We start from the raw sequence: 72,089 nt of genomic DNA, 5'->3' as shown, positions 1-72,089 counted from the left end.
TCTGAATCCCCGTGTCTGATTTCCTGCCTCTGATTCCCCGCCTCTGATTCACCATCTCTGATTCCTCTGATTCCCCACATCTGATTCCCCATCTCTGATTCCGCACATCCGATTCCCTGCCTCTGATTCCCCAACTCTGATTCCCCACCTCTGATTCCCCAGCTCTGATTCCCCGCCTCAGATTCCCCGCGTCTGATTCCCTGCCTCTGATTCCCCGCCTCTGATTCCCCATCTCTGATTCCCCACCTCTGATTCCCCGTGTCTGATTCCCTGCCTCTGATTCCCCGCCTCCGAATCCCAGCCTCTGATTCCCCATATCTGATTCCCCGCCTCTGATTCCCTGCCTCTGATTCCCCAGCTCTGATTCCCCGCCTTTGATTCCCCCCGTCTAATTCCCAGCCTCTGAATCCCCGTGTCTGATTTCCTGCCTCTGATTCCCCGCCTCTGATTCCCCATCTCTGATTCACCGCCTCTGATTCCCCATCTCTGATTCCCCACCTCTGATTCCCCGTGTCTGATTCCCCGTGTCTGATTCCCTGCCTCTGATTCCACGCCTCTGATTCCCCATATCTGATTCCCTGCCACTGATTCCCCGCCTCTGATTCCCCATCTCTGATTCACCACCTCTGATTCCCGGCCTCTGATTCCCCACCTCTGATTCCCCGCCTCTGATTCGCCAGCTATGATTCCACCCCTCTGATACCCCGCGTCTGATTCCCCGCCTCTGATTCCCCAACTCTAATACCCCGCCTCTGATTCCCCAGCTCTGATTCCCCTCCTCTGATTCCCCGCATCTGATTCCCTGCCTCTGATTCCCCGCCTCTGATTCCAGGCCTCTGATTCCCAAACTCTGGTTCCCCACCTCTGATTCCCCATATCTGATTCCCCGCCTCTGTTTCACCGCCTCTGATTCCCCGACTCTGTTTCCCAATATCTGATTCCCCGCCTCTGATTCCCCAACTCTGATTCCCCGCCTGTGATTCCCCAGCTCTAATTCCCCGCCTCTGATTCCCCATATCTGATTCCCATCCTCTGATTGCCCACCTCTGATTCCCCGCCTCTGATTCGCCAGCTCTTATTCCCCGCCTCTGATTCCCCGCATCTGATTCCCTGCCTCTGATTCCCCGCCTCTGATTCCCCATCTCTGATTCCCCGCCTGTGATTCCCCAGCTCTGATTCCCAGCCTCTGATTCCCCGTGTTTGATCCCCTGCCTCTGATTACCTTCTTCTTATTCCCGGCATCTGAATCCCGGCCTCTGATTCCCGGCCTCTGATTCCCCGCTTCTGATTCTGATTCCCTGCATCTGATTCCCCATCTCTGATTCCGCACATCTGATTCCCTGCCTCTGATTCCCCACCTCTGATTCCCCATATCTGATTCCCCACCTCTGTTTCCCCGCCTCTGATTCCCCGCCTCTGTTTCCCCATATCTAATTCCCCACCTCTGATGCCCCAACTCTGATACCCCGCCTCTGATTCCCCAGCTCTGATTCCCCACCTCTGATTCCCCGCATCCGATTCCCCATATCTGATTCCCCGCCTCTGTTTCCCCGCCTTTGATTCCCCGCCTCTGTTTCCCCATATCTGATTCCCCGCCTCTGATTCCCAACTATGATTCCCCGCCTCTGATTCCCCAGCTCTGATTCCCCGCCTCTGATTCCCCGCGTTCTATTCCCTGCCTCTGATTCCCCGCCTGTGATTCCCCATCTCTGATTCACCACCTCTGATTCCCCACCTCTGATTCCCCTTATCTAATTCCCCGCCTCTGTTTGCCCGCCTCTGATTCCCCGCTTCTGTTTCCCCATATCTGATTCCCCGTGTCTGATTCCCTGCCACTGATTCCCTGCCCCTGATACCCCACCTCTGATTCCCCATATCTGATTCCCTGCCTCTGTTTCCCCGCCTCTGATTCCCCGCCTCTGATTCCCCGCCTCTGATTCCCCGCCTCTGATTCCCCAACTCTGATTCCCCGCCTCTGATTCCCCAGCTCTGATACCCGCCTCTGATTCCCCGCGTCTGTTTCCCCGCCTCTGATTCCCTGCCTCTGTTTCCCCATATCTAAGTCCCCGACTCTGATTCCCCAACTCTGATTCCCCACCTCTGATTCCCCAGCTCTGATTCCCCGCCTCTGATTCCCTGCATCTGATTCCCTGCATCTGATTCCCAGCCTCTGATTCCCTGCCTCTGATTCCCAACCTCTGATTCCCCACCTCTGATTCCCCATATCTGATTCCCCGCCTCTGTTTCCCCGCCTCTGATTCCCCGCCTCTGTTTCCCCATATCTGATTCCCGGCCTCTGATTCCCCGCCTCTGATTCCCCGCCTCTGATTCCCTGCCTCTGATTCCCCATCTCCGATTCCGCACATCGGATTTCCTGCCTCTGATTCCCCGCCTCTGATTCCCCGCCTCTGATTCCCTGCTTCTGATTCCCAACCTCTGATTCCCCACCTCTGATTCCCCATATCTGATTCCCCGCCTGTTTCCCCGCCTCTGATTCCCCGCCTCTGATTCCCCAACTCTGAATCCCCGCCTCTGATTCCCCAGCTCTGATTCCACGCCTCTGATTCCCCGTGTTTGATTCCCTGCCTCTGATTCCCTGCCCTGATTCCCCATCTCTGATTCACCGCCTTTAATTCGCCACCTCTGATTCCCCATATCTGATTCCCCTCCTCTGTTTCCCCGCCTCTGATTCCCAACCTCTGATTCCACACCTCTGATTCCCCATATCTGATTCCCCGCCTCTGTTTCCCCGCCTCTGATTCCCCGCCCCTGTTTCCCCATATCTGATTCCCCACCTCTGATTCTCCTACTCTGCTTCCCCGCCTCTGATTCCCCGTTTTTGATTCCCTGCCTCTGATTCCCCGCCTCTGATTCCCCATCTCTGATTCACCGCCTTTGATTCGCCACTTCTCTTTCCCCATATCTGATTCCCCACCTCTGTTTCCCCGCCTCTGATTACCCGCCTCTGATTCCGCATATCTGATTCCCCGGCTCTGATTGCCCACCTCTGATTCCCCGCCTCTGATTCGCCAGCTCTGATTCCCCGCCTCTGATTCCCCGCATCTGATTCCCTGCCTCTGATTCCCCGCCTCTGATTCCCCATCTCTGATTCACCGCCTTTGATTCGCCACCTCTGATTCCCCATATCTGATTCCCCACCTCTGTTTCCCGGCCTCTGATTCCCCGCCTCTGATTCTCCATACCTCATTCCCCGCCTCTGAATCCCCATCTCTGATTCCCGGACTCTGATTCCCCACCTCTGATTCCCGGCCTCTTATTCCCAGCATCTGATTCCCGGCCTCTGATTCCCCGCTTCTGATTCTGATTCCCTGCCTCTGATTCCCCATCTCTGATTCCGCACATCTGATTCCCTGCCTCTGATTCCCCACCTCTGATTCCCCATATCTGATTCCCCACCTCTGTTTCCCCGCCTCTGATTCCCCGCCTCTGTTTCCCCATATCTAATTCCCCACCTCTGATGCCCCAACTCTGATACCCCGCCTCTGATTCCCCAGCTCTGATTCCCCACCTCTGATTCCCCGCATCCGATTCCCCATATCTGATTCCCCGCCTCTGTTTCCCCGCCTTTGATTCCCCGCCTCTGTTTCCCCATATCTGATTCCCCGCCTCTGATTCCCAACTATGATTCCCCGCCTCTGATTCCCCAGCTCTGATTCCCCGCCTCTGATTCCCCGCGTTCTATTCCCTGCCTCTGATTCCCCGCCTGTGATTCCCCATCTCTGATTCACCACCTCTGATTCCCCACCTCTGATTCCCCTTATCTAATTCCCCGCCTCTGTTTGCCCGCCTCTGATTCCCCGCTTCTGTTTCCCCATATCTGATTCCCCGTGTCTGATTCCCTGCCTCTGATTCCCCGCCTCTGATTCCCCGCCTCTGATTCCCTGCCACTGATTCCCTGCCCCTGATACCCCACCTCTGATTCCCCATATCTGATTCCCTGCCTCTGTTTCCCCGCCTCTGATTCCCCGCCTCTGATTCCCCGCCTCTGATTCCCCGCCTCTGATTCCCCAACTCTGATTCCCCGCCTCTGATTCCCCAGCTCTGATACCCGCCTCTGATTCCCCGCGTCTGTTTCCCCGCCTCTGATTCCCTGCCTCTGTTTCCCCATATCTAAGTCCCCGACTCTGATTCCCCAACTCTGATTCCCCACCTCTGATTCCCCAGCTCTGATTCCCCGCCTCTGATTCCCTGCATCTGATTCCCTGCATCTGATTCCCAGCCTCTGATTCCCTGCCTCTGATTCCCAACCTCTGATTCCCCACCTCTGATTCCCCATATCTGATTCCCCGCCTCTGTTTCCCCGCCTCTGATTCCCCGCCTCTGTTTCCCCATATCTGATTCCCGGCCTCTGATTCCCCGCCTCTGATTCCCCGCCTCTGATTCCCTGCCTCTGATTCCCCATCTCCGATTCCGCACATCGGATTTCCTGCCTCTGATTCCCCGCCTCTGATTCCCCGCCTCTGATTCCCTGCTTCTGATTCCCAACCTCTGATTCCCCACCTCTGATTCCCCATATCTGATTCCCCGCCTGTTTCCCCGCCTCTGATTCCCCGCCTCTGATTCCCCAACTCTGAATCCCCGCCTCTGATTCCCCAGCTCTGATTCCACGCCTCTGATTCCCCGTGTTTGATTCCCTGCCTCTGATTCCCTGCCCTGATTCCCCATCTCTGATTCACCGCCTTTAATTCGCCACCTCTGATTCCCCATATCTGATTCCCCTCCTCTGTTTCCCCGCCTCTGATTCCCAACCTCTGATTCCACACCTCTGATTCCCCATATCTGATTCCCCGCCTCTGTTTCCCCGCCTCTGATTCCCCGCCCCTGTTTCCCCATATCTGATTCCCCACCTCTGATTCTCCTACTCTGCTTCCCCGCCTCTGATTCCCCGTTTTTGATTCCCTGCCTCTGATTCCCCGCCTCTGATTCCCCATCTCTGATTCTCCGCCTTTGATTCGCCACCTCTCTTTCCCCATATCTGATTCCCCACCTCTGTTTCCCCGCCTCTGATTACCCGCCTCTGATTCCCCATATCTGATTCCCCGGCTCTGATTGCCCACCTCTGATTCCCCGCCTCTGATTCGCCAGCTCTGATTCCCCGCCTCTGATTCCCCGCATCTGATTCCCTGCCTCTGATTCCCCGCCTCTGATTCCCCATCTCTGATTCACCGCCTTTGATTCGCCACCTCTGATTCCCCATATCTGATTCCCCACCGCTGTTTCCCGGCATCTGATTCCCCGCCTCTGATTCTCCATACCTCATTCCCCGCCTCTGAATCCCCATCTCTGATTCCCGGACTCTGATTCCCCACCTCTGATTCCCGGCCTCTTATTCCCAGCATCTGATTCCCGGCCTCTGATTCCCGGCCTCTGATTCCCCGCTTCTGATTCTGATTCCCTGCCTCTGATTCCCCATCTCTGATTCCGCACATCTGATTCCCTGCCTCTGATTCCCCACCTCTGATTTCCCATATCTGATTCCCCGCCTCTCTTTCCCCGCCTCTGATTCCCCGCCTCTGTTTCCCTATATCTAATTCCCCACCTCTGATGCCCCAACTCTGATTCCCCGCCTCTGATTCCCCAGCTCTGATTCCCCGCCTCTGATTCCCCGCATCCGATTCCCCATATCTGATTCCCCGCCTCTGTTTCCCCGCCTCTGATTCCCCGCCTCTGTTTCCCCATATCTGATTCCCCGCCTCTGATTCCCAACTATGATTCCCCGCCTCTGATTCCCCAGCTCTGATTCCCTGCCTCTGATTCCCTGCGTTCTATTCCCTGCCTCTGATTCCCACCCTGTGATTCCCCATCACTGATTCAATACCTCTGATTCCCCACATCTGATTCCCCATATCTAATTCCCCGCCTCTGTTTGCCCGCCTCTGATTCCCCGCCTCTGTTTCCCCATATCTGATTCCCCGTCTCTGAATCCCCAACTCTGATTCCCTGCCTCTGATTCCCCAGCTCTGATTCCCCGCCTTTAATTCCCCCCGTCTGATTCCCAGCCTCTGAATCCCCGTGTCTGATTTCCTGCCTCTGATTCCCCGCCTCTGATTCCCCATCTCTGATTCACCGCCTCTGATTCCCCACCTCTGATTCCCCATCTCTGATTCTGCACATCCGATTCCCTGCCTCTGAATCCCCAACTCTGATTCCCCGCCTCTGATTCCCCATCTCTGATTCCCCACCTCTGATTCCCCGTGTCTGATTCCCTGCCTCTGATTCCCCGCCTCTGAATACCAGCCTCTGATTCCCCATATCTGATTCCCCGCCTCTGATTCCCTGCCTCTGATTCCCCAGCTCTGATTCCCCGCCTTTGATTCCCTCCGTCTGATTCCCAGCCTCTGAATCCCCGTGTCTGATTTCCTGCCTCTGATTCCCCGCCTCTGATTCCCCATCTCTGATTCACCGCCTCTGATTCCCCACCTCTGATTCCCCATCTCTGATTCCGCACATCCAATTCCCTGCCTCTGATTCCCCAACTCAGATTCCCCACCTCTGATTCCCCATATCTGATTCCCTGCCACTGATTCCCCGCCTCTGATTCCCCATCTCTGATTCACCACCTCTGATTCCCGGCCTCTGATTGCCCACCTCTGATTCCCCGCCTCTGATTCGCCAGCTATGATTCCCCCCCTCTGATTCCCCGCGTCTGATTCCCCGCCTCTGATTCCCCAACTCTAATACCCCGCCTCTGATTCCCCAGCTCTGATTCCCCTCCTCTGATTCCCCGCATCTGATTCCCTGCCTCTGATTCCACGCCTCTGATTCCAGGCCTCTGATTCCCAACCTCTGATTCCCCACCTCTGATTCCCAATATCTGATTCCCCGCCTCTGTTTCACCGCCTCTGATTCCCCGCCTCTGTTTCCCCATATCTGATTCCCCGCCTCTGATTCCCCAACTCTGATTCCCCGCCTGTGATTCCCCAGCTCTGATTCCCCGCCTCTCATTCCCCATATCTGATTCCCATCCTCTGATTGCCCACCTCTGATTCCCCGCCTCTGATTCGCCAGCTCTGATTCCCCGCCTCTGATTCCCCGCATCTGATTCCCTGCCTCTGATTCCCCGCCTCTGATTCCCCATCTCTGATTCCCCGCCTGTGATTCCCCAGCTCTGATTCCCCGCCTCTGATTCCCCAGCTCTGATTCCCAGCCTCTGATTCCCCGTGTTTGATCCCCTGCCTCTGATTACCTTCCTCTGATTCCCGGCCACTGATACAACGCTTCTGATTCTGATTCCCTGCCTCTGATTCCCCATCTCTGATTCACCACATCTAATTCCCTGCCTCTGATTCCACGCCCCTGATTCCCCACCTCTGATTCCCCATATCTGAATCCCCGCCTCTGTTTCCACGCCTCTGATTCCCTGCCTCTGATTCCCAACCTCTGATTCCCCACCCCTGATTCCCCATATCTGATTCCCCGCCTCTGTTTCCCTGCCTCTGATTCCCCGCCCCTGTTTCCCCATATCTGATTCCCCGCCTCTGATTCCCCAACTCTGATTCCCCGCCTCTGATTCCCCAGCTCTGATTCCCCGCCTCTGATTCCCCGTGTTTGATTCCCTGCCTCTGATTCCCCGCCTCTGATTCCCCATCTCTGATTCACCGCCTTTGATTCGCCACCTCTGATTCCCCATACCTGATTCCCCACCTCTGTTACCCCGCCTCTGATTCCCCGCCTCTGATTCCCCATATATCATTCCCCGCCTCTGAATCCCCATCTCTGATTCCCGGACTCTGATTCCCCACCTCTGATTCCCGGCCTCTTATTCCCGGCATCTGAATCCCGGCCTCTGATTCCCGGCCTCTGATTCCCCGCTTCTGATTCTGATTCCCTGCCTCTGATTCCCCATCTCTGATTCCGCACATCTGATTCCCTGCCTCTGATTCCCCACCTCTGATTCCCCATATCTGATTCCTCGCCTCTGTTTCCCCGCCTCTGATTCCCCGCCTCTGTTTCCCCATATCTAATTCCCCACCTCAGATGCCCCAACTCTGATACCCCGCCTATGATTCCCCAGCTCCCATTCCCCGCCTCTGATTCCCCGCATCCGATTCCCCATATCTGATTCCCCGCCTCTGTTACCCCGCCTTTGATTCCCCGCCTCTGTTTCCCCATATCTGATTCCCCGCCTCTGATTCCCAACTATGATTCCCCGCCTCTGATTCCCCAGCTCTGATTCCCCGCCTCTGATTCCCCGCGTTCTATTCCCTGCCTCTGATTCCCCGCCTGTGATTCCCCATCTCTGATTCACCACCTCTGATTCCCCACCTCTGATTCCCCATATCTAATTCCCCGCCTCTGTTTGCCCGCCTCTGATTCCCCGCCTCTGTTTCCCCATATCTGATTCCCCGTGTCTGATTCCCTGCCTCTGATTCCCCGCCTCTGTTTCCCCGCCTCTGATTCCCTGCCACTGATTCCCTGCCCCTGATACCCCACCTCTGATTCCCCATATCTGATTCCCTGCCTCTGTTTCCCCGCCTCTGATTCCCCGCCTCTGATTCCCCATATCTGATTCCCCGCCTCTGATTCCCCAACTCTGATTCCCCGCCTCTGATTCCCCAGCTCTGAATCCCTGCCTCTGATTCCCCATCTCCGATTCCGCACATCGGATTCCCTGCCTCTGATTCCCCGCCTCTGATTCCCCGCCTCTGATTCCCTGCTTCTGATTCCCAACCTCTGATTCCCCACCTCTGATTCCCCATATCTGATTCCCCGCCTCTGTTTCCCCGCCTCTGATTCCCCGCCTCTGATTCCCCAACTCTGAATCCCCGCCTCTGATTCCCCAGCTCTGATTCCCCGCCTCTGATTCCCCGCATCTGATTCCCTGCCTCTGATTCCCCGCCTCTGATTCCAGGCCTCTGATTCCCAGCATCTGATTCCTGCCTCTGATTCCCGGCCTCTGATTCCCTGCTTCTGATTCTGATTCCCTGCCTCTGATTCCCCATCTCTGATTCCGCACATCTGATTCCTTGCCTCTGATTCCCCACCTCTGATTCCCCATATCTGATTCCCCGCCTGGGTTTCCCCGCCTCTGATTCCCCGCCTCTGTTTCCCAATATCTAAGTCCCCGCCTCTGATTCCCCAAATCTGATTCCCCACCTCTGATTCCCCAGCTCTGATTCCCCGCCTCTGATTCCCCGCATCTGATTCCCTGCATCTGATTCCAAGCCTCTGATTCCCTGCCTCTGATTCCCAACCTCTGATTCCCCGCCTCTGATTCGCCAGCTATGATTCCCCCCCTCTGATTCCCCGCGTCTGATTCCCCGCCTCTGATTCCCCAACTCTAATACCCCGCCTCTGATTCCCCAGCTCTGATTCCCCTCCTCTGATTCCCCGCATCTGATTCCCTGCCTCTGATTCCACGCCTCTGATTCCAGGCCTCTGATTCCCAACCTCTGATTCCCCACCTCTGATTCCCAATATCTGATTCCCCGCCTCTGTTTCACCGCCTCTGATTCCCCGCCTCTGTTTCCACATATCTGATTCCCCGCCTCTGATTCCCCAACTCTGATTCCCCGCCTGTGATTCCCCAGCTCTGAATCCCCGCCTCTGATTCCCCATATCTGATTCCCATCCTCTGATTGCCCACCTCTGATTCCCCGCCTCTGATTCGCCAGCTCTGATTCCCCGCCTCTGATTCCCCGCATCTGATTCCCTGCCTCTGATTCCCCGCCTCTGATTCCCCATCTCTGATTCCCCGCCTGTGATTCCCCAGCTCTGATTCCCCGCCTCTGATTCCCCAGCTCTGATTCCCAGCCTCTGATTCCCCGTGTTTGATCCCCTGCCTCTGATTACCTTCCTCTGATTCCCGGCCACTGATACAACGCTTCTGATTCTGATTCCCTGCCTCTGATTCCCCATCTCTGATTCACCACATCTAATTCCCTGCCTCTGATTCCACGCCCCTGATTCCCCACCTCTGATTCCCCATATCTGAATCCCCGCATCTGATTCCAAGCCTCTGATTCCCTGCCTCTGATTCCCAACCTCTGATTCCCCACCTCTGATTCCCCATATCTGATTCCCCGCCTCTGTTTCCCCGCCTCGGATTCCCCGCCTCTGTTTCCCCATATCGGATTCCCGGCATCTGATTCCCCGCCTCTGATTCCCCGCCTCTGATTCCCTGCCTCTGATTCCCCATCTCCGATTCCGCACATCAGATTCCCTTCCTCTGATTCCCCGCCTCTGATTTTCCGCCTCTGATTCCCTGCCTCTGATTCCCAACCTCGGATTCCCCACCTCTGATTCCCCATATCTGATTCCCCGCCTCTGTTTCCCCGCCTCTGATTCCCCGCCTCTGATTCCCCGACTCTGATTCCCGGCATCCGATTCCCTGCCTCTGATTCCCCGCCTCTGATTCCCCATCTCTGATTCCCCGCCTCTGATTCCCCGTGTCTGATTCCCTGCCTTTGATTCCCCGCCTCTGATTCCCCGCCTCTGATTCCCTGCATCTGATTCCCCATCTCTGATTCCGCACATCTGATTCCCTGCCTCTGATTCCCCACCTCTGATTCCCCATATCTGATTCCCCGCCTCTGTTTCCCCGCCTCTGATTCCCCGCCTCTGATTCCCAACTCTGATTCCCCGCCTCTGATTCCCCAGCTCTGATTCCCCGTGTTTGATTCCCTGCCTCTGATTCCCTGCCCTGATTCCCCATCTCTGTTTCACCGCCTTTGATTCGCCACCTCTGATTCCCAATATCTGATTCCCCGCCTCAGTTTCCCGGACTCTGATTCCCTGCCTCTGATTCCCAACCTCTGATTCCACACCTCTGATTCCCCATATCTGATTCCCCGCCTCTATTTCCCCATATCTGATTCCCCGCCTCTGATTCCCCAACTCTGATTCCCCGCCTCTGATTCCCCAGCTCTGATTCCCCGACTCTGATTCCCGGCATCCGACTCCCTGCCTCTGATTCCCCGCCTCTGATTCCCCATCTCTGATTCCCCGCCTCTGATTCCCCGTGTCTGATTCCCTGCCTTTGATTCCCCGCCTCTGATTCCCCGCCTCTGATTCCCTGCCACTGATTCCCTGCCCCTGATTCCCCACCTCTGATTCCCCACATCTGATTCCCCGCCTCTGTTTCCCCGCCTCTGATTCCCCGCCTCTGATTCCCCATATCTGATTCCCCGTCTCTGAATCCCCAACTCTGATTCCCTGCCTCTGATTCCCCAGCTCTGATTCCCCGCCTTTGATTCCCCCCGTCTGATTCCCAGCCTCTGAATCCCCGTGTCTGATTTCCTGCCTCTGATTCCCCGCCTCTGATTCCCCATCTCTGATTCACCGCCTCTGATTCCCCACCTCTGATTCCCCATCTCTGATTCCGCACATCCGATTACCTGCCTCTGAATCCCCAACTCTGATTCCCCGCCTCTGATTCCCCATCTCTGATTCCCCACCTCTGATTCCCCGTGTCTGATTCCCTGCCTCTGATTCCCCGCCTCTGAATACCAGCCTCTGATTCCCCATATCTGATTCCCCGCCTCTGATTCCCTGCCTCTGATTCCCCAGCTCTGATTCCCCGCCTTTGATTCCCCCCGTCTGATTCCCAGCCTCTGAATCCCCGTGTCTGATTTCCTGCCTCTGATTCCCCGCCTCTGATTCCCCATCTCTGATTCACCGCCTCTGATTCCCCATCTCTGATTCCCCACCTCTGATTCCCCGTGTCTGATTCCCCGTGTCTGATTCCCTGCCTCTGATTCCACGCCTCTGATTCCCCATATCTGATTCCCTGCCACTGATTCCCCGCCTCTGATTCCCCATCTCTGATTCACAACCTCTGATTCCCGGCCTCTGATTCCCCGCTTCTGATTCTGATTCCCTGCATCTGATTCCCCATCTCTGATTCCGCACATCTGATTCCCTGCCTCTGATTCCCCACCTCTGATTCCCCATATCTGATTCCCCGCCTCTGTTTCCCCGCCTCTGATTCCCCGCCTCTGATTCCCAACTCTGATTCCCCGCCTCTGATTCCCCAGCTCTGATTCCCCGTGTTTGATTCCCTGCCTCTGATTCCCTGCCCTGATTCCCCATCTCTGTTTCACCGCCTTTGATTCGCCACCTCTGATTCCCAATATCTGATTCCCCGCCTCAGTTTCCCGGACTCTGATTCCCTGCCTCTGATTCCCAACCTCTGATTCCACACCTCTGATTCCCCATATCTGATTCCCCGCCTCTATTTCCCCATATCTGATTCCCCGCCTCTGATTCCCCAACTCTGATTCCCCGCCTCTGATTCCCCAGCTCTGATTCCCCGACTCTGATTCCCGGCATCCGATTCCCTGCCTCTGATTCCCCGCCTCTGATTCCCCATCTCTGATTCCCCGCCTCTGATTCCCCGTGTCTGATTCCCTGCCTTTGATTCCCCGCCTCTGATTCCCCGCCTCTGATTCCCTGCCACTGATTCCCTGCCCCTGATTCCCCACCTCTGATTCCCCACATCTGATTCCCCGCCTCTGTTTCCCCGCCTCTGATTCCCCGCCTCTGATTCCCCATATCTGATTCCCTGCCTCTGAATCCCCAACTCTGATTCCCCGCCTCTGATTCCCCAGCTCTGAATCCCCGCCTTGATTCCCCATCTCTGATTCACAACCTCTGATTCCCCACCTCTGATTCCCTATATTTGATTCCCCACCTCTGATGCCCCAACTCTGATTCCCCGCCTCTGATTCCCCAGCTCTGATTCCCCGCCTCTGATTCCCCGCATCCGATTCCCCGCCTCTGTTTCCCCGCATCTGATTCCCCGCCTCTGTTTCCCCATATCTGATTCCCCGCCTCTGATTCCCAACTATGATTCCCCGCCTCTGATTCCCCAGCTCTGATTCCCTGCCTCTGATTCCCTGCGTTCTATTCCCTGCCTCTGATTCCCCGCCTGTGATTCCCCATCACTGATTCACCACCTCTGATTCCCCACATCTGATTCCCCATATCTAATTCCCCGCCTCTGTTTGCCCGCCTCTGATTCCCCGCCTCTGTTTCCCCATATCTGATTCCCCGTCTCTGAATCCCCAACTCTGATTCCCTGCCTCTGATTCCCCAGCTCTGATTCCCCGCCTTTGATTCCCCCCGTCTGATTCCCAGCCTCTGAATCCCCGTGTCTGATTTCCTGCCTCTGATTCCCCGCCTCTGATTCCCCATCTCTGATTCACCGCCTCTGATTCCCCACCTCTGATTCCCCATCTCTGATTCCGCACATCCGATTACCTGCCTCTGAATCCCCAACTCTGATTCCCCGCCTCTGATTCCCCATCTCTGATTCCCCACCTCTGATTCCCCGTGTCTGATTCCCTGCCTCTGATTCCCCGCCTCTGAATACCAGCCTCTGATTCCCCATATCTGATTCCCCGCCTCTGATTCCCTGCCTCTGATTCCCCAGCTCTGATTCCCCGCCTTTGATTCCCCCCGTCTGATTCCCAGCCTCTGAATCCCCGTGTCTGATTTCCTGCCTCTGATTCCCCGCCTCTGATTCCCCATCTCTGATTCACCGCCTCTGATTCCCCATCTCTGATTCCCCACCTCTGATTCCCCGTGTCTGATTCCCCGTGTCTGATTCCCTGCCTCTGATTCCACGCCTCTGATTCCCCATATCTGATTCCCTGCCACTGATTCCCCGCCTCTGATTCCCCATCTCTGATTCACAACCTCTGATTCCCGGCCTCTGATTCCCCGCTTCTGATTCTGATTCCCTGCATCTGATTCCCCATCTCTGATTCCGCACATCTGATTCCCTGCCTCTGATTCCCCACCTCTGATTCCCCATATCTGATTCCCCACCTCTGTTTCCCCGCCTCTGATTCCCCGCCTCTGTTTCCCCATATCTAAATCCCCACCTCTGATGCCCCAACTCTGATACCCCGCCTCTGATTCCCCAGCTCTGATTCCCCGCCTCTGATTCCCCGCATCCGATTCCCCATATCTGATTCCCCGCCTCTGTTTCCCCGCCTTTGATTCCCCGCCTCTGTTTCCCCATATCTGATTCCCCGCCTCTGATTCCCAACTATGATTCCCCGCCTCTGATTCCCCAGCTCTGATTCCCCGCCTCTGATTCCCCGCGTTCTATTCCCTGCCTCTGATTCCCCGCCTGTGATTCCCCATCTCTGATTCACCACCTCTGATTCCCCACCTCTGATTCCCCTTATCTAATTCCCCGCCTCTGTTTGCCCGCCTCTGATTCCCCGCCTCTGTTTCCCCATATCTGATTCCCCGTGTCTGATTCCCTGCCTCTGATTCCCCGCCTCTGATTCCCCGCCTCTGATTCCCTGCCACTGATTCCCTGCCCCTGATACCCCACCTCTGATTCCCCATATCTGATTCCCTGCCTCTGTTTCCCCGCCTCTGATTCCCCGCCTCTGATTCCCCGCCTCTGATTCCCCGCCTCTGATTCCCCAACTCTGATTCCCCGCCTCTGATTCCCCAGCTCTGATACCCGCCTCTGATTCCCCGCGTCTGTTTCCCCGCCTCTGATTCCCTGCCTCTGTTTCCCCATATCTAAGTCCCCGACTCTGATTCCCCAACTCTGATTCCCCACCTCTGATTCCCCAGCTCTGATTCCCCGCCTCTGATTCCCTGCATCTGATTCCCTGCATCTGATTCCCAGCCTCTGATTCCCTGCCTCTGATTCCCAACCTCTGATTCCCCACCTCTGATTCCCCATATCTGATTCCCCGCCTCTGTTTCCCCGCCTCTGATTCCCCGCCTCTGTTTCCCCATATCTGATTCCCGGCCTCTGATTCCCCGCCTCTGATTCCCCGCCTCTGATTCCCTGCCTCTGATTCCCCATCTCCGATTCCGCACATCGGATTTCCTGCCTCTGATTCCCCGCCTCTGATTCCCCGCCTCTGATTCCCTGCTTCTGATTCCCAACCTCTGATTCCCCACCTCTGATTCCCCATATCTGATTCCCCGCCTCTGTTTCCCCGCCTCTGATTCCCCGCCTCTGATTCCCCAACTCTGAATACCCGCCTCTGATTCCCCAGCTCTGATTCCACGCCTCTGATTCCCCGTGTTTGATTCCCTGCCTCTGATTCCCTGCCCTGATTCCCCATCTCTGATTCACCGCCTTTAATTCGCCACCTCTGATTCCCCATATCTCATTCCCCTCCTCTGTTTCCCCGCCTCTGATTCCCAACCTCTGATTCCACACCTCTGATTCCCCATATCTGATTCCCCGCCTCTGTTTCCCCGCCTCTGATTCCCCGCCCCTGTTTCCCCATATCTGATTCCCCACCTCTGATTCTCCTACTCTGCTTCCCCGCCTCTGATTCCCCGTTTTTGATTCCCTGCCTCTGATTCCCCGCCTCTGATTCCCCATCTCTGATTCACCGCCTTTGATTCGCCACCTCTGTTTCCCCATATCTGATTCCCCACCTCTGTTTCCCCGCCTCTGATTACCCGCCTCTGATTCCCCATATCTGATTCCCCGGCTCTGATTGCCCACCTCTGATTCCCCGCCTCTGATTCGCCAGCTCTGATTCCCCGCCTCTGATTCCCCGCATCTGATTCCCTGCCTCTAATTCCCCGCCTCTGATTCCTCATCTCTGATTCACCGCCTTTGATTCGCCACCTCTGATTCCCCATATCTGATTCCCCACCTCTGTTTCCCGGCCTCTGATTCCCCGCCTCTGATTCTCCATATCTCATTCCCCGCCTCTGAATCCCCATCTCTGATTCCCGGACTCTGATTCCCCACCTCTGATTCCCGGCCTCTTATTCCCAGCATCTGATTCCCGGCCTCTGATTCCCGGCCTCTGATTCCCCGCTTCTGATTCTGATTCCCTGCCTCTGATTCCCCATCTCTGATTCCGCACATCTGATTCCCTGCCTCTGATTCCCCACCTCTGATTCCCCATATCTGATTCCCCGCCTCTCTTTCCCCGCCTCTGATTCCCCGCCTCTGTTTCCCTATATCTAATTCCCCACCTCTGATGCCCCAACTCTGATTCCCCGCCTCTGATTCCCCAGCTCTGATTCCCCGCCTCTGATTCCCCGCATCCGATTCCCCATATCTGATTCCCCGCCTCTGTTTCCCCGCCTCTGATTCCCCGCCTCTGTTTCCCCATATCTGATTCCCCGCCTCTGATTCCCAACTATGATTCCCCGCCTCTGATTCCCCAGCTCTGATTCCCTGCCTCTGATTCCCTGCATTCTATTCCCTGCCTCTGATTCCCCGCCTGTGATTCCCCATCACTGATTCACCACCTCTGATTCCCCACATCTGATTCCCCATATCTAATTCCCCGCCTCTGTTTGCCCGCCTCTGATTCCCCGCCTCTGTTTCCCCATATCTGATTCCCCGTCTCTGAATCCCCAACTCTGATTCCCTGCCTCTGATTCCCCAGCTCTGATTCCCCGCCTTTGATTCCCCCCGTCTGATTCCCAGCCTCTGAATCCCCGTGTCTGATTTCCTGCCTCTGATTCCCCGCCTCTGATTCCCCATCTCTGATTCACCGCCTCTGATTCCCCACCTCTGATTCCCCATCTCTGATTCTGCACATCCGATTCCCTGCCTCTGAATCCCCAACTCTGATTCCCCGCCTCTGATTCCCCATCTCTGATTCCCCACCTCTGATTCCCCGTGTCTGATTCCCTGCCTCTGATTCCCCGCCTCTGAATACCAGCCTCTGATTCCCCATATCTGATTCCCCGCCTCTGATTCCCTGCCTCTGATTCCCCAGCTCTGATTCCCCGCCTTTGATTCCCCCCGTCTGATTCCCAGCCTCTGAATCCCCGTGTCTGATTTCCTGCCTCTGATTCCCCGCCTCTGATTCCCCATCTCTGATTCACCGCCTCTGATTCCCCACCTCTGATTCCCCATCTCTGATTCCGCACATCCAATTCCCTGCCTCTGATTCCCCAACTCAGATTCCCCACCTCTGATTCCCCATATCTGATTCCCTTCCACTGATTCCCCGCCTCTGATTCCCCATCTCTGATTCACCACCTCTGATTCCCGGCCTCTGATTGCCCACCTCTGATTCCCCGCCTCTGATTCGCCAGCTATGATTCCCCCCCTCTGATTCCCCGCGTCTGATTCCCCGCCTCTGATTCCCCAACTCTAATACCCCGCCTCTGATTCCCCAGCTCTGATTCCCCTCCTCTGATTCCCCGCATCTGATTCCCTGCCTCTGATTCCACGCCTCTGATTCCAGGCCTCTGATTCCCAACCTCTGATTCCCCACCTCTGATTCCCAATATCTGATTCCCCGCCTCTGTTTCACCGCCTCTGATTCCCCGCCTCTGTTTCCCCATATCTGATTCCCTGCCTCTGATTCCCCAACTCTGATTCCCCGCCTGTGATTCCCCAGCTCTGATTCCCCGCCTCTGATTCCCCATATCTGATTCCCATCCTCTGATTGCCCACCTCTGATTCCCCGCCTCTGATTCGCCAGCTCTGATTCCCCGCCTCTGATTCCCCGCATCTGATTCCCTGCCTCTGATTCCCCGCCTCTGATTCCCCATCTCTGATTCCCCGCCTGTGATTCCCCAGCTCTGATTCCCAGCCTCTGATTCCCCGTGTTTGATCCCCTGCCTCTGATTACCTTCCTCTGATTCCCGGCCACTGATACCCCGCTTCTGATTCTGATTCCCTGCCTCTGATTCCCCATCTCTGATTCACCACATCTAATTCCCTGCCTCTGATTCCACGCCCCTGATTCCCCACCTCTGATTCCCCATATCTGAATCCCCGCCTCTGTTTCCACGCCTCTGATTCCCTGCCTCTGATTCCCAACCTCTGATTCCCCACCCCTGATTCCCCATATCTGATTCCCCGCCCCTGTTTCCCCATATCTGATTCCCCGCCTCTGATTCCCCAACTCTGATTCCCCGCCTCTGATTCCCCAGCTCTGATTCCCCGCCTCTGATTCCCCGTGTTTGATTCCCTGCCTCTGATTCCCCGCCTCTGATTCCCCATCTCTGATTCACCGCCTTTGATTCGCCACCTCTGATTCCCCATATCTGATTCCCCACCTCTGTTACCCCGCCTCTGATTCCCCGCCTCTGATTCCCCATATATCATTCCCCGCCTCTGAATCCCCATCTCTGATTCCCGGACTCTGATTCCCCACCTCTGATTCCCGGCCTCTTATTCCCGGCATCTGAATCCCGGCCTCTGATTCCCGGCCTCTGATTCCCCGCTTCTGATTCTGATTCCCTGCCTCTGATTCCCCATCTCTGATTCCGTACATCTGATTCCCTGCCTCTGATTCCCCACCTCTGATTCCCCATATCTGATTCCTCGCCTCTGTTTCCCCGCCTCTGATTCCCCGCCTCTGTTTCCCCATATCTAATTCACCACCTCAGATGCCCCAACTCTGATACCCCGCCTCTGATTCCCCAGCTCCCATTCCCCGCCTCTGATTCCCCGCATCCGATTCCCCATATCTGATTCCCCGCCTCTGTTTCCCCGCCTTCGATTCCCCGCCTCTGTTTCCCCATATCTGATTCCCCGCCTCTGATTCCCAACTATGATTCCCCGCCTCTGATTCCCCAGCTCTGATTCCCCGCATCTGATTCCCCGCGTTCTATTCCCTGCCTCTGATTCCCCGCCTGTGATTCCCCATCTCTGATTCACCACCTCTGATTCCCCACCTCTGATTCCCCATATCTAATTCCCCGCCTCTGTTTGCCCGCCTCTGATTCCCCGCCTCTGTTTCCCCATATCTGATTCCCCGTGTCTGATTCCCTGCCTCTGATTCCCCGCCTCTGTTTCCCCGCCTCTGATTCCCTGCCACTGATTCCCTGCTCCTGATAACCCACCTCTGATTCCCCATATCTGATTCCCTGCCTCTGTTTCCCCGCCTCTGATTCCCCGCCTCTGATTCCCCATATCTGATTCCCTGCCTCTGATTCCCCAACTCTGAATCCCCGCCTCTGATTCCCCAGCTCTGAATCCCCGCCTCTGATTCCCCGCGTCTGTTTCCCCGCCTCTGATTCCCCGCCTCTGTTTCCCCATATCTAAGTCCCCGACTCTGATTCCCCAACTCTGATTCCCCACCTCTGATTCCCCAGCTCTGATTCCCCGCCTCTGATTCCCCGCATCTGATTCCCTGCATCTGATTCCCAGCCTCTGATTCCCTGCCTCTGATTCCCAACCTCTGATTCCCCACCTCTGATTCCCCATATCTGATTCCCCGCCTCTGTTTCCCCGCCTCTGATTCCCCGCCTCTGTTTCCCCATATCTGATTCCCGGCCTCTGATTCTCCGCCTCTGATTCCCCGCCTCTGATTCCCTGCCTCTGATTCCCCATCTCCGATTCCGCACATCGGATTCCCTGCCTCTGATTCCCCGCCTCTGATTCCCCGCCTCTGATTCCCTGCTTCTGATTCCCAACCTCTGATTCCCCACCTCTGATTCCCCATATCTGATTCCCCGCATCTGTTTCCCCGCCTCTGATTCCCCGCCTCTGATTCCCCAACTCTGAATCCCCGCCTCTGATTCCCCAGCTCTGATTCCCCGCCTCTGATTCCCCGCATCTGATTCCCTGCCTCTGATTCCCCGCCTCTGATCCCAGGCCTCTGATTCCCAGCATCTGATTCCGGCCTCTGATTCCCGGCCTCTGATTCCCTGCTTCTGATTCTGATTCCCTGCCTCTGATTCCCCATCTCTGATTCCGCACATCTGATTCCTTGCCTCTGATTCCCCACCTCTGATTCCCCATATCTGATTCCCCGCCTGGGTTTCCCCGCCTCTGATTCCCCGCCTCTGTTTCCCAATATCTAAGTCCCCGCCTCTGATTCCCCAAATCTGATTCCCCACCTCTGATTCCCCAGCTCTGATTCCCCGCCTCTGATTCCGCGCATCTGATTCCCTGCATCTGATTCCAAGCCTCTGATTCCCTGCCTCTGATTCCCAACCTCTGATTCCCCACCTCTGATTCCCCATATCTGATTCCCCGCCTCTGTTTCCCCGCCTCGGATTCCCCGCCTCTGTTTCCCCATATCTGATTCCCGGCCTCTGATTCCCCGCCTCTGATTCCCCGCCTCTGATTCCCTGCCTCTGATTCCCCATCTCCGATTCCGCACATCTGATTCCCTTCCTCTGATTCCCCGCCTCTGATTTTCCGCCTCTGATTCCCTGCCTCTGATTCCCAACCTCGGATTCCCCACCTCTGATTCCCCATATCTGATTCCCCGCCTCTGTTTCCCCGCCTCTGATTCCCCGCCTCTGATTCCCAACTCTGATTCCCCGCCTCTGATTCCCCAGCTCTGATTCCCCGTGTTTGATTCCCTGCCTCTGATTCCCTGCCCTGATTCCCCATCTCTGTTTCACCGCCTTTGATTCGCCACCTCTGATTCCCAATATCTGATTCCCCGCCTCAGTTTCCCGGACTCTGATTCCCTGCCTCTGATTCCCAACCTCTGATTCCACACCTCTGATTCCCCATATCTGATTCCCCGCCTCTATTTCCCCATATCTGATTCCCCGCCTCTGATTCCCCAACTCTGATTCCCCGCCTCTGATTCCCCAGCTCTGATTCCCCGACTCTGATTCCCGGCATCCGATTCCCTGCCTCTGATTCCCCGCCTCTGATTCCCCATCTCTGATTCCCCGCCTCTGATTCCCCGTGTCTGATTCCCTGCCTTTGATTCCCCGCCTCTGATTCCCCGCCTCTGATTCCCTGCCACTGATTCCCTGCCCCTGATTCCCCACCTCTGATTCCCCACATCTCATTCCCCGCCTCTGTTTCCCCGCCTCTGATTCCCCGCCTCTGATTCCCCATATCTGATTCCCTGCCTCTGATTCCCCAACTCTGATTCCCCACCTCTGATTCCCCAGCTCTGAATCCCCGCCTCTGATTCCCCGCGTCTGATTCCCTGCCTCTGATTCCCCGCCTTGATTCCCCATCTCTGATTCACAACCTCTGATTCCCCACCTCTGATTCCCTATATTTGATTCCCCACCTCTGATGCCCCAACTCTGATTCCCCGCCTCTGATTCCCCAGCTCTGATTCCCCGCCTCTGATTCCCCGCATCCGATTCCCCATATCTGATTCCACGCCTCTGTTTCCCCGCCTCTGATTCCCCGCCTCTGTTTCCCCATATCTGATTCCCCGCCTCTGATTCCCAACTATGATTCCCCGCCTCTGATTCCCCAGCTCTGATTCCCTGCCTCTGATTCCCTGCGTTCTATTCCCTGCCTCTGATTCCCCGCCTGTGATTCCCCATCACTGATTCACCACCTCTGATTCCCCACATCTGATTCCCCATATCTAATTCCCCGCCTCTGTTTGCCCGCCTCTGATTCCCCACCTCTGTTTCCCCATATCTGATTCCCCGTCTCTGAATCCCCAACTCTGATTCCCTGCCTCTGATTCCCCAGCTCTGATTCCCCGCCTTTGATTCCCCCCGTCTGATTCCCAGCCTCTGAATCCCCGTGTCTGATTTCCTGCCTCTGATTCCCCGCCTCTGATTCCCCATCTCTGATTCACCGCCTCTGATTCCCCACCTCTGATTCCCCATCTCTGATTCCGCACATCCGATTCCCTGCCTCTGAATCCCCAACTCTGATTCCCCGCCTCTGATTCCCCATCTCTGATTCCCCACCTCTGATTCCCCGTGTCTGATTCCCTGCCTCTGATTCCCCGCCTCTGAATACCAGCCTCTGATTCCCCATATCTGATTCCCCGCCTCTGATTCCCTGCCTCTGATTCCCCAGCTCTGATTCCCCGCCTTTGATTCCCCCCGTCTGATTCCCAGCCTCTGAATCCCAGTGTCTGATTTCCTGCCTCTGATTCCCCGCCTCTGATTCCCCATCTCTGATTCACCGCCTCTGATTCCCCATCTCTGATTCCCCACCTCTGATCCCCGTGTCTGATTCCCCGTGTCTGATTCCCTGCCTCTGATTCCATGCCTCTGATTCCCCATATCTGATTCCCTGCCACTGATTCCCCGCCTCTGATTCCCCATCTCTGATTCACCACCTCTGATTCCCGGCCTCTGATTGCCCACCTCTGATTCCCCGCCTATGATTCGCCAGCTATGATTCCCCCCCTCTGATTCCCCGCGTCTGATTCCCCGCCTCTGATTCCCCAACTCTAATACCCCGCCTCTGATTCCCCAGCTCTGATTCCCCTCCTCTGATTCCCCGCATCTGATTCCCTGCCTCTGATTCCACGCCTCTGATTCCAGGCCTCTGATTCCCAACCTCTGATTCCCCACCTCTGATTCCCAATATCTGATTCCCCGCCTCTGTTTCACCGCCTATGATTCCCCGCCTCTGATTCCCCATCTCTGATTCCCCACCTCTGATTCCCCGTGTCTGATTCCCTGCCTCTGATTCCCCGCCTCTGAATACCAGCCTCTGATTCCCCATATCTGATTCCCCGCCTCTGATTCCCTGCCTCTGATTCCCCAGCTCTGATTCCCCGCCTTTGATTCCCCCCGTCTGATTCCCAGCCTCTGAATCCCCGTGTCTGATTTCCTGCCTCTGATTCCCCGCCTCTGATTCCCCATCTCTGATTCACCGCCTCTGATTCCCCATCTCTGATTCCCCACCTCTGATTCCCCGTGTCTGATTCCCCGTGTCTGATTCCCTGCCTCTGATTCCACGCCTCTGATTCCCCATATCTGATTCCCTGCCACTGATTCCCCGCCTCTGATTCCCCATCTCTGATTCACAACCTCTGATTCCCGGCCTCTGATTCCCCGCTTCTGATTCTGATTCCCTGCATCTGATTCCCCATCTCTGATTCCGCACATCTGATTCCCTGCCTCTGATTCCCCACCTCTGATTCCCCATATCTGATTCCCCACCTCTGTTTCCCCGCCTCTGATTCCCCGCCTCTGTTTCCCCATATCTAATTCCCCACCTCTGATGCCCCAACTCTGATACCCCGCCTCTGATTCCCCAGCTCTGATTCCCCGCCTCTGATTCCCCGCATCCGATTCCCCATATCTGATTCCCCGCCTCTGTTTCCCCGCCTTTGATTCCCCGCCTCTGTTTCCCCATATCTGATTCCCCGCCTCTGATTCCCAACTATGATTCCCCGCCTCTGATTCCCCAGCTCTGATTCCCCGCCTCTGATTCCCCGCGTTCTATTCCCTGCCTCTGATTCCCCGCCTGTGATTCCCCATCTCTGATTCACCACCTCTGATTCCCCACCTCTGATTCCCCTTATCTAATTCCCCGCCTCTGTTTGCCCGCCTCTGATTCCCCGCCTCTGTTTCCCCATATCTGATTCCCCGTGTCTGATTCCCTGCCTCTGATTCCCCGCCTCTGATTCCCCGCCTCTGATTCCCTGCCACTGATTCCCTGCCCCTGATACCCCACCTCTGATTCCCCATATCTGATTCCCTGCCTCTGTTTCCCCGCCTCTGATTCCCCGCCTCTGATTCCCCGCCTCTGATTCCCCGCCTCTGACTCCCCAACTCTGATTCCCCGCCTCTGATTCCCCAGCTCTGATACCCGCCTCTGATTCCCCGCGTCTGTTTCCCCGCCTCTGATTCCCTGCCTCTGTTTCCCCATATCTAAGTCCCCGACTCTGATTCCCCAACTCTGATTCCCCACCTCTGATTCCCCAGCTCTGATTCCCCGCCTCTGATTCCCTGCATCTGATTCCCTGCATCTGATTCCCAGCCTCTGATTCCCTGCCTCTGATTCCCAACCTCTGATTCCCCACCTCTGATTCCCCATATCTGATTCCCCGCCTCTGTTTCCCCGCCTCTGATTCCCCGCCTCTGTTTCCCCATATCTGATTCCCGGCCTCTGATTCCCCGCCTCTGATTCCCCGCCTCTGATTCCCTGCCTCTGATTCCCCATCTCCGATTCCGCACATCGGATTTCCTGCCTCTGATTCCCCGCCTCTGATTCCCCGCCTCTGATTCCCTGCTTCTGATTCCCAACCTCTGATTCCCCACCTCTGATTCCCCATATCTGATTCCCCGCCTCTGTTTCCCCGCCTCTGATTCCCCGCCTCTGATTCCCCAACTCTGAATCCCCGCCTCTGATTCCCCAGCTCTGATTCCACGCCTCTGATTCCCCGTGTTTGATTCCCTGCCTCTGATTCCCTGCCCTGATTCCCCATCTCTGATTCACCGCCTTTAATTCGCCACCTCTGATTCCCCATATCTCATTCCCCTCCTCTGTTTCCCCGCCTCTGATTCCCAACCTCTGATTCCACACCTCTGATTCCCCATATATGATTCCCCGCGTCTGTTTCCCCGCCTCTGATTCCCCGCCCCTGTTTCCCCATATCTGATTCCCCACCTCTGATTCTCCTACTCTGCTTCCCCGCCTCTGATTCCCCGTTTTTGATTCCCTGCCTCTGATTCCCCGCCTCTGATTCCCCATCTCTGATTCACCGCCTTTGATTCGCCACCTCTGTTTCCCCATATCTGATTCCCCACCTCTGTTTCCCCGCCTCTGATTACCCGCCTCTGATTCCCCATATCTGATTCCCCGGCTCTGATTGCCCACCTCTGATTCCCCGCCTCTGATTCGCCAGCTCTGATTCCCCGCCTCTGATTCCCCGCATCTGATTCCCTGCCTCTAATTCCCCGCCTCTGATTCCTCATCTCTGATTCACCGCCTTTGATTCGCCACCTCTGATTCCCAATATCTGATTCCCCGCCTCTGTTTCACCGCCTCTGATTCCCCGCCTCTGTTTCCCCATATCTGATTCCCTGCCTCTGATTCCCCACCTCTGATTCCCGGCCTCTTATTCCCAGCATCTGATTCCCGGCCTCTGATTCCCGGCCTCTGATTCCCCGCTTCTGATTCTGATTCCCTGCCTCTGATTCCCCATCTCTGATTCCGCACATCTGATTCCCTGCCTCTGATTCCCCACCTCTGATTCCCCATATCTGATTCCCCGCCTCTCTTTCCCCGCCTCTGATTCCCCGCCTCTGTTTCCCTATATCTAATTCCCCACCTCTGATGCCCCAACTCTGATTCCCCGCCTCTGATTCCCCAGCTCTGATTCCCCGCCTCTGATTCCCCGCATCCGATTCCCCATATCTGATTCCCCGCCTCTGTTTCCCCGCCTCTGATTCCCCGCCTCTGTTTCCCCATATCTGATTCCCCGCCTCTGATTCCCAACTATGATTCCCCGCCTCTGATTCCCCAGCTCTGATTCCCTGCCTCTGATTCCCTGCATTCTATTCCCTGCCTCTGATTCCCCGCCTGTGATTCCCCATCACTGATTCACCACCTCTGATTCCCCACATCTGATTCCCCATATCTAATTCCCCGCCTCTGTTTGCCCGCCTCTGATTCCCCGCCTCTGTTTCCCCATATCTGATTCCCCGTCTCTGAATCCCCAACTCTGATTCCCTGCCTCTGATTCCCCAGCTCTGATTCCCCGCCTTTGATTCCCCCCGTCTGATTCCCAGCCTCTGAATCCCCGTGTCTGATTTCCTGCCTCTGATTCCCCGCCTCTGATTCCCCATCTCTGATTCACCGCCTCTGATTCCCCACCTCTGATTCCCCATCTCTGATTCTGCACATCCGATTCCCTGCCTCTGAATCCCCAACTCTGATTCCCCGCCTCTGATTCCCCATCTCTGATTCCCCACCTCTGATTCCCCGTGTCTGATTCCCTGCCTCTGATTCCCCGCCTCTGAATACCAGCCTCTGATTCCCCATATCTGATTCCCCGCCTCTGATTCCCTGCCTCTGATTCCCCAGCTCTGATTCCCCGCCTTTGATTCCCCCCGTCTGATTCCCAGCCTCTGAATCCCCGTGTCTGATTTCCTGCCTCTGATTCCCCGCCTCTGATTCCCCATTTCTGATTCACCGCCTCTGATTCCCCACCTCTGATTCCCCATCTCTGATTCCGCACATCCAATTCCCTGCCTCTGATTCCCCAACTCAGATTCCCCACCTCTGATTCCCCATATCTGATTCCCTGCCACTGATTCCCCGCCTCTGATTCCCCATCTCTGATTCACCACCTCTGATTCCCGGCCTCTGATTGCCCACCTCTGATTCCCCGCCTCTGATTCGCCAGCTATGATTCCCCCCCTCTGATTCCCCGCGTCTGATTCCCCGCCTCTGATTCCCCAACTCTAATACCCCGCCTCTGATTCCCCAGCTCTGATTCCCCTCCTCTGATTCCCCGCATCTGATTCCCTGCCTCTGATTCCACGCCTCTGATTCCAGGCCTCTGATTCCCAACCTCTGATTCCCCACCTCTGATTCCCAATATCTGATTCCCCGCCTCTGTTTCACCGCCTCTGATTCCCCGCCTCTGTTTCCCCATATCTGATTCCCTGCCTCTGATTCCCCAACTCTGATTCCCCGCCTGTGATTCCCCAGCTCTGATTCCCCGCCTCTGATTCCCCATATCTGATTCCCATCCTCTGATTGCCCACCTCTGATTCCCCGCCTCTGATTCGCCAGCTCTGATTCCCCGCCTCTGATTCCCCGCATCTGATTCCCTGCCTCTGATTCCCCGCCTCTGATTCCCCATCTCTGATTCCCCGCCTGTGATTCCCCAGCTCTGATTCCCAGCCTCTGATTCCCCGTGTTTGATCCCCTGCCTCTGATTACCTTCCTCTGATTCCCGGCCACTGATACCCCGCTTCTGATTCTGATTCCCTGCCTCTGATTCCCCATCTCTGATTCACCACATCTAATTCCCTGCCTCTGATTCCACGCCCCTGATTCCCCACCTCTGATTCCCCATATCTGAATCCCCGCCTCTGTTTCCACGCCTCTGATTCCCTGCCTCTGATTCCCAACCTCTGATTCCCCACCCCTGATTCCCCATATCTGATTCCCCGCCCCTGTTTCCCCATATCTGATTCCCCGCCTCTGATTCCCCAACTCTGATTCCCCGCCTCTGATTCCCCAGCTCTGATTCCCCGCCTCTGATTCCCCGTGTTTGATTCCCTGCCTCTGATTCCCCGCCTCTGATTCCCCATCTCTGATTCACCGCCTTTGATTCGCCACCTCTGATTCCCCATATCTGATTTCCCACCTCTGTTACCCCGCCTCTGATTCCCCGCCTCTGATTCCCCATATATCATTCCCCGCCTCTGAATCCCCATCTCTGATTCCCGGACTCTGATTCCCCACCTCTGATTCCCGGCCTCTTATTCCCGGCATCTGAATCCCGGCCTCTGATTCCCGGCCTCTGATTCCCCGCTTCTGATTCTGATTCCCTGCCTCTGATTCCCCATCTCTGATTCCGTACATCTGATTCCCTGCCTCTGATTCCCCACCTCTGATTCCCCATATCTGATTCCTCGCCTCTGTTTCCCCGCCTCTGATTCCCCGCCTCTGTTTCCCCATATCTAATTCACCACCTCAGATGCCCCAACTCTGATACCCCGCCTCTGATTCCCCAGCTCCCATTCCCCGCCTCTGATTCCCCGCATCCGATTCCCCATATCTGATTCCCCGCCTCTGTTTCCCCGCCTTCGATTCCCCGCCTCTGTTTCCCCATATCTGATTCCCCGCCTCTGATTCCCAACTATGATTCCCCGCCTCTGATTCCCCAGCTCTGATTCCCCGCATCTGATTCCCCGCGTTCTATTCCCTGCCTCTGATTCCCCGCCTGTGATTCCCCATCTCTGATTCACCACCTCTGATTCCCCACCTCTGATTCCCCATATCTAATTCCCCGCCTCTGTTTGCCCGCCTCTGATTCCCCGCCTCTGTTTCCCCATATCTGATTCCCCGTGTCTGATTCCCTGCCTCTGATTCCCCGCCTCTGTTTCCCCGCCTCTGATTCCCTGCCACTGATTCCCTGCTCCTGATAACCCACCTCTGATTCCCCATATCTGATTCCCTGCCTCTGTTTCCCCGCCTCTGATTCCCCGCCTCTGATTCCCCATATCTGATTCCCTGCCTCTGATTCCCCAACTCTGAATCCCCGCCTCTGATTCCCCAGCTCTGAATCCCCGCCTCTGATTCCCCGCGTCTGTTTCCCCGCCTCTGATTCCCCGCCTCTGTTTCCCCATATCTAAGTCCCCGACTCTGATTCCCCAACTCTGATTCCCCACCTCTGATTCCCCAGCTCTGATTCCCCGCCTCTGATTCCCCGCATCTGATTCCCTGCATCTGATTCCCAGCCTCTGATTCCCTGCCTCTGATTCCCAACCTCTGATTCCCCACCTCTGATTCCCCATATCTGATTCCCCGCCTCTGTTTCCCCGCCTCTGATTCCCCGCCTCTGTTTCCCCATATCTGATTCCCGGCCTCTGATTCTCCGCCTCTGATTCCCCGCCTCTGATACCCTGCCTCTGATTCCCCATCTCCGATTCCGCACATCGGATTCCCTGCCTCTGATTCCCCGCCTCTGATTCCCCGCCTCTGATTCCCTGCTTCTGACTCCCAACCTCTGATTCCCCACCTCTGATTCCCCATATCTGATTCCCCGCCTCTGTTTCCCCGCCTCTGATTCCCCGCCTCTGATTCCCCAACTCTGAATCCCCGCCTCTGATTCCCCAGCTCTGATTCCCCGCCTCTGATTCCCCGCATCTGATTCCCTGCCTCTGATTCCCCGCCTCTGATCCCAGGCCTCTGATTCCCAGCATCTGATTCCGGCCTCTGATTCCCGGCCTCTGATTCCCTGCTTCTGATTCTGATTCCCTGCCTCTGATTCCCCATCTCTGATTCCGCACATCTGATTCCTTGCCTCTGATTCCCCACCTCTGATTCCCCATATCTGATTCCCCGCCTGGGTTTCCCCGCCTCTGATTCCCCGCCTCTGTTTCCCAATATCTAAGTCCCCGCCTCTGATTCCCCAAATCTGATTCCCCACCTCTGATTCCCCAGCTCTGATTCCCCGCCTCTGATTCCCCGCATCTGATTCCCTGCATCTGATTCCAAGCCTCTGATTCCCTGCCTCTGATTCCCAACCTCTGATTCCCCACCTCTGATTCCCCATATCTGATTCCCCGCCTCTGTTTCCCCGCCTCGGATTCCCCGCCTCTGTTTCCCCATATCTGATTCCCGGCCTCTGATTCCCCGCCTCTGATTCCCCGCCTCTGATTCCCTGCCTCTGATTCCCCATCTCCGATTCCGCACATCTGATTCCCTTCCTCTGATTCCCCGCCTCTGATTTTCCGCCTCTGATTCCCTGCCTCTGATTCCCAACCTCGGATTCCCCACCTCTGATTCCCCATATCTGATTCCCCGCCTCTGTTTCCCCGCCTCTGATTCCCCGCCTCTGATTCCCAACTCTGATTCCCCGCCTCTGATTCCCCAGCTCTGATTCCCCGTGTTTGATTCCCTGCCTCTGATTCCCTGCCCTGATTCCCCATCTCTGTTTCACCGCCTTTGATTCGCCACCTCTGATTCCCAATATCTGATTCCCCGCCTCAGTTTCCCGGACTCTGATTCCCTGCCTCTGATTCCCAACCTCTGATTCCACACCTCTGATTCCCCATATCTGATTCCCCGCCTCTATTTCCCCATATCTGATTCCCCGCCTCTGATTCCCCAACTCTGATTCCCCGCCTCTGATTCCCCAGCTCTGATTCCCCGACTCTGATTCCCGGCATCCGATTCCCTGCCTCTGATTCCCCGCCTCTGATTCCCCATCTCTGATTCCCCGCCTCTGATTCCCCGTGTCTGATTCCCTGCCTTTGATTCCCCGCCTCTGATTCCCCGCCTCTGATTCCCTGCCACTGATTCCCTGCCCCTGATTCCCCACCTCTGATTCCCCACATCTGATTCCCCGCTTCTGTTTCCCCGCCTCTGATTCCCCGCCTCTGATTCCCCATATCTGATTCCCTGCCTCTGATTCCCCAACTCTGATTCCCCGCCTCTGATTCCCCAGCTCTGAATCCCCGCCTCTGATTCCCCGCGTCTGATTCCCTGCCTCTGATTCCCCGCCTTGATTCCCCATCTCTGATTCACAACCTCTGTTTCCCCACCTCTGATTCCCTATATTTGATTCCCCACCTCTGATGCCCCAACTCTGATTCCCCGCCTCTGATTCCCCAGCTCTGATTCCCCGCCTCTGATTCCCCGCATCCGATTCCCCATATCTGATTCCCCGCCTCTGTTTCCCCGCCTCTGATTCCCCGCCTCTGTTTCCCCATATCTGATTCCCCGCCTCTGATTCCCAACTATGATTCCCCGCCTCTGATTCCCCAGCTCTGATTCCCTGCCTCTGATTCCCTGCGTTCTATTCCCTGCCTCTGATTCCCCGCCTGTGATTCCCCATCACTGATTCACCACCTCTGATTCCCCACATCTGATTCCCCATATCTAATTCCCCGCCTCTGTTTGCCCGCCTCTGATTCCCCACCTCTGTTTCCCCATATCTGATTCCCCGTCTCTGAATCCCCAACTCTGATTCCCTGCCTCTGATTCCCCAGCTCTGATTCCCCGCCTTTGATTCCCCCCGTCTGATTCCCAGCCTCTGAATCCCCGTGTCTGATTTCCTGCCTCTGATTCCCCGCCTCTGTTTCCCCATCTCTGATTCACCGCCTCTGATTCCCCACCTCTGATTCCCCATCTCTGATTCCGCACATCCGATTCCCTGCCTCTGAATCCCCAACTCTGATTCCCCGCCTCTGATTCCCCATCTCTGATTCCCCACCTCTGATTCCCCGTGTCTGATTCCCTGCCTCTGATTCCCCGCCTCTGAATACCAGCCTCTGATTCCCCATATCTGATTCCCCGCCTCTGATTCCCTGCCTCTGATTCCCCAGCTCTGATTCCCCGCCTTTGATTCCCCCCATCTGATTCCCAGCCTCTGAATCCCAGTGTCTGATTTCCTGCCTCTGATTCCCCGCCTCTGATTCCCCATCTCTGATTCACCGCCTCTGATTCCCCATCTCTGATTCCCCACCTCTGATTCCCCGTGTCTGATTCCCCGTGTCTGATTCCCTGCCTCTGATTCCATGCCTCTGATTCCCCATATCTGATTCCCTGCCACTGATTCCCCGCCTCTGATTCCCCATCTCTGATTCACCACCTCTGATTCCCGGCCTCTGATTGCCCACCTCTGATTCCCCGCCTATGATTCGCCAGCTATGATTCCCCCCCTCTGATTCCCCGCGTCTGATTCCCCGCCTCTGATTCCCCAACTCTAATACCCCGCCTCTGATTCCCCAGCTCTGATTCCCCTCCTCTGATTCCCCGCATCTGATTCCCTGCCTCTGATTCCACGCCTCTGATTCCAGGCCTCTGATTCCCAACCTCTGATTCCCCACCTCTGATTCCCAATATCTGATTCCCCGCCTCTGTTTCACCGCCTATGATTCCCCGCCTCTGTTTCCCCATATCTGATTCCCCGCCTCTGATTCCCCAACTCTGATTCCCCGCCTGTGATTCCCCAGCTCTGATTCCCCGCCTCTGATTCCCCATATCTGATTCCCATCCTCTGATTGCCCACCTCTGATTCCCCGCCTCTGATTCGCCAGCTCTGATTCCCCGCCTCTGATTCCCCGCATCTGATTCCCTGCCTCTGATTCCCCACCTCTGATTCCCCATCTCTGATTCCCCGCCTGTGATTCCCCAGCTCTGATTCCCCGCCTCTGATTCCCCAGCTCTGATTCCCAGCCTCTGATTCCCCGTGTTTGATCCCCTGCCTCTGATTACCTTCCTCTGATTCCCGGCCACTGATACCCCGCTTCTGATTCTGATTCCCTGCATCTGATTCCCCATCTCTGATTCACCACATCTAATTCCCTGCCTCTGATTCCACGCCCCTGATTCCCCACCTCTGATTCCCCATATCTGAATCCCCGCCTCTGTTTCCACACCTCTGATTCCCTGCCTCTGATTCCCAACCTCTGATTCCCCACCCCTGATTCCCCATATCTGATTCCCCGCCTCTGTTTCCCTGCCTCTGATTCCCCGCCCCTGTTTCCCCATATCTGATTCCCCGCCTCTGATTCCCCAACTCTGATTCCCCGCCTCTGATTCCCCAGCTCTGATTCCCCGCCTCTGATTCCCCGTGTTTGATTCCCTGCCTCTGATTCCCCGCCTCTGATTCCCCATCTCTGATTCACCGCCTTTGATTCGCCACCTCTGATTCCCCATATCTGATTCCCCACCTCTGTTACCCCGCCTCTGATTCCCCGCCTCTGATTCCCCATATATCATTCCCCGCCTCTGAATCCCCATCTCTGATTCCCGGACTCTGATTCCCCACCTCTGATTCCCGGCCTCTTATTCCCGGCATCTGAATCCCGGCCTCTGATTCCCGGCCTCTGATTCCCCGCTTCTGATTCTGATTCCCTGCCTCTGATTCCCCATCTCTGATTCCGCACATCTGATTCCCTGCCTCTGATTCCCCACCTCTGATTCCCCATATCTGATTCCTCGCCTCTGTTTCCCCGCCTCTGATTCCCCGCCTCTGTTTCCCCATATCTAATTCCCCACCTCAGATGCCCCAACTCTGATACCCCGCCTCTGATTCCCCAGCTCCCATTCCCCGCCTCTGATTCCCCGCATCCGATTCCCCATATCTGATTCCCCGCCTCTGTTTCCCCGCCTTTGATTCCCCGCCTCTGTTTCCCCATATCTGATTCCCCGCCTCTGATTCCCAACTATGATTCCCCGCCTCTGATTCCCCAGCTCTGATTCCCCGCCTCTGATTCCCCGCGTTCTATTCCGTGCCTCTGATTCCCCGCCTGTGATTCCCCATCTCTGATTCACCACCTCTGATTCCCCACCTCTGATTCCCCATATCTAATTCCCCGCCTCTGTTTGCCCGCCTCTGATTCCCCGCCTCTGTTTCCCCATATCTGATTCCACGTGTCTGATTCCCTGCCTCTGATTCCCCGCCTCTGTTTCCCCGCCTCTGATTCCCTGCCACTGATTCCCTGCCCCTGATACCCCACCTCTGTTTCCCCATATCTAAGTCCCCGACTCTGATTCCCCAACTCTGATTCCCCACCTCTGATTCCCCAGCTCTGATTCCCCGCCTCTGATTCCCCGCATCTGATTCCCTGCATCTGATTCCCCATATCTGATTCCCTGCCACTGATTCCCCGCCTCTGATTCCCCATCTCTGATTCACCACCTCTGATTCCCGGCCTCTGATTGCCCACCTCTGATTCCCCGCCTATGATTCGCCAGCTATGATTCCCCCCCTCTGATTCCCCGCGTCTGATTCCCCGCCTCTGATTCCCCAACTCTAATACCCCGCCTCTGATTCCCCAGCTCTGATTCCCCTCCTCTGATTCCCCGCATCTGATTCCCTGCCTCTGATTCCACGCCTCTGATTCCAGGCCTCTGATTCCCAACCTCTGATTCCCCACCTCTGATTCCCAATATCTGATTCCCCGCCTCTGTTTCACCGCCTATGATTCCCCGCCTCTGTTTCCCCATATCTGATTCCCCGCCTCTGATTCCCCAACTCTGATTCCCCGCCTGTGATTCCCCAGCTCTGATTCCCCGCCTCTGATTCCCCATATCTGATTCCCATCCTCTGATTGCCCACCTCTGATTCCCCGCCTCTGATTCGCCAGCTCTGATTCCCCGCCTCTGATTCCCCGCATCTGATTCCCTGCCTCTGATTCCCCGCCTCTGATTCCCCATCTCTGATTCCCCGCCTGTGATTCCCCAGCTCTGATTCCCCGCCTCTGATTCCCCAGCTCTGATTCCCAGCCTCTGATTCCCCGTGTTTGATCCCCTGCCTCTGATTACCTTCCTCTGATTCCCGGCCACTGATACCCCGCTTCTGATTCTGATTCCCTGCATCTGATTCCCCATCTCTGATTCACCACATCTAATTCCCTGCCTCTGATTCCACGCCCCTGATTCCCCACCTCTGATTCCCCATATCTGAATCCCCGCCTCTGTTTCCACACCTCTGATTCCCTGCCTCTGATTCCCAACCTCTGATTCCCCACCCCTGATTCCCCATATCTGATTCCCCGCCTCTGTTTCCCTGCCTCTGATTCCCCGCCCCTGTTTCCCCATATCTGATTCCCCGCCTCTGATTCCCCAACTCTGATTCCCCGCCTCTGATTCCCCAGCTCTGATTCCCCGCCTCTGATTCCCCGTGTTTGATTCCCTGCCTCTGATTCCCCGCCTCTGATTCCCCATCTCTGATTCACCGCCTTTGATTCGCCACCTCTGATTCCCCATATCTGATTCCCCACCTCTGTTACCCCGCCTCTGATTCCCCGCCTCTGATTCCCCATATATCATTCCCCGCCTCTGAATCCCCATCTCTGATTCCCGGACTCTGATTCCCCACCTCTGATTCCCGGCCTCTTATTCCCGGCATCTGAATCCCGGCCTCTGATTCCCGGCCTCTGATTCCCCGCTTCTGATTCTGATTCCCTGCCTCTGATTCCCCATCTCTGATTCCGCACATCTGATTCCCTGCCTCTGATTCCCCACCTCTGATTCCCCATATCTGATTCCTCGCCTCTGTTTCCCCGCCTCTGATTCCCCGCCTCTGTTTCCCCATATCTAATTCCCCACCTCAGATGCCCCAACTCTGATACCCCGCCTCTGATTCCCCAGCTCCCATTCCACGCCTCTGATTCCCCGCATCCGATTCCCCATATCTGATTCCCCGCCTCTGTTTCCCCGCCTTTGATTCCCCGCCTCTGTTTCCCCATATCTGATTCCCCGCCTCTGATTCCCAACTATGATTCCCCGCCTCTGATTCCCCAGCTCTGATTCCCCGCCTCTGATTCCCCGCGTTCTATTCCGTGCCTCTGATTCCCCGCCTGTGATTCCCCATCTCTGATTCACCACCTCTGATTCCCCACCTCTGATTCCCCATATCTAATTCCCCGCCTCTGTTTGCCCGCCTCTGATTCCCCGCCTCTGTTTCCCCATATCTGATTCCACGTGTCTGATTCCCTGCCTCTGATTCCCCGCCTCTGTTTCCCCGCCTCTGATTCCCTGCCACTGATTCCCTGCCCCTGATACCCCACCTCTGTTTCCCCATATCTAAGTCCCCGACTCTGATTCCCCAACTCTGATTCCCCACCTCTGATTCCCCAGCTCTGATTCCCCGCCTCTGATTCCCCGCATCTGATTCCCTGCATCTGATTCCCAGCCTCTGATTCCCAACCTCTGATTCCACACCTCTGATTCCCCATATCTGATTCCCCGCCTCTGTTTCCCCGCCTCTGATTCCCCGCCCCTGTTTCCCCATATCTGATTCCCCACCTCTGATTCTCCTACTCTGCTTCCCCGCCTCTGATTCCCCGTTTTTGATTCCCTGCCTCTGATTCCCCGCCTCTGATTCCCCATCTCTGATTCCCCACCTCTGATTCCCCGTGTCTGATTCCCTGCCTCTGATTCCCCGCCTCTGAATACCAGCCTCTGATTCCCCATATCTGATTCCCCGCCTCTGATTCCCTGCCTCTGATTCCCCAGCTCTGATTCCCCGCCTTTGATTCCCCCCGTCTGATTCCCAGCCTCTGAATCCCAGTGTCTGATTTCCTGCCTCTGATTCCCCGCCTCTGATTCCCCATCTCTGATTCACCGCCTCTGATTCCCCATCTCTGATTCCCCACCTCTGATTCCCCGTGTCTGATTCCCCGTGTCTGATTCCCTGCCTCTGATTCCATGCCTCTGATTCCCCATATCTGATTCCCTGCCACTGATTCCCCGCCTCTGATTCCCCATCTCTGATTCACCACCTCTGATTCCCGGCCTCTGATTGCCCACCTCTGATTCCCCGCCTATGATTCGCCAGCTATGATTCCCCCCCTCTGATTCCCCGCGTCTGATTCTCCTACTCTGCTTCCCCGCCTCTGATTCCCCGTTTTTGATTCCCTGCCTCTGATTCCCCGCCTCTGATTCCCCATCTCTGATTCACCGCCTTTGATTCGCCACCTCTGTTTCCCCATATCTGATTCCCCACCTCTGTTTCCCCGCCTCTGATTACCCGCCTCTGATTCCCCATATCTGATTCCCCGGCTCTGATTGCCCACCTCTGATTCCCCGCCTCTGATTCGCCAGCTCTGATTCCCCGCCTCTGATTCCCCAGCTCTGATTCCCCGCCTCTGATTCCCCGCGTTCTATTCCGTGCCTCTGATTCCCCGCCTGTGATTCCCCATCTCTGATTCACCACCTCTGATTCCCCACCTCTGATTCCCCATATCTAATTCCCCGCCTCTGTTTGCCCGCCTCTGATTCCCCGCCTCTGTTTCCCCATATCTGATTCCACGTGTCTGATTCCCTGCCTCTGATTCCCCGCCTCTGTTTCCCCGCCTCTGATTCCCTGCCACTGATTCCCTGCCCCTGATACCCCACCTCTGTTTCCCCATATCTAAGTCCCCGACTCTGATTCCCCAACTCTGATTCCCCACCTCTGATTCCCCAGCTCTGATTCCCCGCCTCTGATTCCCCGCATCTGATTCCCTGCATCTGATTCCCCATATCTGATTCCCTGCCACTGATTCCCCGCCTCTGATTCCCCATCTCTGATTCACCACCTCTGATTCCCGGCCTCTGATTGCCCACCTCTGATTCCCCGCCTATGATTCGCCAGCTATGATTCCCCCCCTCTGATTCCCCGCGTCTGATTCCCCGCCTCTGATTCCCCAACTCTAATACCCCGCCTCTGATTCCCCAGCTCTGATTCCCCTCCTCTGATTCCCCGCATCTGATTCCCTGCCTCTGATTCCACGCCTCTGATTCCAGGCCTCTGATTCCCAACCTCTGATTCCCCACCTCTGATTCCCAATATCTGATTCCCCGCCTCTGTTTCACCGCCTATGATTCCCCGCCTCTGTTTCCCCATATCTGATTCCCCGCCTCTGATTCCCCAACTCTGATTCCCCGCCTGTGATTCCCCAGCTCTGATTCCCCGCCTCTGATTCCCCATATCTGATTCCCATCCTCTGATTGCCCACCTCTGATTCCCCGCCTCTGATTCGCCAGCTCTGATTCCCCGCCTCTGATTCCCCGCATCTGATTCCCTGCCTCTGATTCCCCGCCTCTGATTCCCCATCTCTGATTCCCCGCCTGTGATTCCCCAGCTCTGATTCCCCGCCTCTGATTCCCCAGCTCTGATTCCCAGCCTCTGATTCCCCGTGTTTGATCCCCTGCCTCTGATTACCTTCCTCTGATTCCCGGCCACTGATACCCCGCTTCTGATTCTGATTCCCTGCATCTGATTCCCCATCTCTGATTCACCACATCTAATTCCCTGCCTCTGATTCCACGCCCCTGATTCCCCACCTCTGATTCCCCATATCTGAATCCCCGCCTCTGTTTCCACACCTCTGATTCCCTGCCTCTGATTCCCAACCTCTGATTCCCCACCCCTGATTCCCCATATCTGATTCCCCGCCTCTGTTTCCCTGCCTCTGATTCCCCGCCCCTGTTTCCCCATATCTGATTCCCCGCCTCTGATTCCCCAACTCTGATTCCCTGCCTCTGATTCCCCGCCTCTGATTCCCCATCTCTGATTCCCCGCCTGTGATTCCCCAGCTCTGATTCCCCGCCTCTGATTCCCCAGCTCTGATTCCCAGCCTCTGATTCCCCGTGTTTGATCCCCTGCCTCTGATTACCTTCCTCTGATTCCCGGCCACTGATACCCCGCTTCTGATTCTGATTCCCTGCATCTGATTCCCCATCTCTGATTCACCACATCTAATTCCCTGCCTCTGATTCCACGCCCCTGATTCCCCACCTCTGATTCCCCATATCTGAATCCCCGCCTCTGTTTCCACACCTCTGATTCCCTGCCTCTGATTCCCAACCTCTGATTCCCCACCCCTGATTCCCCATATCTGATTCCCCGCCTCTGTTTCCCTGCCTCTGATTCCCCGCCCCTGTTTCCCCATATCTGATTCCCCGCCTCTGATTCCCCAACTCTGATTCCCCGCCTCTGATTCCCCAGCTCTGATTCCCCGCCTCTGATTCCCCGTGTTTGATTCCCTGCCTCTGATTCCCCGCCTCTGATTCCCCATCTCTGATTCACCGCCTTTGATTCGCCACCTCTGATTCCCCATATCTGATTCCCCACCTCTGTTACCCCGCCTCTGATTCCCCGCCTCTGATTCCCCATATATCATTCCCCGCCTCTGAATCCCCATCTCTGATTCCCGGACTCTGATTCCCCACCTCTGATTCCCGGCCTCTTATTCCCGGCATCTGAATCCCGGCCTCTGATTCCCGGCCTCTGATTCCCCGCTTCTGATTCTGATTCCCTGCCTCTGATTCCCCATCTCTGATTCCGCACATCTGATTCCCTGCCTCTGATTCCCCACCTCTGATTCCCCATATCTGATTCCTCGCCTCTGTTTCCCCGCCTCTGATTCCCCGCCTCTGTTTCCCCATATCTAATTCCCCACCTCAGATGCCCCAACTCTGATACCCCGCCTCTGATTCCCCAGCTCCCATTCCACGCCTCTGATTCCCCGCATCCGATTCCCCATATCTGATTCCCCGCCTCTGTTTCCCCGCCTTTGATTCCCCGCCTCTGTTTCCCCATATCTGATTCCCCGCCTCTGATTCCCAACTATGATTCCCCGCCTCTGATTCCCCAGCTCTGATTCCCCGCCTCTGATTCCCCGCGTTCTATTCCGTGCCTCTGATTCCCCGCCTGTGATTCCCCATCTCTGATTCACCACCTCTGATTCCCCACCTCTGATTCCCCATATCTAATTCCCCGCCTATGTTTGCCCGCCTCTGATTCCCCGCCTCTGTTTCCCCATATCTGATTCCACGTGTCTGATTCCCTGCCTCTGATTCCCCGCCTCTGTTTCCCCGCCTCTGATTCCCTGCCACTGATTCCCTGCCCCTGATACCCCACCTCTGTTTCCCCATATCTAAGTCCCCGACTCTGATTCCCCAACTCTGATTCCCCACCTCTGATTCCCCAGCTCTGATTCCCCGCCTCTGATTCCCCGCATCTGATTCCCTGCATCTGATTCCCAGCCTCTGATTCCCAACCTCTGATTCCACACCTCTGATTCCCCATATCTGATTCCCCGCCTCTGTTTCCCCGCCTCTGATTCCCCGCCCCTGTTTCCCCATATCTGATTCCCCACCTCTGATTCTCCTACTCTGCTTCCCCGCCTCTGATTCCCCGTTTTTGATTCCCTGCCTCTGATTCCCCGCCTCTGATTCCCCATCTCTGATTCCCCACCTCTGATTCCCCGTGTCTGATTCCCTGCCTCTGATTCCCCGCCTCTGAATACCAGCCTCTGATTCCCCATATCTGATTCCCCGCCTCTGATTCCCTGCCTCTGATTCCCCAGCTCTGATTCCCCGCCTTTGATTCCCCCCGTCTGATTCCCAGCCTCTGAATCCCAGTGTCTGATTTCCTGCCTCTGATTCCCCGCCTCTGATTCCCCATCTCTGATTCACCGCCTCTGATTCCCCATCTCTGATTCCCCACCTCTGATTCCCCGTGTCTGATTCCCCGTGTCTGATTCCCTGCCTCTGATTCCATGCCTCTGATTCCCCATATCTGATTCCCTGCCACTGATTCCCCGCCTCTGATTCCCCATCTCTGATTCACCACCTCTGATTCCCGGCCTCTGATTGCCCACCTCTGATTCCCCGCCTATGATTCGCCAGCTATGATTCCCCCCCTCTGATTCCCCGCGTCTGATTCTCCTACTCTGCTTCCCCGCCTCTGATTCCCCGTTTTTGATTCCCTGCCTCTGATTCCCCGCCTCTGATTCCCCATCTCTGATTCACCGCCTTTGATTCGCCACCTCTGTTTCCCCATATCTGATTCCCCACCTCTGTTTCCCCGCCTCTGATTACCCGCCTCTGATTCCCCATATCTGATTCCCCGGCTCTGATTGCCCACCTCTGATTCCCCGCCTCTGATTCGCCAGCTCTGATTCCCCGCCTCTGATTCCCCGCATCTGAATCCCTGCTTCTAATTCCCCGCCTCTGATTCCTCATCTCTGATTCACCGCCTTTGATTCGCCACCTCTGATTCCCCATATCTGATTCCCCACCTCTGTTTCCCGGCCTCTGATTCCCCGCCTCTGATTCTCCATATCTCATTCCCCGCCTCTGAATCCCCATCTCTGATTCCCCGGCTCTGATTGCCCACCTCTGATTCCCCGCCTCTGATTCGCCAGCTCTGATTCCCCGCCTCTGATTCCCCGCATCTGAATCCCTGCTTCTAATTCCCCGCCTCTGATTCCTCATCTCTGATTCACCGCCTTTGATTCGCCACCTCTGATTCCCCATATCTGATTCCCCACCTCTGATTCCCGGCCTCTTATTCCCAGCATCTGATTCCCGGCCTCTGATTCCCGGCCTCTGATTCCCCGCTTCTGATTCTGATTCCCTGCCTCTGATTCCCCATCTCTGATTCCGCACATCTGATTCCCTGCCTCTGATTCCCCACCTCTGATTCCCCATATCTGATTCCCCGCCTCTCTTTCCCCGCCTCTGATTCCCCGCCTCTGTTTCCCTATATCTAATTCCCCACCTCTGATGCCCCAACTCTGATTCCCCGCCTCTGATTCCCCAGCTCTGATTCCCCGCCTCTGATTCCCCGCATCCGATTCCCCATATCTGATTCCCCGCCTCTGTTTCCCCGCCTCTGATTCCCCGCCTCTGTTTCCCCATATCTGATTCCCCGCCTCTGATTCCCAACTATGATTCCCCGCCTCTGATTCCCCAGCTCTAATTCCCTGCCTCTGATTCCCTGCATTCTATTCCCTGCCTCTGATTCCCCGCCTGTGATTCCCCATCACTGATTCACCACCTCTGATTCCCCACATCTGATTCCCCATATCTAATTCCCCGCCTCTGTTTGCCCGCCTCTGATTCCCCGCCTCTGTTTCCCCATATCTGATTCCCCGTCTCTGAATCCCCAACTCTGATTCCCTGCCTCTGATTCCCCAGCTCTGATTCCCCGCCTTTGATTCCCCCCGTCTGATTCCCAGCCTCTGAATCCCCGTGTCTGATTTCCTGCCTCTGATTCCCCGCCTCTGATTCCCCATCTCTGATTCACCGCCTCTGATTCCCCACCTCTGATTCCCCATCTCTGATTCTGCACATCCGATTCCCTGCCTCTGAATCCCCAACTCTGATTCCCCGCCTCTGATTCCCCATCTCTGATTCCCCACCTCTGATTCCCCGTGTCTGATTCCCTGCCTCTGATTCCCCGCCTCTGAATACCAGCCTCTGATTCCCCATATCTGATTCCCCGCCTCTGATTCCCTGCCTCTGATTCCCCAGCTCTGATTCCCCGCCTTTGATTCCCCCCGTCTGATTCCCAGCCTCTGAATCCCCGTGTCTGATTTCCTGCCTCTGATTCCCCGCCTCTGATTCCCCATCTCTGATTCACCGCCTCTGATTCCCCACCTCTGATTCCCCATCTCTGATTCCGCACATCCAATTCCCTGCCTCTGATTCCCCAACTCAGATTCCCCACCTCTGATTCCCCATATCTGATTCCCTGCCACTGATTCCCCGCCTCTGATTCCCCATCTCTGATTCACCACCTCTGATTCCCGGCCTCTGATTGCCCACCTCTGATTCCCCGCCTCTGATTCGCCAGCTATGATTCCCCCCCTCTGATTCCCCGCGTCTGATTCCCCGCCTCTGATTCCCCAACTCTAATACCCCGCCTCTGATTCCCCAGCTCTGATTCCCCTCCTCTGATTCCCCGCATCTGATTCCCTGCCTCTGATTCCACGCCTCTGATTCCAGGCCTCTGATTCCCAACCTCTGATTCCCCACCTCTGATTCCCAATATCTGATTCCCCGCCTCTGTTTCACCGCCTCTGATTCCCCGCCTCTGTTTCCCCATATCTGATTCCCTGCCTCTGATTCCCCAACTCTGATTCCCCGCCTGTGATTCCCCAGCTCTGATTCCCCGCCTCTGATTCCCCATATCTGATTCCCATCCTCTGATTGCCCACATCTGATTCCCCGCCTCTGATTCGCCAGCTCTGATTCCCCGCCTCTGATTCCCCGCATCTGATTCCCTGCCTCTGATTCCCCGCCTCTGATTCCCCATCTCTGATTCCCCGCCTGTGATTCCCCAGCTCTGATTCCCAGCCTCTGATTCCCCGTGTTTGATCCCCTGCCTCTGATTACCTTCCTCTGATTCCCGGCCACTGATACCCCGCTTCTGATTCTGATTCCCTGCCTCTGATTCCCCATCTCTGATTCACCACATCTAATTCCCTGCCTCTGATTCCACGCCCCTGATTCCCCACCTCTGATTCCCCATATCTGAATCCCCGCCTCTGTTTCCACGCCTCTGATTCCCTGCCTCTGATTCCCAACCTCTGATTCCCCACCCCTGATTCCCCATATCTGATTCCCCGCCCCTGTTTCCCCATATCTGATTCCCCGCCTCTGATTCCCCAACTCTGATTCCCCGCCTCTGATTCCCCAGCTCTGATTCCCCGCCTCTGATTCCCCGTGTTTGATTCCCTGCCTCTGATTCCCCGCCTCTGATTCCCCATCTCTGATTCACCGCCTTTGATTCGCCACCTCTGATTCCCCATATCTGATTCCCCACCTCTGTTACCCCGCCTCTGATTCCCCGCCTCTGATTCCCCATATATCATTCCCCGCCTCTGAATCCCCATCTCTGATTCCCGGACTCTGATTCCCCACCTCTGATTCCCGGCCTCTTATTCCCGGCATCTGAATCCCGGCCTCTGATTCCCGGCCTCTGATTCCCCGCTTCTGATTCTGATTCCCTGCCTCTGATTCCCCATCTCTGATTCCGTACATCTGATTCCCTGCCTCTGATTCCCCACCTCTGATTCCCCATATCTGATTCCTCGCCTCTGTTTCCCCGCCTCCGATTCCCCATCTCTGATTCACCGCCTTTGATTCGCCACCTCTCTTTCCCCATATCTGATTCCCCACCTCTGTTTCCCCGCCTCTGATTACCCGCCTCTGATTCCCCATATCTGATTCCCCGGCTCTGATTGCCCACCTCTGATTCCCCGCCTCTGATTCGCCAGCTCTGATTCCCCGCCTCTGATTCCCCGCATCTGATTCCCTGCCTCTGATTCCCCGCCTCTGATTCCCCATCTCTGATTCACCGCCTTTGATTCGCCACCTCTGATTCCCCATATCTGATTCCCCACCTCTGTTTCCCGGCCTCTGATTCCCCGCCTCTGATTCTCCATATCTCATTCCCCGCCTCTGAATCCCCATCTCTGATTCCCGGACTCTGATTCCCCACCTCTGATTCCCGGCCTCTTATTCCCGGCATCTGAATCCCGGCCTCTGATTCCCGGCCTCTGATTCCCCGCTTCTGATTCTGATTCCCTGCCTCTGATTCCCCATCTCTGATTCCGTACATCTGATTCCCTGCCTCTGATTCCCCACCTCTGATTCCCCATATCTGATTCCTCGCCTCTGTTTCCCCGCGTCTGATTCCCCGCCTCTGTTTCCCCATATCTAATTCACCACCTCAGATGCCCCAACTCTGATACCCCGCCTCTGATTCCCCAGCTCCCATTCCCCGCCTCTGATTCCCCGCATCCGATTCCCCATATCTGATTCCCCGCCTCTGTTTCCCCGCCTTCGATTCCCCGCCTCTGTTTCCCCATATCTGATTCCCCGCCTCTGATTCCCAACTATGATTCCCCGCCTCTGATTCCCGAGCTCTGATTCCCCGCATCTGATTCCCCGCATTCTATTCCCTGCCTCTGATTCCCCGCCTGTGATTCCCCATCTCTGATTCACCACCTCTGATTCCCCACCTCTGATTCCCCATATCTAATTCCCCGCCTCTGTTTGCCCGCCTCTGATTCCCCGCCTCTGTTTCCCCATATCTGATTCCCCGTGTCTGATTCCCTGCCTCTGATTCCCCGCCTCTGTTTCCCCGCCTCTGATTCCCTGCCACTGATTCCCTGCTCCTGATAACCCACCTCTGATTCCCCATATCTGATTCCCTGCCTCTGTTTCCCCGCCTCTGATTCCCCGCCTCTGATTCCCCATATCTGATTCCCTGCCTCTGATTCCCCAACTCTGATTCCCCGCCTCTGATTCCCCAGCTCTGAATCCCCGCCTCTGATTCCCCGCGTCTGTTTCCCCGCCTCTGATTCCCCGCCTCTGTTTCCCCATATCTAAGTCCCCGACTCTGATTCCCCAACTCTGATTCCCCACCTCTGATTCCCCAGCTCTGATTCCCCGCCTCTGTTTCCCCATATCTGATTCCCGGCCTCTGATTCTCCGCCTCTGATTCCCCGCCTCTGATTCCCTGCCTCTGATTCCCCATCTCCGATTCCGCACATCGGATTCCCTGCCTCTGATTCCCCGCCTCTGATTCCCCGCCTCTGATTCCCTGCTTCTGATTCCCAACCTCTGATTCCCCACCTCTGATTCCCCATATCTGATTCCCCGCCTCTGTTTCCCCGCCTCTGATTCCCCGCCTCTGATTCCCCAACTCTGAATCCCCGCCTCTGATTCCCCAGCTCTGATTCCCCGCCTCTGATTCCCCGCATCTGATTCCCTGCCTCTGATTCCCCGCCTCTGATCCCAGGCCTCTGATTCCCAGCATCTGATTCCGGCCTCTGATTCCCGGCCTCTGATTCCCTGCTTCTGATTCTGATTCCCTGCCTCTGATTCCCCATCTCTGATTCCGCACATCTGATTCCTTGCCTCTGATTCCCCACCTCTGATTCCCCATATCTGATTCCCCGCCTGGGATTCCCCGCCTCTGATTCCCCGCCTCTGTTTCCCAATATCTAAGTCCCCGCCTCTGATTCCCCAAATCTGATTCCCCACCTCTGATTCCCCAGCTCTGATTCCCCGCCTCTGATTCCCCGCATCTGATTCCCTGCATCTGATTCCAAGCCTCTGATTCCCTGCCTCTGATTCCCAACCTCTGATTCCCCACCTCTGATTCCCCATATCTGATTCCCCGCCTCTGTTTCCCCGCCTCGGATTCCCCGCCTCTGTTTCCCCATATCTGATTCCCGGCCTCTGATTCCCCGCATCTGATTCCCCGCCTCTGATTCCCTGCCTCTGATTCCCCATCTCCGATTCCGCACATCTGATTCCCTTCCTCTGATTCCACGCCTCTGATTTTCCGCCTCTGATTCCCTGCCTCTGATTCCCAACCTCGGATTCCCCACCTCTGATTCCCCATATCTGATTCCCCGCCTCTGTTTCCCCGCCTCTGATTCCCCGCCTCTGATTCCCAACTCTGATTCCCCGCCTCTGATTCCCCAGCTCTGATTCCCCGTGTTTGATTCCCTGCCTCTGATTCCCTGCCCTGATTCCCCATCTCTGTTTCACCGCCTTTGATTCGCCACCTCTGATTCCCAATATCTGATTCCCCGCCTCAGTTTCCCGGACTCTGATTCCCTGCCTCTGATTCCCAACCTCTGATTCCACACCTCTGATTCCCCATATGTGATTCCCCGCCTCTATTTCCCCATATCTGATTCCCCGCCTCTGATTCCCCAACTCTGATTCCCCGCCTCTGATTCCCCAGCTCTGATTCCCCGACTCTGATTCCCGGCATCCGATTCCCTGCCTCTGATTCCCCGCCTCTGATTCCCCATCTCTGATTCCCCGCCTCTGATTCCCCGTGTCTGATTCCCTGCCTTTGATTCCCCGCCTCTGATTCCCCGCCTCTGATTCCCTGCCACTGATTCCCTGCCCCTGATTCCCCACCTCTGATTCCCCACATCTGATTCCCCGCCTCTGTTTCCCCGCCTCTGATTCCCCGCCTCTGATTCCCCATATCTGATTCCCTGCCTCTGATTCCCCAACGCTGATTCCCCGCCTCTGATTCCCCAGCTCTGAATCCCCGCCTCTGATTCCCCGCGTCTGATTCCCTGCCTCTGATTCCCCGCCTTGATTCCCAATCTCTGATTCACAACCTCTGATTCCCCACCTCTGATTCCCTATATTTGATTCCCCACCTCTGATGCCCCAACTCTGATTCCCCGCCTCTGATTCCCCAGCTCTGATTCCCCGCCTCTGATTCCCCGCATCCGATTCCCCATATCTGATTCCCCGCCTCTGTTTCCCCGCCTCTGATTCCCCGCCTCTGTTTCCCCATATCTGATTCCCCGCCTCTGATTCCCAACTATGATTCCCCGCCTCTGATTCCCCAGCTCTGATTCCCTGCCTCTGATTCCCTGCGTTCTATTCCCTGCCTCTGATTCCCCGCCTGTGATTCCCCATCACTGATTCACCACCTCTGATTCCCCACATCTGATTCCCCATATCTAATTCCCCGCCTCTGTTTGCCCGCCTCTGATTCCCCGCCTCTGTTTCCCCATATCTGATTCCCCGTCTCTGAATCCCCAACTCTGATTCCCTGCCTCTGATTCCCCAGCTCTGATTCCCCGCCTTTGATTCCCCCCGCCTGATTCCCAGCCTCTGAATCCCCGTGTCTGATTTCCTGCCTCTGATTCCCCGCCTCTGATTCCCCATCTCTGATTCACCGCCTCTGATTCCCCACCTCTGATTCCCCATCTCTGATTCCGCACATCCGATTCCCTGCCTCTGAATCCCCAACTCTGATTCCCCGCCTCTGATTCCCCATCTCTGATTCCCCACCTCTGATTCCCCGTGTCTGATTCCCTGCCTCTGATTCCCCGCCTCTGAATACCAGCCTCTGATTCCCCATATCTGATTCCCCGCCTCTGATTCCCTGCCTCTGATTCCCCAGCTCTGATTCCCCGCCTTTGATTCCCCCCGTCTGATTCCCAGCCTCTGAATCCCAGTGTCTGATTTCCTGCCTCTGATTCCCCGCCTCTGATTCCCCATCTCTGATTCACCGCCTCTGATTCCCCATCTCTGATTCCCCACCTCTGATTCCCCGTGTCTGATTCCCCGTGTCTGATTCCCTGCCTCTGATTCCATGCCTCTGATTCCCCATATCTGATTCCCTGCCACTGATTCCCCGCCTCTGATTCCCCATCTCTGATTCACCACCTCTGATTCCCGGCCTCTGATTGCCCACCTCTGATTCCCCGCCTCTGATTCGCCAGCTATGATTCCCCCCCTCTGATTCCCCGCGTCTGATTCCCCGCCTCTGATTCCCCAACTCTAATACCCCGCCTCTGATTCCCCAGCTCTGATTCCCCTCCTCTGATTCCCCGCATCTGATTCCCTGCCTCTGATTCCACGCCTCTGATTCCAGGCCTCTGATTCCCAACCTCTGATTCCCCACCTCTGATTCCCAATATCTGATTCCCCGCCTCTGTTTCACCGCCTCTGATTCCCCGCCTCTGTTTCCCCATATCTGATTCCCCGCCTCTGATTCCCCAACTCTGATTCCCCGCCTGTGATTCCCCAGCTCTGATTCCCCGCCTCTGATTCCCCATATCTGATTCCCATCCTCTGATTGCCCACCTCTGATTCCCCGCCTCTGATTCGCCAGCTCTGATTCCCCGCCTCTGATTCCCCGCATCTGATTCCCTGCCTCTGATTCCCCGCCTCTGATTCCCCATCTCTGATTCCCCGCCTGTGATTCCCCAGCTCTGATTCCCCGCCTCTGATTCCCCAGCTCTGATTCCCAGCCTCTGATTCCCCGTGTTTGATCCCCTGCCTCTGATTACCTTCCTCTGATTCCCGGCCACTGATACCCCGCTTCTGATTCTGATTCCCTGCATCTGATTCCCCATCTCTGATTCACCACATCTAATTCCCTGCCTCTGATTCCACGCCCCTGATTCCCCACCTCTGATTCCCCATATCTGAATCCCCGCCTCTGTTTCCACGCCTCTGATTCCCTGCCTCTGATTCCCAACCTCTGATTCCCCACCCCTGATTCCCCATATCTGATTCCCCGCCTCTGTTTCCCTGCCTCTGATTCCCCGCCCCTGTTTCCCCATATCTGATTCCCCGCCTCTGATTCCCCAACTCTGATTCCCCGCCTCTGATTCCCCAGCTCTGATTCCCCGCCTCTGATTCCCCGTGTTTGATTCCCTGCCTCTGATTCCCCGCCTCTGATTCCCCATCTCTGATTCACCGCCTTTGATTCGCCACCTCTGATTCCCCATATCTGATTCCCCACCTCTGTTACCCCGCCTCTGATTCCCCGCCTCTGATTCCCCATATATCATTCCCCGCCTCTGAATCCCCATCTCTGATTCCCGGACTCTGATTCCCCACCTCTGATTCCCGGCCTCTTATTCCCGGCATCTGAATCCCGGCCTCTGATTCCCGGCCTCTGATTCCCCGCTTCTGATTCTGATTCCCTGCCTCTGATTCCCCATCTCTGATTCCGCACATCTGATTCCCTGCCTCTGATTCCCCACCTCTGATTCCCCATATCTGATTCCTCGCCTCTGTTTCCCCGCCTCTGATTCCCCGCCTCTGTTTCCCCATATCTAATTCCCCACCTCAGATGCCCCAACTCTGATACCCCGCCTCTGATTCCCCAGCTCCCATTCCCCGCCTCTGATTCCCCGCATCCGATTCCCCATATCTGATTCCCCGCCTCTGTTTCCCCGCCTTTGATTCCCCGCCTCTGTTTCCCCATATCTGATTCCCCGCCTCTGATTCCCAACTATGATTGCCCGCCTCTGATTCCCCAGCTCTGATTCCCCGCCTCTGATTCCCCGCGTTCTATTACGTGCCTCTGATTCCCCGCCTGTGATTCCCCATCTCTGATTCACCACCTCTGATTCCCCACCTCTGATTCCCCATATCTAATTCCCCGCCTCTGTTTGCCCGCCTCTGATTCCCCGCCTCTGTTTCCCCATATCTGATTCCACGTGTCTGATTCCCTGCCTCTGATTCCCCGCCTCTGTTTCCCCGCCTCTGATTCCCTGCCACTGATTCCCTGCCCCTGATACCCCACCTCTGATTCCCCATATCTGATTCCCCGCGTCTGTTTCCCCGCCTCTGATTCCCCGCCTCTGTTTCCCCATATCTAAGTCCCCGACTCTGATTCCCCAACTCTGATTCCCCACCTCTGATTCCCCAGCTCTGATTCCCCGCCTCTGATTCCCCGCATCTGATTCCCTGCATCTGATTACCAGCCTCTGATTCCCCGCCTCTGATTCCCCGCCTCTGTTTCCCCATATCTAAGTCCCCGACTCTGATTCCCCAACTCTGATTCCCCACCTCTGATTCCCCAGCTCTGATTCCCCGCCTCTGATTCCCCGCATCTGATTCCCTGCATCTGATTCCCAGCCTCTGATTCCCAACCTCTGATTCCACACCTCTGATTCCCCATATCTGATTCCCCGCCTCTGTTTCCCCGCCTCTGATTCCCCGCCCCTGTTTCCCCATATCTGATTCCCCACGTCTGATTCTCCTACTCTGCTTCCCCGCCTCTGATTCCCCGTTTTTGATTCCCTGCCTCTGATTCCCCGCCTCTGATTCCCCATCTCTGATTCACCGCCTTTGATTCGCCACCTCTCTTTCCCCATATCTGATTCCCCACCTCTGTTTCCCCGCCTCTGATTACCCGCCTCTGATTCCCCATATCTGATTCCCCGGCTCTGATTGCCCACCTCTGATTCCCCGCCTCTGATTCGCCAGCTCTGATTCTCCGCCTCTGATTCCCCGCATCTGATTCCCTGCCTCTGATTCCCCGCCTCTGATTCCCCATCTCTGATTCACCGCCTTTGATTCGCCACCTCTGATTCCCCATATCTGATTCCCCACCTCTGTTTCCCGGCCTCTGATTCCCCGCCTCTGATTCTCCATATCTCATTCCCCGCCTCTGAATCCCCATCTCTGATTCCCAGCCTCTGAATCCCCGTGTCTGATTTCCTGCCTCTGATTCCCCGCCTCTGATTCCCCATCTCTGATTCACCGCCTCTGATTCCCCACCTCTGATTCCCCATCTCTGATTCCGCACATCCAATTCCCTGCCTCTGATTCCCCAACTCAGATTCCCCACCTCTGATTCCCCATATCTGATTCCCTGCCACTGATTCCCCGCCTCTGATTCCCCATCTCTGATTCACCACCTCTGATTCCCGGCCTCTGATTGCCCACCTCTGATTCCCCGCCTCTGATTCGCCAGCTATGATTCCCCCCCTCTGATTCCCCGCGTCTGATTCCCCGCCTCTGATTCCCCAACTCTAATACCCCGCCTCTGATTCCCCAGCTCTGATTCCCCTCCTCTGATTCCCCGCATCTGATTCCCTGCCTCTGATTCCACGCCTCTGATTCCAGGCCTCTGATTCCCAACCTCTGATTCCCCACCTCTGATTCCCAATATCTGATTCCCCGCCTCTGTTTCACCGCCTCTGATTCCCCGCCTCTGTTTCCCCATATCTGATTCCCCGCCTCTGATTCCCCAACTCTGAATCCCCGCCTGTGATTCCCCAGCTCTGATTCCCCGCCTCTGATTCCCCATATCTGATTCCCATCCTCTGATTGCCCACCTCTGATTCCCCGCCTCTGATTCGCCAGCTCTGATTCCCCGCCTCTGATTCCCCGCATCTGATTCCCTGCCTCTGATTCCCCGCCTCTGATTCCCCATCTCTGATTCCCCGCCTGTGATTCCCCGCCTGTGATTCCCCAGCTCTGATTCCCAGCCTCTGATTCCCCGTGTTTGATCCCCTGCCTCTGATTACCTTCCTCTGATTCCCGGCCACTGATACCCCGCTTCTGATTCTGATTCCCTGCCTCTGATTCCCCATCTCTGATTCACCACATCTAATTCCCTGCCTCTGATTCCACGCCCCTGATTCCCCACCTCTGATTCCCCATATCTGAATCCCCGCCTCTGTTTCCACGCCTCTGATTCCCTGCCTCTGATTCCCAACCTCTGATTCCCCACCCCTGATTCCCCATATCTGATTCCCCGCCTCTGTTTCCCTGCCTCTGATTCCCCGCCCCTGTTTCCCCATATCTGATTCCCCGCCTCTGATTCCCCAACTCTGATTCCCCGCCTCTGATTCCCCAGCTCTGATTCCCCGCCTCTGATTCTCCGTGTTTGATTCCCTGCCTCTGATTCCCCGCCTCTGATTCCCCATCTCTGATTCACCGCCTTTGATTCGCCACCTCTGATTCCCCATATCTGATTCCCCACCTCTGTTACCCCGCCTCTGATTCCCCGCCTCTGATTCCCCATATATCATTCCCCGCCTCTGAATCCCCATCTCTGATTCCCGGACTCTGATTCCCCACCTCTGATTCCCGGCCTCTTATTCCCGGCATCTGAATCCCGGCCTCTGATTCCCGGCCTCTGATTCCCCGCTTCTGATTCTGATTCCCTGCCTCTGATTCCCCATCTCTGATTCCGTACATCTGATTCCCTGCCTCTGATTCCCCACCTCTGATTCCCCATATCTGATTCCTCGCCTCTGTTTCCCCGCCTCTGATTCCCCGCCTCTGTTTCCCCATATCTAATTCCCCACCTCAGATGCCCCAACTCTGATACCCCGCCTCTGATTCCCCAGCTCCCATTCCCCGCCTCAGATTCCCCGCATCCGATTCCCCATATCTGATACCCCGCCTCTGTTTCCCCGCCTTTGATTCCCCGCCTCTGTTTCCCCATATCTGATTCCCCGCCTCTGATTCCCAACTATGATTCCCCGCCTCTGATTCCCCAGCTCTGATTCCCCGCCTCTGATTCCCCGCGTTCTATTCCCTGCCTCTGATTCCCCGCCTGTGATTCCCCATCTCTGATTCACCACCTCTGATTCCCCACCTCTGATTCCCCATATCTAATTCCCCGCCTCTGTTTGCCCGCCTCTGATTCCCCGCCTCTGTTTCCCCATATCTGATTCCCCGTGTCTGATTCCCTGCCTCTGATTCCCCGCCTCTGTTTCCCCGCCTCTGATTCCCTGCCACTGATTCCCTGCTCCTGATAACCCACCTCTGATTCCCCATATCTGATTCCCTGCCTCTGTTTCCCCGCCTCTGATTCCCCGCCTCTGATTCCCCATATCTGATTCCCTGCCTCTGATTCCCCAACTCTGATTCCCCGCCTCTGATTCCCCAGCTCTGAATCCCCGCCTCTGATTCCCCGCGTCTGTTTCCCCGCCTCTGATTCCCCGCCTCTGTTTCCCCATATCTAAGTCCCCGACTCTGATTCCCCAACTCTGAATCCCCACCTCTGATTCCCCATATCTGATTCCCCGCCTCTGTTTCCCCGCCTCTGATTCCCCGCCTCTGTTTCCCCATATCTGATTCCCGGCCTCTGATTCTCCGCCTCTGATTCCCCGCCTCTGATTCCCTGCCTCTGATTCCCCATCTCCGATTCCGCACATCGGATTCCCTGCCTCTGATTCCCCGCCTCTGATTCCCCGCCTCTGATTCCCTGCTTCTGATTCCCAACCTCTGATTCCCCACCTCTGATTCCCCATATCTGATTCCCCGCCTCTGTTTCCCCGCCTCTGATTCCCCGCCTCTGATTCCCCAACTCTGAATCCCCGCCTCTGATTCCCCAGCTCTGATTCCCCGCCTCTGATTCCCCGCATCTGATTCCCTGCCTCTGACTCCCCGCCTCTGATCCCAGGCCTCTGATTCCCAGCATCTGATTCCGGCCTCTGATTCCCGGCCTCTGATTCCCTGCTTCTGATTCTGATTCCCTGCCTCTGATTCCCCATCTCTGATTCCGCACATCTGATTCCTTGCCTCTGATTCCCCACCTCTGATTCCCCATATCTGATTCCCCGCCTGGGTTTCCCCGCCTCTGATTCCCCGCCTCTGTTTCCCAATAGCTAAGTCCCCGCCTCTGATTCCCCAAATCTGATTCCCCACCTCTGATTCCCCAGCTCTGATTCCCCGCCTCTGATTCCCCGCATCTGATTCCCTGCATCTGATTCCAAGCCTCTGATTCCCTGCCTCTGATTCCCAACCTCTGATTCCCCACCTCTGATTCCCCATATCTGATTCCCCGCCTCTGTTTCCCCGCCTCGGATTCCCCGCCTCTGTTTTCCAATATCTGATTCCCGGCCTCTGATTCCCCGCCTCTGATTCCCCGCCTCTGATTCCCTGCCTCTGATTCCCCATCTCCGATTCCGCACATCTGATTCCCTTCCTCTGATTCCCCGCCTCTGATTTTCCGCCTCTGATTCCCTGCCTCTGATTCCCAACCTCGGATTCCCCACCTCTGATTCCCCATATCTGATTCCCCGCCTCTGTTTCCCCGCCTCTGATTCCCCGCCTCTGATTCCCAACTCTGATTCCCCGCCTCTGATTCCCCAGCTCTGATTCCCCGTGTTTGATTCCCTGCCTCTGATTCCCTGCCCTGATTCCCCATCTCTGTTTCGCTGCCTTTGATTCGCCACCTCTGATTCCCAATATCTGATTCCCCGCCTCAGTTTCCCGGACTCTGATTCCCTGCCTCTGATTCCCAACCTCTGATTCCACACCTCTGATTCCCCATATCTGATTCCCCGCCTCTATTTCCCCATATCTGATTCCCCGCCTCTGATTCCCCAACTCTGATTCCCCGCCTCTGATTCCCCAGCTCTGATTCTCCGACTCTGATTCCCGGCATCCGATTCCCTGCCTCTGATTCCCCGCCTCTGATTCCCCATCTCTGATTCCCCGCCTCTGATTCCCCGTGTCTTATTCCCTGCCTTTGATTCCCCGCCTCTGATTCACCGCCTCTGATTCCCTGCCACTGATTCCCTGCCCCTGATTCCCCACTTCTGATTCCCCACATCTGATTCCCCGCCTCTGTTTCCCCGCCTCTGATTCCCCGCCTCTGATTCCCCATATCTGATTCCCTGCCTCTGATTCCCCAACTCTGATTCCCCGCCTCTGATTCCCCAGCTCTGAATCCCCGCCTCTGATTCCCCGCGTCTGATTCCGTGCCTCTGATTCCCCGCCTTGATTCCCCATCTCTGATTCACAACCTCTGATTCCCCACCTCTGATTCCCTATATTTGATTCCCCACCTCTGATGCCCCAACTCTGATTCCCCGCCTCAGATTCCCCAGCTCTGATTCCCCGCCTCTGATTCCCCGCATCCGATTCCCCATATCTGATTCCCCGCCTCTGTTTCCCCGCCTCTGATTCCCCGCCTCTGTTTCCCCATATCTGATTCCCCGCCTCTGATTCCCAACTATGATTCCCCGCCTCTGATTCCCCAGCTCTGATTCCCTGCCTCTGATTCCCTGCGTTCTATTCCCTGCCTCTGATTCCCCGCCTGTGATTCCCCATCACTGATTCACCACCTCTGATTCCCCACATCTGATTCCCCATATCTAATTCCCCGCCTCTGTTTGCCCGCCTCTGATTCCCCGCCTCTGTTTCCCCATATCTGATTCCCCGTCTCTGAATCCCCAACTCTGATTCCCTGCCTCTGATTCCCCAGCTCTGATTCCCCGCCTTTGATTCCCCCCGTCTGATTCCCAGCCTCTGAATCCCCGTGTCTGATTTCCTGCCTCTGATTCCCCGCCTCTGATTCCCCATCTCTGATTCACCGCCTCTGATTCCCCACCTCTGATTCCCCATCTCTGATTCCGCACATCCGATTCCCTGCCTCTGAATCCCCAACTCTGATTCCCCACCTCTGATTCCCCATATCTGATTCCCTGCCACTGATTCCCCGCCTCTGATTCCCCATCTCTGATTCACCACCTCTGATTCCCGGCCTCTGATTGCCCACCTCTGATTCCCCGCCTCTGATTCGCCAGCTATGATTCCCCCCCTCTGATTCCCCGCGTCTGATTCCCCGCCTCTGATTCCCCAACTCTAATACCCCGCCTCTGATTCCCCAGCTCTGATTCCCCTCCTCTGATTCCCCGCATCTGATTCCCTGCCTCTGATTCCACGCCTCTGATTCCAGGCCTCTGTTTCCCAACCTCTGATTCCCCACCTCTGATTCCCAATATCTGATTCCCCTCCTCTGTTTCACCGCCTCTGATTCCCCGCCTCTGTTTCCCCATATCTGATTCCCCGCCTCTGATTCCCCAACTCTGAATCCCCGCCTGTGATTCCCCAGCTCTGATTCCCCGCCTCTGATTCCCCATATCTGATTCCCATCCTCTGATTGCCCACCTCTGATTCCCCGCCTCTGATTCGCCAGCTCTGATTCCCCGCCTCTGATTCCCCGCATCTGATATCCTGCCTCTGATTCCCCGCCTCTGATTCCCCATCTCTGATTCCCCGCCTGTGATTCCCCGCCTGTGATTCCCCAGCTCTGATTCCCAGCCTCTGATTCCCCGTGTTTGATCCCCTGCCTCTGATTACCTTCCTCTGATTCCCGGCCACTGATACCCCGCTTCTGATTCTGATTCCCTGCCTCTGATTCCCCATCTCTGATTCACCACATCTAATTCCCTGCCTCTGATTCCACGCCCCTGATTCCCCACCTCTGATTCCCCATATCTGAATCCCCGCCTCTGTTTCCACGCCTCTGATTCCCTGCCTCTGATTCCCAACCTCTGATTCCCCACCCCTGATTCCCCATATCTGATTCCCCGCCTCTGTTTCCCTGCCTCTGATTCCCCGCCCCTGTTTCCCCATATCTGATTCCCCGCCTCTGAATCCCCAACTCTGATTCCCCGCCTCTGATTCCCCAGCTCTGATTCCCCGCCTCTGATTCTCCGTGTTTGATTCCCTGCCTCTGATTCCCCGCCTCTGATTCCCCATCTCTGATTCACCGCCTTTGATTCGCCACCTCTGATTCCCCATATCTGATTCCCCACCTCTGTTACCCCGCCTCTGATTCCCCGCCTCTGATTCCCCATATATCATTCCCCGCCTCTGAATCCCCATCTCTGATTCCCGGACTCTGATTCCCCACCTCTGATTCCCGGCCTCTTATTCCCGGCATCTGAATCCCGGCCTCTGATTCCCGGCCTCTGATTCCCCGCTTCTGATTCTGATTCCCTGCCTCTGATTCCCCATCTCTGATTCCGTACATCTGATTCCCTGCCTCTGATTCCCCACCTCTGATTCCCCATATCTGATTCCTCGCCTCTGTTTCCCCGCCTCTGATTCCCCGCCTCTGTTTCCCCATATCTAATTCCCCACCTCAGATGCCCCAACTCTGATACCCCGCCTCTGATTCCCCAGCTCCCATTCCCCGCCTCAGATTCCCCGCATCCGATTCCCCATATCTGATTCCCCGCCTCTGTTTCCCCGCCTTTGATTCCCCGCCTCTGTTTCCCCATATCTGATTCCCCGCCTCTGATTCCCAACTATGATTCCCCGCCTCTGATTCCCCAGCTCTGATTCCCCGCCTCTGATTCCCCGCGTTCTATTCCCTGCCTCTGATTCCCCGCCTGTGATTCCCCATCTCTGATTCACCACCTCTGATTCCCCACCTCTGATTCCCCATATCTAATTCCCCGCCTCTGTTTGCCCGCCTCTGATTCCCCGCCTCTGTTTCCCCATATCTGATTCCCCGTGTCTGATTCCCTGCCTCTGATTCCCCGCCTCTGTTTCCCCGCCTCTGATTCCCTGCCACTGATTCCCTGCTCCTGATAACCCACCTCTGATTCCCCATATCTGATTCCCTGCCTCTGTTTCCCCGCCTCTGATTCCCCGCCTCTGATTCCCCATATCTGATTCCCTGCCTCTGATTCCCCAACTCTGATTCCCCGCCTCTGATTCCCCAGCTCTGAATCCCCGCCTCTGATTCCCCGCGTCTGTTTCCCCGCCTCTGATTCCCCGCCTCTGTTTCCCCATATCTAAGTCCCCGACTCTGATTCCCCAACTCTGAATCCCCACCTCTGATTCCCCATATCTGATTCCCCGCCTCTGTTTCCCCGCCTCTGATTCCCCGCCTCTGTTTCCCCATATCTGATTCCCGGCCTCTGATTCTCCGCCTCTGATTCCCCGCCTCTGATTCCCTGCCTCTGATTCCCCATCTCCGATTCCGCACATCGGATTCCCTGCCTCTGATTCCCCGCCTCTGATTCCCCGCCTCTGATTCCCTGCTTCTGATTCCCAACCTCTGATTCCCCACCTCTGATTCCCCATATCTGATTCCCCGCCTCTGTTTCCCCGCCTCTGATTCCCCGCCTCTGATTCCCCAACTCTGAATCCCCGCCTCTGATTCCCCAGCTCTGATTCCCCGCCTCTGATTCCCCGCATCTGATTCCCTGCCTCTGATTCCCCGCCTCTGATCCCAGGCCTCTGATTCCCAGCATCTGATTCCGGCCTCTGATTCCCGGCCTCTGATTCCCTGCTTCTGATTCTGATTCCCTGCCTCTGATTCCCCATCTCTGATTCCGCACATCTGATTCCTTGCCTCTGATTCCCCACCTCTGATTCCCCATATCTGATTCCCCGCCTGGGTTTCCCCGCCTCTGATTCCCCGCCTCTGTTTCCCAATAGCTAAGTCCCCGCCTCTGATTCCCCAAATCTGATTCCCCACCTCTGATTCCCCAGCTCTGATTCCCCGCCTCTGATTCCCCGCATCTGATTCCCTGCATCTGATTCCAAGCCTCTGATTCCCTGCCTCTGATTCCCAACCTCTGATTCCCCACCTCTGATTCCCCATATCTGATTCCCCGCCTCTGTTTCCCCGCCTCGGATTCCCCGCCTCTGTTTTCCCATATCTGATTCCCGGCCTCTGATTCCCCGCCTCTGATTCCCCGCCTCTGATTCCCTGCCTCTGATTCCCCATCTCCGATTCCGCACATCTGATTCCCTTCCTCTGATTCCCCGCCTCTGATTTTCCGCCTCTGATTCCCTGCCTCTGATTCCCAACCTCGGATTCCCCACCTCTGATTCCCCATATCTGATTCCCCGCCTCTGTTTCCCCGCCTCTGATTCCCCGCCTCTGATTCCCAACTCTGATTCCCCGCCTCTGATTCCCCAGCTCTGATTCCCCGTGTTTGATTCCCTGCCTCTGATTCCCTGCCCTGATTCCCCATCTCTGTTTCACTGCCTTTGATTCGCCACCTCTGATTCCCAATATCTGATTCCCCGCCTCAGTTTCCCGGACTCTGATTCCCTGCCTCTGATTCCCAACCTCTGATTCCACACCTCTGATTCCCCATATCTGATTCCCCGCCTCTATTTCCCCATATCTGATTCCCCGCCTCTGATTCCCCAACTCTGATTCCCCGCCTCTGATTCCCCAGCTCTGATTCCCCGACTCTGATTCCCGGCATCCGATTCCCTGCCTCTGATTCCCCGCCTCTGATTCCCCATCTCTGATTCCCCGCCTCTGATTCCCCGTGTCTTATTCCCTGCCTTTGATTCCCCGCCTCTGATTCCCCGCCTCTGATTCCCTGCCCCTGATTCCCCACCTCTGATTCCCCACATCTGATTCCCCGCCTCTGTTTCCCCGCCTCTGATTCCCCGCCTCTGATTCCCCATATCTGATTCCCTGCCTCTGATTCCCCAACTCTGATTCCCCGCCTCTGATTCCCCAGCTCTGAATCCCCGCCTCTGATTCCCCGCGTCTGATTCCCTGCCTCTGATTCCCCGCCTTGATTCCCCATCTCTGATTCACAACCTCTGATTCCCCACCTCTGATTCCCTATATTTGATTCCCCACCTCTGATGCCCCAACTCTGATTCCCCGCCTCAGATTCCCCAGCTCTGATTCCCCGCCTCTGATTCCCCGCATCCGATTCCCCATATCTGATTCCCCGCCTCTGTTTCCCCGCCTCTGATTCCCCGCCTCTGTTTCCCCATATCTGATTCCCCGCCTCTGATTCCCAACTATGATTCCCCGCCTCTGATTCCCCAGCTCTGATTCCCTGCCTCTGATTCCCTGCGTTCTATTCCCTGCCTCTGATTCCCCGCCTGTGATTCCCCATCACTGATTCACCACCTCTGATTCCCCACATCTGATTCCCCATATCTAATTCCCCGCCTCTGTTTGCCCGCCTCTGATTCCCCGCCTCTGTTTCCCCATATCTGATTCCCCGTCTCTGAATCCCCAACTCTGATTCCCTGCCTCTGATTCCCCAGCTCTGATTCCCCGCCTTTGATTCCCCCTGTCTGATTCCCAGCCTCTGAATCCCCGTGTCTGATTTCCTGCCTCTGATTCCCCGCCTCTGATTCCCCATCTCTGATTCACCGCCTCTGATTCCCCACCTCTGATTCCCCATCTCTGATTCCGCACATCCGATTCCCTGCCTCTGAATCCCCAACTCTGATTCCCCGCCTCTGATTCCCCATCTCTGATTCCCCACCTCTGATTCCCCGTGTCTGATTCCCTGCCTCTGATTCCCCGCCTCTGAATACCAGCCTCTGATTCCCCATATCTGATTCCCCGCCTCTGATTCCCTGCCTCTGATTCCCCAGCTCTGATTCCCCGCCTTTGATTCCCCCCGTCTGATTCCCAGCCTCTGAATCCCAGTGTCTGATTTCCTGCCTCTGATTCCCCGCCTCTGATTCCCCATCTCTGATTCACCGCCTCTGATTCCCCATCTCTGATTCCCCACCTCTGATTCCCCGTGTCTGATTCCCCGTGTCTGATTCCCTGCCTCTGATTCCACGCCTCTGATTCCCCATATCTGATTCCCTGCCACTGATTCCCCGCCTCTGATTCCCCATCTCTGATTCACCACCTCTGATTCCCGGCCTCTGATTGCCCACCTCTGATTCCCCGCCTCTGATTCGCCAGCTATGATTCCCCCCCTCTGATTCCCCGCGTCTGATTCCCCGCCTCTGATTCCCCAACTCTAATACCCCGCCTCTGATTCCCCAGCTCTGATTCCCCTCCTCTGATTCCCCGCATCTGATTCCCTGCCTCTGATTCCACGCCTCTGATTCCAGGCCTCTGATTCCCAAACTCTGATTCCCCACCTCTGATTCCCAATATCTGATTCCCCGCCTCTGTTTCACCGCCTCTGATTCCCCGCCTCTGTTTCCCCATATCTGATTCCCCGCCTCTGATTCCCCAACTCTGATTCCCCGCCTTTGATTCCCCAGCTCTGATTCCCCGCCTCTGATTCCCCATATCTGATTCCCATCCTCTGATTGCCCACCTCTGATTCCCCGCCTCTGATTCGCCAGCTCTGATTCCCCGCCTCTGATTCCCCGCATCTGATTCCCTGCCTCTGATTCCCCGCCTCTGATTCCCCATCTCTGATTCCCCGCCTGTGATTCCCCAGCTCTGATTCCCCGCCTCTGATTCCCCAGCTCTGATTCCCAGCCTCTGATTCCCCGTGTTTGATCCCCTGCCTCTGATTACCTTCCTCTGATTCCCGGCCACTGATACCCCGCTTCTGATTCTGATTCCCTGCATCTGATTCCCCATCTCTGATTCACCACATCTAATTCCCTGCCTCTGATTCCACGCCCCTGATTCCCCACCTCTGATTCCCCATATCTGAATCCCCGCCTCTGTTTCCACGCCTCTGATTCCCTGCCTCTGATTCCCAACCTCTGATTCCCCACCCCTGATTCCCCATATCTGATTCCCCGCCTCTGTTTCCCTGCCTCTGATTCCCCGCCCCTGTTTCCCCATATCTGATTCCCCGCCTCTGATTCCCCAACTCTGATTCCCCGCCTCTGATTCCCCAGCTCTGATTCCCCGCCTCTGATTCCCCGTGTTTGATTCCCTGCCTCTGATTCCCCGCCTCTGATTCCCCATCTCTGATTCACCGCCTCTGATTCGCCACCTCTGATTCCCCATATCTGATTCCCCACCTCTGTTACCCCGCCTCTGATTCCCCGCCTCTGATTCCCCATATATCATTCCCCGCCTCTGAATCCCCATCTCTGATTCCCGGACTCTGATTCCCCACCTCTGATTCCCGGCCTCTTATTCACGGCATCTGAATCCCGGCCTCTGATTCCCGGCCTCTGATTCCCCGCTTCTGATTCTGATTCCCTGCCTCTGATTCCCCATCTCTGATTCCGCACATCTGATTCCCTGCCTCTGATTCCCCACCTCTGATTCCCCATATCTGATTCCTCGCCTCTGTTTCCCCGCCTCTGATTCCCCGCCTCTGTTTCCCCATATCTAATTCCCCACCTCAGATGCCCCAACTCTGATACCCCGCCTCTGATTCCCCAGCTCCCATTCCCCGCCTCTGATTCCCCGCATCCGATTCCCCATATCTGATTCCCCGCCTCTGTTTCCCCGCCTTTGATTCCCCGCCTCTGTTTCCCCATATCTGATTCCCCGCCTCTGATTCCCAACTATGATTCCCCGCCTCTGATTCCCCAGCTCTGATTCCCCGCCTCTGATTCCCCGCGTTCTATTCCCTGCCTCTGATTCCCCGCCTGTGATTCCCCATCTCTGATTCACCACCTCTGATTCCCCACCTCTGATTCCCCATATCTAATTCCCCGCCTCTGTTTGCCCGCCTCTGATTCCCCGCCTCTGTTTCCCCATATCTGATTCCACGTGTCTGATTCCCTGCCTCTGATTCCCCGCCTCTGTTTCCCCGCCTCTGATTCCCTGCCACTGATTCCCTGCCCCTGATACCCCACCTCTGATTCCCCATATCTGATTCCCTGCCTCTGTTTCCCCGCCTCTGATTCCCCGCCGCTGATTCCCCATATCTGATTCCCCGCCTCTGATTCCCCAACTCTGATTCCCCGCCTCTGATTCCCCAGCTCTGAATCCCCGCCTCTGATTCCCCGCGTCTGTTTCCCCGCCTCTGATTCCCCGCCTCTGTTTCCCCATATCTAAGTCCCCGACTCTGATTCCCCAACTCTGATTCCCCACCTCTGATTCCCCAGCTCTGATTCCCCGCCTCTGATTCCCCGCATCTGATTCCCTGCATCTGATACCCAGCCTCTGATTCCCTGCCTCTGATTCCCAACCTCTGATTCCCCACCTCTGATTCCCCATATCTGATTCCCCGCCTCTGTTTCCCCGCCTCTGATTCCCCGCCTCTGTTTCCCCATATCTGATTCCCGGCTTCTGATTCTCCGCCTCTGATTCCCCGCCTCTGATTCCCTGCCTCTGATTCCCCATCTCCGATTCCGCACATCGGATTCCCTGCCTCTGATTCCCCGCCTCTGATTCCCCGCCTCTGATTCCCTGCTTCTGATTCCCAACCTCTGATTCCCCACCTCTGATTCCCCATATCTGATTCCCCGCCTCTGTTTCCCCGCCTCTGATTCCCCGCCTCTGATTCCCCAACTCAGAATCCCCGCCTCTGATTCCCCAGCTCTGATTCCCCGCCTCTGATTCCCCGCATCTGATTCCCTGCCTCTGATTCCCCGCCTCTGATTCCAGGCCTCTGATTCCCAGCATCTGATTCCGGCCTCTGATTCCCGGCCTCTGATTCCCTGCTTCTGATTCTGATTCCCTGCCTCTGATTCCCCATCTCTGATTCCGCACATCTGATTCCTTGCCTCTGATTCCCCACCTCTGATTCCCCATATCTGATTCCCCGCCTGGGTTTCCCCGTCTCCGATTCCCCGCCTCTGTTTCCCAATATCTAAGTCCCCGCCTCTGATTCCCCAAATCTGATTCCCCACCTCTGATTCCCCAGCTCTGATTCCCCGCCTCTGATTCCCCGCATCTGATTCCCTGCATCTGATTCCAAGCCTCTGATTCCCTGCCTCTGATTCCCAACCTCTGATTCCCCACCTCTGATTCCCCATATCTGATTCCCCGCCTCTGTTTCCCCGCCTCGGATTCCCCGCCTCTGTTTCCCCATATCTGATTCCCGGCCTCTGAATCCCCGCCTCTGATTCCCCGCCTCTGATTCCCTGCCTCTGATTCCCCATCTCCGATTCCGCACATCTGATTCCCTTCCTCTGATTCCCCGCCTCTGATTTTCCGCCTCTGATTCCCTGCCTCTGATTCCCAACCTCGGATTCCCCACCTCTGATTCCCCATATCTGATTCCCCGCCTCTGTTTCCCCGCCTCTGATTCCCCGCCTCTGATTCCCAACTCTGATTCCCCGCCTCTGATTCCCCAGCTCTGATTCCCCGTGTTTGATTCCCTGCCTCTTATTCCCTGCCCTGATTCCCCATCTCTGTTTTACCGCCTTTGATTCGCCACCTCTGATTCCCAATATCTGATTCCCCGCCTCAGTTTCCCGGACTCTGATTCCCTGCCTCTGATTCCCAACCTCTGATTCCACACCTCTGATTCCCCATATCTGATTCCCCGCCTCTATTTCCCCATATCTGATTCCCCGCCTCTGATTCCCCAACTCTGATTCCCTGCCTCTGATTCCCCAGCTCTGATTCCCCGACTCTGATTCCCGGCATCCGATTCCCTGCCTCTGATTCCCCGCCTCTGATTCCCCATCTCTGATTCCCCGCCTCTGATTCCCCGTGTCTGATTCCCTGCCTTTGATTCCCCGCCTCTGATTCCCCGCCTCTGATTCCCTGCCACTGATTCCCTGCCCCTGATTCCCCACCTCTGATTCCCCACATCTGATTCCCCGCCTCTGTTTCCCCGCCTCTGATTCCCCGCCTCTGATTCCCCATATCTGATTCCCTGCCTCTGATTCCCCAACTCTGATTCCCCGCCTCTGATTCCCCAGCTCTGAATCCCCGCCTCTGATTCCCCGCGTCTGATTCCCTGCCTCTGATTCCCCGCCTTGATTCCCCATCTCTGATTCACAACCTCTGATTCCCCACCTCTGATTCCCTATATTTGATTCCCCGCCTCTGTTTCCCCGCCTCTGATTCCCCGCCTCTGATTCCCAATATCTGATTCCCCGCCTCTGATTGCCCACCTCTAATTCCCAGCCTCTGATTCGCCAGCTCTGATTCCCCGCCTCTGATTCCCCGCATCTGATTCCCTGCCTCTGATTCCCCGCCTCTGATTCCCCATCTCTGATTCACCGCCTTTGATTCGCCACCTCTGATACCCCATATCTGATTCCCCACCTCTGATTCCCGGCCTCTTATTCCCAGCATCTGATTCCCGGCCTCTGATTCCCGGCCTCTGATTCCCCGCTTCTGATTCTGATTCCCTGCCTCTTATTCCCCATCTCTGATTCCGCACATCTGATTCCCTGCCTCTGATTCCCCACCTCTGATTCCCCATATCTGATTCCCCGCCTCTGTTTCCCCGCCTCTGATTCCCCGCCTCTGTTTCCCTATATCTAATTCCCCACCTCTGATGCCCCAACTCTGATTCCCCGCCTCTGATTCCCCAGCTCTGATTCCCCGCCTCTGATTCCCTGCATCCGATTCCCCATATCTGATTCCCCGCCTCTGTTTCACCGCCTCTGATTCCCCGCCTCTGTTTCCCCATATCTGATTCCCGCCTCTGATTCCCAACTATGAATCCCCTCCTCTGATTCCCCAGCTCTGATTCCCTGCCTCTGATTCCCCGCGTTCTATTCCCTGCCTCTGATTCCCCGCCTGTGATTCCCCATCACTGATTCACCACCTCTGATTCCCTACCTCTGATTCCCCATATCTAATTCCCCGCCTCTGTTTGCCCGCCTCTGATTCCCCGCCTCTGTATCCCCATATCTGATTCCCCGCCTCTGAATCCCCAACTCTGATTCCCTGCCTCAGATTCCCCAGCTCTGATTCCCCGCCTTTGATTCCCCCCGTCTGATTCCCAGCCTCTGAATCCCAGTGTCTGATTTCCTGCCTCTGATTCCCCGCCTCTGATTCCCCATCTCTGATTCACCGCCTCTGATTCCCCACCTCTGATTCCCCCTCTCTGATTCCGCACATCCAATTCCCTGCCTCTGATTCCCCAACTCTGATTACCCACCTCTGATTCCCCAGCTCTGATTCCCCGCCTCAGATTCCCCGCGTCTGATTCCCTGCCTCTGATTCCCTGCCTCTGATTCCCTGCCTCTGATTACCCATATCTGATTCCCCGCCTCTGATTCCCCAACTCTGATTCCCCGCTTCTGATTCCCCAGCTCTGAATCCCCGCCTCTGATTCCCCGCGTCTGATTCCCTGCCTCTGATTCCCCGCCTCTGATTCCCCATCTGTGATTCACAACCTCTGATGCCCCACCTCTGATTCCCCATATCTGATTCCCTGCCTCTGTTTCCCCGCCTCTGATTCCCCACCTCTGTTTCCCCATATCTGATTCCCCGCCTCTGATTCCCCAACTCTAATACCCCGCCTCTGATTCCCCAGCTCTGATTCCCCGCCTCTGATTCCCCGCATCTGATTCCCTGCCTCTGATTCCCCGCCTCTGATTCCAGGCCTCTGATTCCAAGCATCTGATTCCGGCCTCTGATTCCCGGCCTCTGATTCCCTGCTTCTGAATCTGATTCCCTGCCTCTGATTCCCCATCTCTGATTCCGCACATCTGATTCCCTGCCTCTGATTCCGCACCTCTGATTCCCCATATCTGATTCCCCGCCTCTGTTTCCCCGCCTCTGATTCCCCGCCTCTGTTTCCCAATATCTAAGTCCCCACCTCTGATTCCCCAAATCTGATTCCCCACCTCTGATTCCACAGCTCTGATTCCCCGCCTCTGATTCCCCGCATCTGATACCCTGCATCTGATTCCAAGCCTGTGATTCCCTGCCTCTGATTCCCAACCTCTGATTCCCCACCTCTGATTCCCCATATCTGATTCCCCGCCTCTGTTTCCCCGCCTCGGATTCCCCGCCTCTGTTTCCCCATATCTGATTCCCGGCCTCTGATTCCCCGCCTCTGATTCCCCATATCTGATTCCCTGCCTCTGATTCCCCAACTCTGATTCCCCGCCTCAGATTCCCCAGCTCTGAATCCCCGCCTCTGATTCCCCGCGTCTGATTCCCTGCCTCTGATTCCCCGCCTTGATTCCCCATCTCTGATTCACAACCTCTGATTCCCCACCTCTGATTCCCTATATTTGATTCCCCGCCTCTGTTTCCCCGCCTCTGATTCCCCGCCTCTGATTCCCCATATCTGATTCCCCGCCTCTGATTGCCCACCTCTGATTCCCCGCATCTGATTCGCCAGCTCTGATTCCCCGCCTCTGATTCCCCGCATCTGATTCCCTGCCTCTGATTCCCCGCCTCTGATTCCCCATCTCTGATTCACCGCCTTTGATTCGCCACCTCTGATTCCCCATATCTGATTCCCCACCTCTGTTTCCCCGCCTCTGATTCCCCGCCTCTGATTCTCCATATCTCATTCCCCGCCTCTGAATCCCCATCTCTGATTCCCGGACTCTGATTCCCCTCCTCTGATTCCCGGCCTCTTATTCCCAGCATCTGATTCCCGGCCTCTGATTCCCGGCCTCTGATTCCCCGCTTCTGATTCCCTGCCTCTGATTCCCCATCTCTGATTCCGCACATCTGATTCACTGCCTCTGATTCCCCACCTCTGATTCCCCATATCTGATTCCCCGCCTCTGTTTCCCCGCATCTGATTCCCCGCCTCTGTTTCCCTATATCTAATTCCCCACCTCTGATGCCCCAACTCTGATTCCCCGCCTCTGATTCCCCAGCTCTGATTCCCCGCCTCTGATTCCCTGCATCCGATTCCCCATATCTGATTCCCCGCCTCTGTTTCCTCGCCTCTGATTCCCCGCCTCTGTTTCCCCATATCTGATTCCCGCCTCTGATTCCCAACTATGATTCCCCGCCTCTGATTCCCCAGCTCTGATTCCCTGCCTCTGATTCCCCGCGTTCTATTCCCTGCCTCTGATTCCCCGCCTGTGATTCCCCATCACTGATTCACCACCTCTGATTCCCTACCTCTGATTCCCCATATCTAATTCCCCGCCTCTGTTTGCCCGCCTCTGTTTCCCCGCCTCTGTTTCCCCATATCTGATTCCCCGCCTCTGAATACCCAACTCTGATTCCCTGCCTCAGATTCCCCAGCTCTGATGCCCCGCCTTTGATTCCCCCCGTCTGATTCCCAGCCTCTGAATCCCCGTGTCTGATTTGCTGCCTCTGATTCCCCGCCTCTGATTCCCCATCTCTGATTCACCACCTCTGATTCCCCACCTCTGATTCCCCATCTCTGATTCCGCACATCCAATTCCCTGCCTCTGATTCCCCAACTCTGATTCCCCACCTCTGATTCCCCAGCTCTGATTCCCCGCCTCAGATTCCCCGCGTCTGATTCCCTGCCTCTGATTCCCAGCCTCTGATTCCCTGCCTCTGATTCCCCATATCTGATTCCCCGCCTCTGATTCCCCAACTCTGATTCCCCGCTTCTGATTCCCCAGCTCTGAATCCCTGCCTCTGATTCCCCGCGTCTGATTCCCTGCCTCTGATTCCCCGCCTCTGATTCCCCATCTGTGATTCACAACCTCTGATGCCCCACCTCTGATTCCCCATATCTGATTCCCCGCCTCTGTTTCCCCGCCTCTGATTCCCCGCCTCTGATTCCCCATATCTGATTCCCCGCCTCTGATTGCCCACCTCTGATTCCCCGCGTCAGATACCCTGCCTCTGATTCCCCGCCTCTGATTCCCCATCTCTGATTCACAACCTCTGATTCCCGGCCTCTGATTCCCCATATCTGATTCCCTGCCTCTGTTTCCCCGCCTCTGATTCCCTACCTCTGTTTCCCCATGTCTGATTCCCTGCCTCTGATTCCCCAACTCTAATACCCCGCCTCTGATTCCCCAGCTCTGATTCCCCGCCTCTGATTCCCCGCATCTGATTCCCTGCCTCTGATTCCCCGCCTCTGATTCCGCACATCTGATTCCCTGCTTCTGATTCTGATTCCCTGCCTCTGATTCCCCATCTCTGATTCCGCACATCTGATTCCCTGCCTCTGATTCCCCACCTCTAATTCCCCATATCTGATTCCCCGCCTCTGTTTCCCCGCCTCTGATTCCCCGCCTCTGTTTCCCAATATCTAAGTCCCCACCTCTGATTCCCCAAATCTGATTCCCCGCCTCTGATTTCAGGCCTCTGATTCCCAGCATCTGATTCCGGCCTCTGATTCCCGGCCTCTGATTCCCTGCTTCTGATTCTGATTCCCTGCCTCTGATTCCCCATCTCTGATTCCGCACATCTGATTCCTTGCCTCTGATTCCCCACCTCTGATTCCCCATATCTGATTCCCCGCCTGGGTTTCCCTGCCTCCGATTCCCCGCCTCTGTTTCCCAATATCTAAGTCCCCGCCTCTGATTCCCCAAATCTGATTCCCCACCTCTGATTCCCCAGCTCTGATTCCCCGCCTCTGATTCCCCGCATCTGATTCCCTGCATCTGATTCCAAGCCTCTGATTCCCTGCCTCTGATTCCCAACCTCTGATTCCCCACCTCTGATTCCCCATATCTGATTCCCCGCCTCTGTTTCCCCGCCTCGGATTCCCCGCCTCTGTTTCCCCATATCTGATTCCCGGCCTCTGATTCCCCGCCTCTGATTCCCCGCCTCTGATTCCCTGCCTCTGATTCCCCATCTCCGATTCCGCACATCTGATTCCCTTCCTCTGATTCCCCGCCTCTGATTTTCCGCCTCTGATTCCCTGCCTCTGATTCCCAACCTCGGATTCCCCACCTCTGATTCCCCATATCTGATTCCCCGCCTCTGTTTCCCCGCCTCTGATTCCCCGCCTCTGATTCCCAACTCTGATTCCCCGCCTCTGATTCCCCAGCTCTGATTCCCCGTGTTTGATTCCCTGCCTCTTATTCCCTGCCCTGATTCCCCATCTCTGTTTTACCGCCTTTGATTCGCCACCTCTGATTCCCAATATCTGATTCCCCGCCTCAGTTTCCCGGACTCTGATTCCCTGCCTCTGATTCCCAACCTCTGATTCCACACCTCTGATTCCCCATATCTGATTCCCCGCCACTATTTCCCCATATCTGATTCCCCGCCTCTGATTCCCCAACTCTGATTCCCTGCCTCTGATTCCCCAGCTCTGATTCCCCGACTCTGATTCCCGGCATCCGATTCCCTGCCTCTGATTCCCCGCCTCTGATTCCCCATCTCTGATTCCCCGCCTCTGATTCCCCGTGTCTGATTCCCTGCCTTTGATTCCCCGCCTCTGATTCCCCGCCTCTGATTCCCTGCCACTGATTCCCTGCCCCTGATTCCCCACCTCTGATTCCCCACATCTGATTCCCCGCCTCTGTTTCCCCGCCTCTGATTCCCCGCCTCTGATTCCCCATATCTGATTCCCTGCCTCTGATTCCCCAACTCTGATTCCCCGCCTCTGATTCCCCAGCTCTGAATCCCCGCCTCTGATTCCCCGCGTCTGATTCCCTGCCTCTGATTCCCCGCCTTGATTCCCCATTTCTGATTCACAACCTCTGATTCCCCACCTCTGATTCCCTATATTTGATTCCCCGCCTCTGTTTCCCCGCCTCTGATTCCCCGCCTCTGATTCCCCATATCTGATTCCCCGCCTCTGATTGCCCACCTCTAATTCCCAGCCTCTGATTCGCCAGCTCTGATTCCCCGCCTCTGATTCCCCGCATCTGATTCCCTGCCTCTGATTCCCCGCCTCTGATTCCCCATCTCTGATTCACCGCCTTTGATTCGCCACCTCTGATACCCCATATCTGATTCCCCACCTCTGATTCCCGGCCTCTTATTCCCAGCATCTGATTCCCGGCCTCTGATTCCCGGCCTCTGATTCCCCGCTTCTGATTCTGATTCCCTGCCTCTTATTCCCCATCTCTGATTCCGCACATCTGATTCCCTGCCTCTGATTCCCCACCTCTGATTCCCCATATCTGATTCCCCGCCTCTGTTTCCCCGCCTCTGATTCCCCGCCTCTGTTTCCCTATATCTAATTCCCCACCTCTGATGCCCCAACTCTGATTCCCCGCCTCTGATTCCCCAGCTCTGATTCCCCGCCTCTGATTCCCTGCATCCGATTCCCCATATCTGATTCCCCGCCTCTGTTTCACCGCCTCTGATTCCCCGCCTCTGTTTCCCCATATCTGATTCCCGCCTCTGATTCCCAACTATGAATCCCCTCCTCTGATTCCCCAGCTCTGATTCCCTGCCTCTGATTCCCCGCGTTCTATTCCCTGCCTCTGATTCCCCGCCTGTGATTCCCCATCACTGATTCACCACCTCTGATTCCCTACCTCTGATTCCCCATATCTAATTCCCCGCCTCTGTTTGCCCGCCTCTGATTCCCCGCCTCTGTATCCCCATATCTGATTCCCCGCCTCTGAATCCCCAACTCTGATTCCCTGCCTCAGATTCCCCAGCTCTGATTCCCCGCCTTTGATTCCCCCCGTCTGATTCCCAGCCTCTGAATCCCCGTGTCTGATTTCCTGCCTCTGATTCCCCGCCTCTGATTCCCCATCTCTGATTCACCGCCTCTGATTCCCCACCTCTGATTCCCCCTCTCTGATTCCGCACATCCAATTCCCTGCCTCTGATTCCCCAACTCTGATTACCCACCTCTGATTCCCCAGCTCTGATTCCCCGCCTCAGATTCCCCGCGTCTGATTCCCTGCCTCTGATTCCCCGCCTCTGATTCCCTGCCTCTGATTACCCATATCTGATTCCCCGCCTCTGATTCCCCAACTCTGATTCCCCGCTTCTGATTCCCCAGCTCTGAATCCCCGCCTCTGATTCCCCGCGTCTGATTCCCTGCCTCTGATTCCCCGCCTCTGTTTCCCAATATCTAAGTCCCCACCTCTGATTCCCCAAATCTGATTCCCCGCCTCTGATTTCAGGCCTCTGATTCCCAGCATCTGATTCCGGCCTCTGATTCCCGGCCTCTGATTCCCTGCTTCTGATTCTGATTCCCTGCCTCTGATTCCCCATCTCTGATTCCGCACATCTGATTCCTTGCCTCTGATTCCCCACCTCTGATTCCCCATATCTGATTCCCCGCCTGGGTTTCCCCGCCTCCGATTCCCCGCCTCTGTTTCCCAATATCTAAGTCCCCGCCTCTGATTCCCCAAATCTGATTCCCCACCTCTGATTCCCCAGCTCTGATTCCCCGCCTCTGATTCCCCGCATCTGATTCCCTGCATCTGATTCCAAGCCTCTGATTCCCTGCCTCTGATTCCCAACCTCTGATTCCCCACCTCTGATTCCCCATATCTGATTCCCCGCCTCTGTTTCCCCGCCTCGGATTCCCCGCCTCTGTTTCCCCATATCTGATTCCCGGCCTCTGATTCCCCGCCTCTGATTCCCCGCCTCTGATTCCCTGCCTCTGATTCCCCATCTCCGATTCCGCACATCTGATTCCCTTCCTCTGATTCCCCGCCTCTGATTTTCCACCTCTGATTCCCTGCCTCTGATTCCCAACCTCGGATTCCCCACCTCTGATTCCCCATATCTGATTCCCCGCCTCTGTTTCCCCGCCTCTGATTCCCCGCCTCTGATTCCCAACTCTGATTCCCCGCCTCTGATTCCCCAGCTCTGATTCCCCGTGTTTGATTCCCTGCCTCTTATTCCCTGCCCTGATTCCCCATCTCTGTTTTACCGCCTTTGATTCGCCACCTCTGATTCCCAATATCTGATTCCCCGCCTCAGTTTCCCGGACTCTGATTCCCTGCCTCTGATTCCCAACCTCTGATTCCACACCTCTGATTCCCCATATCTGATTCCCCGCCACTATTTCCCCATATCTGATTCCCCGCCTCTGATTCCCCAACTCTGATTCCCTGCCTCTGATTCCCCAGCTCTGATTCCCCGACTCTGATTCCCGGCATCCGATTCCCTGCCTCTGATTCCCCGCCTCTGATTCCCCATCTCTGATTCCCCGCCTCTGATTCCCCGTGTCTGATTCCCTGCCTTTGATTCCCCGCCTCTGATTCCCCGCCTCTGATTCCCTGCCACTGATTCCCTGCCCCTGATTCCCCACCTCTGATTCCCCACATCTGATTCCCCGCCTCTGTTTCCCCGCCTCTGATTCCCCGCCTCTGATTCCCCATATCTGATTCCCTGCCTCTGATTCCCCAACTCTGATTCCCCGCCTCTGATTCCCCAGCTCTGAATCCCCGCCTCTGATTCCCCGCGTCTGATTCCCTGCCTCTGATTCCCCGCCTTGATTCCCCATTTCTGATTCACAACCTCTGATTCCCCACCTCTGATTCCCTATATTTGATTCCCCGCCTCTGTTTCCCCGCCTCTGATTCCCCGCCTCTGATTCCCCATATCTGATTCCCCGCCTCTGATTGCCCACCTCTAATTCCCAGCCTCTGATTCGCCAGCTCTGATTCCCCGCCTCTGATTCCCCGCATCTGATTCCCTGCCTCTGATTCCCCGCCTCTGATTCCCCATCTCTGATTCACCGCCTTTGATTCGCCACCTCTGATACCCCATATCTGATTCCCCACCTCTGATTCCCGGCCTCTTATTCCCAGCATCTGATTCCCGGCCTCTGATTCCCGGCCTCTGATTCCCCGCTTCTGATTCTGATTCCCTGCCTCTTATTCCCCATCTCTGATTCCGCACATCTGATTCCCTGCCTCTGATTCCCCACCTCTGATTCCCCATATCTGATTCCCCGCCTCTGTTTCCCCGCCTCTGATTCCCCGCCTCTGTTTCCCTATATCTAATTCCCCACCTCTGATTCCCCAGCTCTGATTCCCCGCCTCTGATTCCCTGCATCCGATTCCCCATATCTGATTCCCCGCCTCTGTTTCACCGCCTCTGATTCCCCGCCTCTGTTTCCCCATA

This window comes from Narcine bancroftii, chromosome 4, assembly GCF_036971445.1.
Source record: "Narcine bancroftii isolate sNarBan1 chromosome 4, sNarBan1.hap1, whole genome shotgun sequence".
NCBI lineage: Eukaryota > Metazoa > Chordata > Chondrichthyes > Torpediniformes > Narcinidae > Narcine > Narcine bancroftii.
This window is presented reverse-complemented; position numbering follows the sequence as displayed.